At 41.1% G+C, this 72089-nt stretch overlaps 4 protein-coding genes and 2 pseudogenes across 4 annotated transcripts in view; 3 read left to right on the plus strand and 3 right to left on the minus strand.

Moving 5' to 3' along the window:
* The first annotated feature begins 9508 nt into the window (after window positions 1-9508).
* Window positions 9509-13019, plus strand: LOC122653227 (annotated as a pseudogene).
* Window positions 13020-28202: 15183 nt separating this feature from the next.
* LOC122644067 lies at window positions 28203-29589 on the minus strand (annotated as a pseudogene).
* A 337-nt stretch (window positions 29590-29926) lies between these two features.
* On the plus strand, window positions 29927-30946 carry LOC122653234 (AP2/ERF and B3 domain-containing transcription factor At1g50680-like). The gene has a single exon (XM_043847194.1). It carries the CDS (start codon window positions 29927-29929, stop codon window positions 30944-30946), a length of 1020 nt encoding a protein of 339 aa, XP_043703129.1.
* A 4021-nt stretch (window positions 30947-34967) lies between these two features.
* On the plus strand, window positions 34968-51289 carry LOC122658522 (ubiquitin carboxyl-terminal hydrolase 3-like). Its single transcript, XM_043853522.1, has 9 exons — window positions 34968-35061; window positions 35487-35618; window positions 35810-35851; window positions 36823-36928; window positions 49115-49173; window positions 49290-49364; window positions 50519-50576; window positions 50750-50826; window positions 51165-51289. Exons 1-9 carry the CDS (start codon window positions 34987-34989, stop codon window positions 51261-51263), a joined length of 723 nt encoding a protein of 240 aa, XP_043709457.1. The 5' UTR covers window positions 34968-34986; the 3' UTR covers window positions 51264-51289.
* A 4004-nt stretch (window positions 51290-55293) lies between these two features.
* Window positions 55294-55776, minus strand: LOC122648676 (oleosin 1-like). The gene has a single exon (XM_043841892.1). The coding sequence runs from the start codon at window positions 55759-55761 to the stop codon at window positions 55294-55296; it is 468 nt and encodes a 155-aa protein (XP_043697827.1). The 5' UTR covers window positions 55762-55776.
* Window positions 55777-69774: 13998 nt separating this feature from the next.
* The window catches only part of LOC122650656 (G-type lectin S-receptor-like serine/threonine-protein kinase LECRK2), a 2416-nt gene continuing 101 nt past the window's right edge, over window positions 69775-72089 (minus strand). The window contains exon 1 of the mRNA XM_043844073.1: window positions 69775-72089. This exon is cut by the window's right edge and continues 101 nt beyond it. Within this exon, the coding sequence (XP_043700008.1) occupies window positions 69843-71831 (1989 nt within the window). The 5' untranslated portion in view covers window positions 71832-72089 and the 3' untranslated portion in view covers window positions 69775-69842.

A 72089-nucleotide genomic window follows, 5' to 3' on the forward strand; every position in this document is an offset into this window, starting at 1 on the left:
GAGCAGGCCCAGAAGGAAGGTGAGGATCTAGGATTTGCCTCATTGCTGACCCTCCCTGCTTTTCAACTTGAGGCCATGTAGAGCTTCAACCGAGATGCCGTCCTCCCTTTACTCTTAACATAGGGGTTGAACCTGGGAAGGGTGCTCAAGTTCTTCAATGAGTTCTTCTAGAGTTGTGCCCTCTTAACCTCGGTCTCAACCAGCTTCTAATTTTTTTCCCTCCCTTACTTTAAATATATTCAAAAACTTCTTCTTTGCCTTATAATGTTCTTGGTGATGTCATGATCTTGAAACTTCTTGTAAATTTTTTATGCTCAACGAGAAGGTTACATTTTGTAATTCTTTCTACACTTTGCCTAAATTCAATTTTTCTAAATGTCATCTCGGTTTATTAGGTTCAACTTAGATTCCGACCTATGACCTAATAGACCTTGATGTTAACTACCTAACCTGGATGTCAGGCTGTGACGATGAATTTTTCTAAGTGTCATCTCAGTTTATTAGGCTCAACTTAGATGCCGACCTACAATCTAAGGGACCTCGGCCTTAGCAGTCAAACTTGAATACTAGGTTATGACCTGAGGTTTTTCTAAAAGTCACCTTGGTTTATTAGGCTCAATTTAGATGCCAACCTATGACCTAAGGGACCTTTCTAAATGTCTTTAACTTTGTCCAACAGATCCAGTTTGGCTCTGAGGCCATCTTGGTTCGTTTGCTTGTCATACTTTTGTAGCCTGAAAGAAGTGTCCCCAATTTCCAGGATCACTACTTTTGTTTAGTGCGCGAGCATGAAGGTTGTTTCACCGATTTCTGTCCTGGTGGTCATCCTATACGTCCACAAAATGCTTGGGAGTTCATCTATCCATAGTCCCTTGGTATCGTTTAGCCTTTTCTTGATCCCTTGGAGCAAAGTTCTATTCATCACCTCGGTTAAACCATTCGCTGCTGGTAACCAACTATGGTCATCCTGTGGTTTATTTGCAGCTTGTCACAAAAACCTTTGATCCCGGGATTATCAAATTTTTTGCCTTTGTTAGTAGCGACAACCCAAGGTATCCCGAATCTGAGACCATCGAAACTTTGAAGAATTCCTTGATGTTTCTTTTTGTGATGTTTGCTAAGGCCTCTACTTCTACTCACTTTGTAAAGAAGCTTATGGCGATGACCATGAATTTTTATTCCTTGTTACATGTGGGAACAATCCAAGAATGTCCATCCCCCATGTGGAAAAGGGTAGCGGGCAGGACAACGATGATAATTGCATGGTAGGCTGATGAGGTACTGATGTAAATAGATGACACTTCTCACACTTCTTAACAAACTCCATGGACTCTTGTTGCATATTTGGCCAATAGTAGCCTTGCCTCAGGATTTTATGAGCTAAGGCTCTTTTGCGGACATGTTGTCCACAAATCCCTTCATGCACTTCCCTCCGGATGTCTTCCGCTTCGGACGTCCTAAGGCACTTTAAAAATGGAATAATATACAATCTCTTGTAGATAGTTCCATCTATAAGAGTATACTGAGCCTACCTGGTGCTTATCTTCCTGGCTTTATCTTTTTAGTTTGGTAAGATGAGCCCTGTAAGAAGTCAATGATCGCATCCACCTAACAGGGTTCGTCGTGAGTTTACATGACTTCGGGCTTTTCTTCTATGCTTGGTCATGGAAGAACTTCAACGTAGACTATTCTCCCTAATGTGGCCTGTCTTGCAAGGGTGTCCGGGTACTTGTTGAATTTTGAAGCTTTCAAAACTTTGGATAACTTCTCGTACCTTTTCTAGGTACTCCGTCATTCGTGCCTCTTTTGCTTCATATTCTCCCATTACTTGTTTTTCGACAAGCTGGGAATCACTGTAAATGACTAAGTTCTTTACCAGTATGGCCTTCGCCAGATGTAGACACCTCATTTTGTCATTCCCTCCAGAGGCTTCCCGAGACGATGATGACCACTATTCAAGGCATAGAGTCGATGTATCTGTAGATGTAGTACAAGTGTACACTTCCCAATCTATCCACATTTCATTCACCCATGATATCCCCGAAAGGGAGAACCCTGTAAACCTTCACTGGAGCAAAAACAAGAGCCCTTGGACTTTCTAAACCACCCCTGGAAGGCCTAGGCCTGACCCAGTTCTCTTTGGAACCAACCTGGTCCAGCACAATTTCAGCCCAAATTGCCAAACCCCTATCGGCCATGTGGTATCTCATACATGTGACCTTAGCATATAATATTTAGTAAGCTAAGGGGCGTAAGTCCTGTTTTTTTAACCATTCTTGTAAATTTTTTTGCCATATTTAAGCGCAGAGGAGAATGAGGTAGGTTAAATTTCTATCCATATACCACCCTTATAATTAGTGCAAAAGAAAACCCTAATCTTATATTCCATTTCGGACTGAGTTTATATTTACCCACACTAAAGCCATTGGATATGACCCTAGGGGCAGAGGCGGACTTCATACAATAATGGAGGGAGAACCATAGCCCTCAATAATCTCCTTTCCATTTTTATACTCTTTATATATTCTCTTGTCTCTCACTTTCTTTTTCTCTAGGGTTAACAGAAGAAGCAGCCGATTTCATCTTCAGCTTCGTCATCCCTCTTCTCAACTTTTTTTTTTTAACTCTACATCTTTTTTATGGTAAAGAAGAAGAAACGAGAGTAGGTGAGTTTAGTCTCATTGTTTTTCATCTGTTATATCTTTGATCTTCTTCTTTTGTATTATTGTATTCATAAACTTTCTTATTTGTGTTACATGTGTTTTTTTCAATGTACGATAACATTTTAGCTTGGAGCAACTAGAGAAAGGAAAGGCATGCTCAGCAGGCAATCAAGGTTAGTTACTACTTTTATTTATTTATTTTTGGTAAAAAAATCTCTATGCAGATATGAACCTATATGGATGAAATATTTTTCTGTGTTTGAGATTTTATTCACATTTGGGTGCTAATCGGTTAGGTTCATTTGGTTTCGATCGCTTTTTATCTGGTTTAAGTCTTATTAGGCCAAGACAAAGATTGATTGATTAACTAATGGATTTTAAGGCGGCCAAACCTGAACCGTAATTAATTAATCGGTTAATCTTGGTCAGTTAGACCGTATTCGATCTACTGGCCCATCGACCACCGAGTTAAGCCATATATGGTTTATATATTGGCCTATGAGAGATTAGTTGATCCTTAATCATTCTTAATTGTCGGATAATTCAGTTTTCATAACGGTCCATCTCGTCCTTGTAGTTAGGTTGGACTGAGATTGATCGATGAATTATTCTGTTTACAGTTCTCAAATTGAGACAGATCTACTTTGGGTCGGTGAGTTTTGTCTTAATTGATCATTCTTGGTTGAGTTCATCACGTCAGTTAGGGTTAGACTAAGGGTGTCAATTTGGGGTTAGAAATGGGAACAGTTTTGAAACCGATCTACTAAAACCTGGACCAACCCATTCTATTACTAAATGGGACGGATCTGGGAATTGTTCTAGCCATAATGGGAAACTCATCCAAGAACCGAAAGATCAATAAAGAAACAGTTGTAACTGAATCCACTAGGACCCATTTCATATGTATTTACTTATTCAGGGTTTGATAATGCTTAATATTATTACCCATATAAGATTATGTCATAATTACATTGAATAACTAATTAGGGTTATGTGGAAATAAGTAACATTAATTAAGTATTTGAGACTTGAGAGCCTAGAACCATTAAAGACCCGAAACCAAGTTATGTCATAATTACAAAGAAACACTTATATTTGAGTGCCCAAAATTCCTAAAGGAATGGGGACCAGGACCGTTATATTAATATATGGGTCTAGATCCTAGTTTTGGGACTGTTTAGTATACATGATGGTTATGGGATTGGCTCCCTTGGGATCATAATTAGTAAATAACCATTCCAATTACACAGAATTGTCCTCAAATCCTCTCTAGCGCTCCAGCACAGCCTAGCATGGATTGGACGGTTGGTGCTATCCTTAGGGTGTGTGCCTACCCACCCTGTCGTCTGATGTGCATTGGAAAGGACCTGGTCCCTGTTTAAAATCCTTATATTAGACAACCTTAGATCCACATATTGATCATCTTGGTAAATTTCTATAATTGGTTTTAAATAGAAGAATCAATATATAGTTGGGAATGCTTTTTTTTTTTTTGTTGGTGAAATGTATTTTACTACAAACATTGTTAATCATTGGAATTCAATATTTTTGGTATCTATATAATTTTAGTATTTTATTTTATGATATTATTAAAATAATAATAAACCATAATATTTTTAATATTTTTTATGAGAAAAATATACCATAATATTGCAATAAGTTAGAAGGGCAAACTAATTAGGTCATTCATTGTTGGTTATATGACTGTTGGGAGTTTTCTTCGTAGCTTTCTAATTTTTTTGGATATGATTAATCTGACTCATTATATTGTATCTTTTGCTTCTTTTGTCGATTGGGATTTTTGAACCTTGTTCCCCCCCCCCCCAACTTATAGACTATAGTTGTTTTTTGTTTAGTTTTTCAACACGATATTTATTTTAGAAAGAAAAGAAAAGATTCTTGATCATGTTAGATGCATTAAGAGTGAGGACGGTCGAGTATTAATACGAGATGAAGACATTATGGAGAGATGGGGTGAATATTTTTAGAACCTACTTAATGGAGCTATCTTGACCGATAGGATGGATTTAGAAGTGGAGAGGATTAGTCTTGAAGCCAACACACATCATGAACATCTACAACGAATTGGTGAGGCTGAAGTAAAAGAGGCCTTACGGAAGATTAAGGTTGGAAAATCACCGGGACCGGATGGGATCCCAATTGAAGTGTGAAAGAGCTTAGGAGCATGGGGGATATCTTGGCTAACCAAGTTGTTTAACAAGATTTTGAGTACAAAGAAAATGCCAGATGAGTGGAGGAGAAGCATTGTAGCCCCAATTTATAAGAATAAAGGTGATATCCAGAACTGCAATAACTATAGAGGCATAAAACTAATGAGTCATACCATAAAACTTTGGGAAAAAAATTTCAGATCCACGACAGAAGCTATTTACCTTTTAAGGAGACTTATGAAAATATTTAGAGCTTACAAAAGGAACCTCCATATGATCTTTATTGACTTAGAAAAGGCCTATGATAGAATCCCTAGAGAGCTCATTTGGCATGTCCTAGAGAAGAGAATGAGCTCAAGTAACTATGTGGACATAATCAAGGACATGTATGAGGGCGTGGTGACGAGTGTCAAAACTACAGAGGGCTAGAGTAGTGAATTCCCTATAACAATTGGGTTACATCAAGGATCAGCTCTAAGCCCCTATTTATTTGCACTCATAATGGATGATTTAACCAGGCACATTCAAGATGAGGTCCCTTGGTGTATGCTTTTTGCTGATGATATTGTTTTGATGGATGAGACAGTAGAAGGGATTAATGCAAAGCTAGAGTTGTGGAGATCAAACTTGGAATCGTGAGGCTTTAAGCTAAGCAGAACAAAGACAGAGTATTTGATGTGTAACTTCAGTCAAACCAGGAGAGGTGAGGAAGTAGTGAAACTTGAGGAGCAAGCGCTACCACAAAGTGAATGCTTTAGATACTTGGGGTCAGCCATTAACAAAGAGGATGATATAGAGGATGATGTTTCCCACAGAATTAAAGTAGGATGGATGAAGTGGAGAGGTGCATCGGGAGTGTTATGTGACAAACGCATGCCTATTAAGCTTAAAGGAAAATTCTATAGGACAGTTATAAGACCAGCCATGACTTATGGAGCGGAATGTTGGGCAGTTAGGAAGAGTAATATAGATAAGATGAGTGTAGCAGAGATGAGGATGTTGAGGAGGATGTGTGGCAAGACCAGGAGAGATAGAGTAAGGAATGATTGTATTAGAAACAAATTGGGAGTTGCACCAATCCAGGACAAGCTTCGTGAGAGCTGCTTAAGGTGGTATGGTCATGTCCAACGAAGACCTATGGATGCACCGGTAAGGAAGAGTGACCAGATTCAGTTTGATGGAGTTAAAGAGGTAGGGGCAGGCCTAAGATGACTATTGGAGAAGTGGTAAGAAAGGATATGCATGTGGTAGGGATCAATCCTAATATGACCGTAGATAGAGTTGTTTGGAGGACTAGGACCCGTGTAGCCGACCCCTCGTAGGGGAATGTTCATGGGATGCTGTTTTGACCTTTTTTTTCCTTTACTTATTTTCTATTTTTCTCTCTTTTACTTCTTGTACTTCTTTTTACTTCTCGTATTTCTTTTACTATCATAGCCTCTTCGGATCCATGTAGCCGATACCATTTAGTTGGGATAAGGTTATGGTTGTTGTTGAAAGAAAAGAAAAGATTCTCTAAACTGCGAGGGTAGGGTGTGCTAGCTTCTCTGTGTCTATTTTTCTCCTCTGCACATGAAATGATCTTGCTATCTTCCTACGTACGATAATGTCTTGCCGCATCACGTACATTGGTGCATTCCTCCTATGCCACTTATGGAGAGAACCCTTTGCAAAAAAAAATGGGAGAGGGTTCTCTGCTTGGAAGCGTGGCCATTGTGCTGCGTGAGCATCAACAAAAGTGAGATTTTTTGCATTGATGGGGGTGGGGCAGTCATTTTGCCTCCTTTTGTGTGTGCGCGCAAGTGCCACACTGTCAGGTAGGATTTTTTCCCCAAAAAATATAGAAAAGTGTGCCTTAAGTCTAGTGCTTTTGGACTCAAAACTTACCCCATCATTCAAGGGTAATATGAAGAACAAGGCCCAAGAGTCCCAAGACCACATCAAGTTTATAAATCTCGTAATCACGTACAGAATCAGTCCTCATCGATTCCCATTCCATACCAAGTCAAATCATACTAGAATCGGTGGAACAATCAGAATATATCAGCTGGACTCACCCTGACGTGGTCTAACTAGTTTGGATTCAATATGCGTAAAATTGAGTTTACTCTAACCTTGGGCCAGTCCACTCTTCACAGTGACCGCCTGTTCATAAAAGCATAAAAAGGTATCATGTGGCTAAAAACTAATCTATGGATGACTCTGATACCACATGTACAATTAATATCTCCAACAAGATGTAATTCATAAGCCCAAGATCACCATAGATAGATTAAGAACACAAAGAACGAGAGATAGAAACTACAAATAATAAAGGCGTACCTTGTTTAGGATCTGCTGCGTCAGAAATCCGGCTGGAGCGAACTCTGCCTGCAAAATAAGGTTTAGTAGAGAGGACCGGGCGTCGCCGGTGATCTCACTCCGATGCTTAAGTTAGATCTCTGAGCAATAGTCAATTCACTGAGAAATCAGATGATTTGGATGTGTGTTACCTCCCTTCTTAAGGTGGTTGAGTAGTAGAGTCGTGCCTGAATAGGTAACCTAGAATCTCGGAGTGGAGTGAGACCATTGCAGAGTGAAGTGTTGGGATAATGTTTATCCGTTGCTTCCCACGTGCCGGATTAGGCGCGATGTGGGCTAAAGTCTCAGACCCTGTTGGCCCATGCTACACTTGGTGTTGTTTACGTAAGTTATGGAGGATGTTCCTCCCATGCCCGCTGCCCTTTATAGGCCAGTGGGCTGCGCATTGGTGACGCGAGCTTGGGGACGACCTTGCGTCCACCACAACACAATGTCTATGACCTGGCTCTTTCTACGAGCTTGGAGAGCATCTTCGTTCGTGTTTGTCAGGCCGCGTGGCCTTGTCCTGAACTCACGACCTCGATGGCTCATTCTCGTTGTGTCTGGTCTTTTGTCCCAACAGGATCCATAATGACAATGAAGCACAATGGAGATCCTTTTGATCTACGTAGCATGGTACTTCACCTCTAATCTCCCCTTGATCACTAGCTAGATGAGGAACCTTAATGCACCAAGGGAAAAAGCACAAAACATGTGTCTTTTTCTTCGCTCTCACTGAATGTACGATTATGTTTATTAGGGTTAGAGGAGGGACCGAGCTTTCAGTTTATTCAGTTTCCCAAAAGTCTACTAATCATAAGCCCAATGGTTAACTAAGTCCAAACTAGGCAGCCCATATTATACTATTTAGAGTCTGTACGTCTCACTTAATTAGACCAATCAATTAGCCCGGTTTTATTAGAGTACAAATACCCAATTAATATAAATCCATATTAAAATATTCTAATATTTTATTCTTGTGACCATGTTCAAAATCGAACCATCCATTGTTGGGTCCTTTTTTTTTTTTCGGATGATAAAAAATTCCTATTAATTAAACATAATAGGTATAGTAATTGAAAGTTCTGAAGATGACAAACTCCCAAATCTAACATAATAAGAGAGATTATGAGCCGGTTGGAAATACAACCTTGTTTTTTTGTGAACCACCACAAAAGAAAAAATACTGAAATTAGATTTTACTTCAAAAAGTAAATGAAAAAGAATCCATGGCCAAGGGTGATCATTCATTTCATTCGGATCCGATAACCATTGAGAAATCTCCAACAAGTCAATCCAAATTTCTAATTTCCTGCATCCCAAAAGATGTGCTTCTTTGATTCTTAGAGTCCCTAGAGTTCTATTTCTTGTGTTGGTCCTGTAGAGCCAAAGTTCATTGAGGTTGCAATAAAACTAGGATAAATTACATGTACCTCCCCTGAGATATGATCTAATTACATTTTCACTCATGAGTCTTACAAAATTACACGTTCCTCCCATGAGTATGGCTTAAGTAACAAAAACTTCCACTCCGTGAACTGCACACGTTAGTTGCTAACCGTAGCAATTTTTAATTCCTATAATGACCAATATACCCTTGATGGATTAAATGACACTAATGCCCTCTTCTTCTTCTTTGGTAAAATGACCCAATACCCACCCCACCACCACCCCCATTGCTGCAGCCACCTCCACCGCCACTCACCATTACCACTATCAACGCTGTGCAGCCCCATCACACACCATCTTCCCCAAATCTGCATTTCCCCATCGTCCCAAAAAACCCTACAACCATCCTTCCCGTCGGTCCACTGCGCTGCTCTTCTCTGTCTTTCACTTTCTAAACCCTTAAAATAGCAAACGCCATTAACGCACTTGTGCTGAAACCTTGATTCTGCATCAGGTGCATTCACCGGAGCTAAGAGGCCTTTTCTGGAGTGATGGAATTAACAATTCTGGTTGGAAAAGGAGAGATCCAGATTCAAATTTTATTGTTTTGATTAATGAGAAAGCAAAAAGTGCAATGGAACCAAGAAGTGGCTTTTTCTTTTCGAACCAATGAACAAACCAACGTTTGTGAATGATTTTTCCCTCAGATTCTCCTTTTGATTATTTTCTTCCAAAAACTCAAACCAAAACCCATTTCTACAAATATTCCGATTAATAAAATCTGTAGCTGGGATTTAGTGATTATGAGTCTCGTTTTTGGAATTTCAGAAGCGGAAGGAGAAGAGGGTTGGGTGGCTTCGGTGGCTTATGGATTCAGTTGTCGGTGATTTAGCTGGAATGGAAGGCAGAGGTGGGTTGACAGCCATGATTGGAGGTTGAAAGGTAATGAAATCGTTGCTGGGATTGAAGCTTCAGTCAGTAGAGCTGAAGAGGAAGCAGATGGAAAATGGAAATATGAAAACAATGGGGTTCGGTGGAAGCCAAAAACCATTCTATTTAGCCATAAAGTTTCTGTTCCAAGGTGTCAAGGCGGAAATTATCGGCGTCGACGTCGACGTCGCCCAGGTGATCAAAATGGGCTATTCTATTTCTCTGTTTAGTGTAAACGAACTAGCTAGGGTTTTGAATAGGGTAGGTCGTTTGGTTTATTGAATCCTAAATCGTTTCGTTTGAAAGTAGAACACCTAATGGAAGCTTGACGAAACCAAAAGAGGGCCAGATTGCTGCTTCATCAATTCAGCCTGAATCTGAATCCATTGAAGAAGTGGATTTTGGTGGGTTTAATGGTAAGATCTATTTGAATATATTTTTTTTTGGATGTTTCATAAATGGAAGATGGGTTTTAGGGAAATGGTTTGGGGAGGATGAGTTGTAGATTTTTTCAAACCTTGAACGATTTGGGGAAGATGAGGGCATTTTGATCAATTAAAACACAATTTTAACGTTTTCAATAACCAATTAACGGAGTGAGTGCATTTGTTACTTAGGTCATACCTTAGGGGAGGAACGTGTAATTTCCCAAAATTCATGGGTGAAAATATAATTAGAACATACCTTACCCATAAAATTATTATTAAAAATTAAAACTGAACCCCAACCTCCACTCTTAGTTCCTGAATCGCAGCTACCATCGGAAATAAGTATTGCAGTTTCTTTAGTGTCCAAGGTCCCAAAAAAACGAGGTAAGGGTTGGTGTTGTGAGAAGTTAAGGGGAGAAGAGGAGGTAGAAATCGAATTCGAAACATGGATTTTTTTGGGGTCTTTTGGGTAATTTTGCTTTGATTATACTATTGGGTCTATTCTTGGAACCGTAATTTCCTAATTGTATGCCCTTAAATGCCTCCTCCCTTCCCATGATTGGGCATAATGACCACTTCTTGCTGCATTGTAATGGATCCGGGTCGGTAGCCCTTAACGATATGGATGTAAATTGAATCTGGATGTTTCACTATTCATTTATATCCCTGACTTGTGTAACCTTCCTCTCCTTGGCAGATTCGATTTGCTCTCAACCCATTTCTCTCAGTGATCTTATTTTTTTTTTTTTTCATTTTCTTGAACTTGTTGAATCCTCCAAAACCCTTAAGATCATTAGTTGATCATTAGTTACTTAGTTTTATTATTATTAGCTGATATTTATTTGAATTGAATGAATTATGCTTTGGATTATCTGAATCCTATTTCAGATACCCTATAAAAAGGCCGTACCCAGTGCACAAGGCTCCTGCGTTTAGTAGGGTCTGGGGAGAGTCAATGTACGCAGCTTTACCCCAGTTTCCAGATACCCTATGATAAGTACAAATACCTCTAAATGAATTGAATCCAGATATCCATCTATCCGTTCGCATATTAACTTGTAATTTGAGCGTCGAAGCTCCCTCTGGTTGCATGTAAAAGAGAGGGAAGGGAAATTATTTTTGAGTTTTTACTTTTTATTACTATAGTTGTGTAACAAATCTAAAACGTAATTATTGTTTTTGTGATGTAATCTTTAGTTTATTTTTTCAAATCACAGATTTGATTACAAAGTAAAATTGAGATTTACTTTTATTAATAAATAATATGTGGAAATCGTGTAGACTTCTATTTTTAGAATCAACGAAGCACCTCAAAATCAGTACCCATTTTTATTTCGTATCTTTAGTTTCCATTAATATGAAGAAAAATATATTTTCTTCTCTAAAACATTGTCTGTCAAGCAAGATTCTACCTAATTTATAACTCCATTTAAGCTAGTGTTAATTGCTTCTGCGTATTCAAAGTTGTTTCAATTCTCCTCCATTCCCTGTTGTTCCTCTCCTCTCTCGGGTATGTACCATTCTTCTCGATCTTCTTTAACTTCATTAAACACTGCAATTTAGTTCTTTAAATCACTTCTTTTTTATTTTCTATTGCTATGCATTGACTACTCATGAATCATTCTTGAACCAATGACTTGATTTCCCCCTGTGAATTGTTACTTATTCTTTGCTTTTTTTGCTTTTTTTGATTTCGTTTTTCTCTTTTAAACTTGTTGATGATTGATGATCTAAATATGTAATTATGAGAATACAGAACTATTTCTCTTGCATTAATGGATTATAGTTTCTCTTAGTATCAATTGGCTTTGTATATATTTGGTCGTTTGTATTTGTTTATTAACATCCATTAATGCTGTACAACCTTCACACTTCTATCTAGACAAAGAGGGAGGGCAATGACCATATTACCCCTGCCCGAACACTCTGCCCGGGTGGTGTCCACCTCCCTTATTAGAGGGACTGGGGAACTGGGCCAGGCAGGGAACTAGCTATAGAGAAGATAATTTTCCGTGTGTTCCACTCGTTCTGGAAAAGACCCCCCTTACCTTCTTATGTTCTTCACTGAGATTGGTGTATGCCGCTAGTTTATTGAAAGCTTCACACATTTTTTAAAAAATTTTTGTTTTACAGAATTGACAGTAGCATGGAGGAGGAGATGATAAGTATTATTTCAAACGGACTGAGAATTACTAGTGTTAATAACATTGGAGAACGGTCTGATTCAAATAGCACTACAAACCCACCATGTTTGGCAAGAAGGAAGCGTCAAAGAAACGAAAATCCGTCGTCGTCTTCCAGCCCAAGATTCAAAGGGGTAGTGATGCAACAAAATGGTCATTGGGGAGCACAAATTTATGCCAATCACCAAAGAATCTGGCTTGGCACTTTTAAAACTGAGAATGAAGCTGCAATGGCTTATGATAGTGCAGCAATCATACTCCGTAAAGGCAATTCTCATCGTAATTTGCCATGGAGTGCCATAACAATTCAGGAACATAACTTTCAAGATCTCCACACCACTGAAGCAATTCTGGGTATGATCAAAGATGGGTCTTACCAATCAAAGTTTATGGATTTCATAATGACCCAATGTTTGAATATTGGAAACAACTACAACATCATAGGAACTAACCAAAGGCGCCAGAGAGATGAACAGGGTCTCTTGTACCATGAACTGTTTCAGAAGGAATTAACACCAAGTGATGTTGGAAAGCTAAATATATAGGCTTGTAATTCCAAAGAAACAAGCAATTGCTTACTTCCCTGAAACTCATCTTGAAGTAATTGGAACAGAAGAGCGCCGAGATGATCATCATCTGTATTTAACATTTTTCGATAACCAATATAAACCATGGAGCTTCCGTCACTGTTATTGGAAAAGTAGCCAAAGTTATGTCTTTACGAAAGGTTGGAATAGATTTGTGAAAGACAAAGTCTTGAAGGCTAACGATATCATCACCTTTTATTCCTGTGAATATAGAAATCACACATTCTACATGATCGAGGCAGAGTCAAAAAATACAGAGGAAGCGCGATTAATCCCCAAGGTTTCATGGAGCAGACGCTTAACAAAGGTATTAGACTATTCGGCGTGAACATTATTGGTTAATGAAAAAGATGCTGAAGTCGTTTCCTTCTTCTTCTTCTTCTTCTTCTTTGAGTCAAAGCCAAAAGCATAATTCTGTTTTCTCTTCAAAGAGATTCGCAAGTCTAAAATGCTTATGCTGTCAAGACATTGATCAGTTTTTTCATTTTTTATTTTTGATTTGTTTTGGGAAAATCATATTTGTTTGGGGCAACTTAATTAACTTCCAATCATGCTTTCGAAACTTATATGATTAACTGATGAGTTGCAATGACTATAAGGTTATGATTCAGCAAAGGTAGAACCATGAATGCTAGTTCTTGATTTCAGCTATTCAATTCAAACTAATAAAAAGGAAAGGTTTTAATAACAAGATGTGGAAGAAGTGTTTTTTCACCCTGAAGGAGGAATTCCTTCACCAGTATCATCGGTTAACTCCTCTCAGGTTCCCTGCCCGGTAAGGTTCGTAGGTTCCTCTCATAGGGGACCAGAAATGACGACCTCACCCCCTGCCGAAACACATTATCCGGGTGGGGTGAGGTCGTTATTGCCGCCCTCCCTATCAGAGGAACCTACGAACCTGACCGGGCAGGGAACCTGAGAGGAGAAAAATTCTACAATAAGGGGTGCAATGGAGTTTATTTATGACAACGCATGAGTCTAATCACAAGGTCAAATCCCAGTGGTTGAGGAGACTAACTTCTTCTCCATGGGTGAAGGAAAACTTTAGTCCAAGATCTTTATTTAAGATTTCCATTAAATTTGTTGATGCTAACATATATAATATCTTTTTGGGAGAATGTTCTCTGTGCTGCAGCGCAGGCCCAAGCACATGGGCCTGCCACTCAGGGGGGCAGGGTGGTCATTGCACCCACCCCTATGTGCTTGGGCACAACCTGCGCTGTGGCACAGAGAACAATGCCCCTATCTTTTAATTCTTTCCCCCCCCCCTTTTATCGGGGGGGAAGGGGGGGGACAGGCTTTGGGGCATGGTTTGAGGTACTGGGATTGGTCTATACATATTGGTATTGATTCTTGGCTGACCCGTATCGGTATATCAGTACGAACCAAGTGTAAAATGGTAAAAACCCACTTTTTAAATGAAACTAGGGGCATATCCAGAGACTAATACTGTATCTGATAAGGATTCCTAAATCACTGCTTTGGGGTGGGTGAAGTGCATTATAGTTTTAAATTTCAAGTTTAGATCTAACCAAATCATTGTAGTCTACTCCTAAAAAGAAAATTCTGCAAGTACTTGAATTTAGAATTAACATGGCCAGCCAGATCTTACTTACATGGGCACTATTTTGTGTAGTTTCAGGGTTAAAATTTTCTTTTTCCCTCGACTTTGGGTTGAAAAGTTGAGTTCACACTCTAATTAAATGTTATGCTTATTTAATTAAGGGAGAAAGAACGCCACCTGGTCATGCCAGACACACTGCCCTTGCACCTTGACACAGGGGGGCACGAAATGACCACCGCACCCCTGGTCATTTCGGGGGTTCCAAGGGGTGCGGTGATCATTTTACATGACCCTATGTCAGGGTGCAGGGGCGGCATGCACTGCACGACCAAGTGTCTTTTTCTTTCCCTTTAATTAAATTCTTAGCTCAGATTGAAAGGAATAGGATTAGAAGATTAAGTCATCCTAATCAATTAGTAGTAACACTTAATTGGGCCAGATCTCTAAAAGCATTGCAACCAAACAACCTTTCTAGTTCTAACTAGGTCTCAAAAAGCCCATAACTTTACTTGGGTAAATGCATTATACCTTTTTAACTTGCTTCTCCAAACAAATGCCATGGGAGTCTCTCCATGTTCTCCATTGATCACAATCCTGAACTATGCCGGCTGCTATTCTTATACCCAAAGTGAGTCATTTCTCTTGCATTTTGTAGCATGCATATTTGTATTTTCTTTTTTACCAAAAAAAAAAAAAAAAGGAAATTCCTAGAAAATAGGGTTACCCTTGTGGAATGTTTTCATGATATCATATTCCTTTTTTTTCATGGTAAAAAAGCAGAAAAAGAAAATTTTCCTTTATAATAGGATTTTTTTTCCACCGTTTGTTTTAGCCTAGAATGGAAAAAAAAAAAAAAAAAAGGAAAAAAATAATAAAAATAAATAAAATGAAACATCATTTGCAGGAAAATTTTTAAATTAAGCAAACATGGCCGGAGTTAGGGAGACATTTTCTAGGAAAAAAAAAATTTAGAACAATATTTTGTGGTATTGGATCATTCTGTTATTCATCAACTCAGTCCCTATCAAGACTAGCACAATCTCTTGGTATTTGAAGCAATCTCTTTGTATTTCAAGCAAGACAATATACAATCATTAGAGGAGTATTATTCTATTTTTAAGAGAAAAGTTCTCTGTGAAGGAGTGTATGTACCGTCACGCCCAGACACATGGGGTGGTATGACCACCCCGCCTCCATGATGCCATCGCGCACGCAGGGTCCACACTTCCCCACAAAGCTTGCCAACCTTTATTTATATAATATAAAAGTTGGTCCCCTAAGAATCAACATAATAATTCTTACCAAACACATATAGAGTTGAGAACCTTTACACATACGTTCATTTGCACATACTCTTCAAGTGTCAACTTTTGTCCGATATACTATCATTTAAAGGATGAAGAGGGATATTTATGGAAGCAAAAAGAACAAATGTTGGCAACTAAAGCATAAGGTGAGGTGAACGTAAAAGCAAAGGATCTAAACTCACATAAGCCATGAGCATAGCTTTAGCTAGATTGATGGCTTAGGTAATCAAGCCAAGTCGGGCCAAAATTTGAATGGACCTAATACTTGAGGCCCAAATTTGAACCAGAACATCAAACTCAAATCTAGTCCTATGAACCACACCACCACATGCTACGTCCTAGTTCCCTATAGGGGTGATAGGACTGAACAAGTTTACCCCGGTCCATTGCTAGCCCACCTGATTGCCGATTTCAATCTGGATTGACAAATGGAGGTAAGGAGACATACCTGGAAGCTTACTTGCACAGTAGGAGTTAGTATACAGGAAAATAAAATAAAAGCTACAACATGTGAAACATACTAATGGTGGCAATGGCAAGACAAAACTAGTCATGGAAAAATATGAGGCACACATGATAAAATAAAGAGGTGGTAAGAGCGCAAAAGAAACTACGACCTAAATCTCATGCATGTTCCAAAGAAAATTAAGATGAGGAACAAAGAGAAATTAAGGGATGCACAATATGACACACGAATATAAGTGGGATAAATATAAGAGGGATAAATCAAAAGATCATGATGTCGCAGATGTAGGGCTCGAACTAAAAGGGTGTATGAGATGAAAAGAAGAGGAAATAAATGATATATATAAGCATGAAAATTTCATTGCATGGATAAACAAGGGAGTCTTAGACTACGGGGATGGGGACCATGAATAGAGACACACATGCAACTAAAAACAATAAGAGCACGTGTGTGTGATCACCATTTGGATAGATGAGATCACACGCCTATAAGAGATGCAAAACGAATAAAGATGAAGATGATAAATCCGGCAAACACAAGAAAAAGAATGATTTACCTAGTTAAAAGAAGTTCAAACTAGAAGAAGTGGAAGCTTCCCTTTGTGACTCAGGAGATTGGTACGTAAAGATAGTACCGCTGCTTGTGATGGCTTTTCTTGTTTTTCTTTAGTTGGTCAAGCATCAAAATCACCAAATATGATGACTCTAAGCTATGATCATGAAGCTTGAAGTCTAAAGATCAAGTAGTAAACTTAGCAGGCAAAGGTTGTTGAGCAGGGGACTAAGGACAAAGCATAGACCAAAGACCAACTGAGTAGTGAACTGGGGAACTGGACCCTCCTCAATGTGAGGGGCCTCCAAGCCTATAAAGTCCACAAGGCCTAAGTCCTAGTCAAGACCAAGAACCAACCGTAAATGGCCGGTCCCAACCAACTCCAAAAATCCAAGCCAAGATCAATTAAAGCCTTGTTAGTGGAGAATCTCTACAATACCTTTTGAGCTTCCTTAGTGCATGATGAGTAGGCAACTTTGGTTTCCCTTCGCTCTTGATCTCCTCTATGAAGCACTCTCTCCAAAGTTCATTCTCCCATACACTCTCTTGAACTCCTACAAAGTTTTTTTTTTACGACTTGTCCACTTTTACCCAATAGATAGTATCAATGTGTGGGGGATTGTACCAAAACCTTGGAGATGTCAACCATCTCCTACTTTTTGATTTTTCTATTTTCTTTATTGCTCAAAGAATTTTGTAATTGGTCCATGTGGAATCAATGCTAAGGTAACCTATGTAAGTGAGATTAGTAGTCGTGGTTGATATTACTAAAGCCACAAGGAGACTCCTATAAATAGGTATCGACTTCTCTATATAAGCAACATGCAGTTTTTGATTGTTAATGAAATTCTATATTGCCTCTAGCATCTTATGAGAACCTTCAAGTGTTCTAAACAAACCTTGAAGAGTTTCTCCTTCCTAGAAGAGTAGGGTCTTCTCTTTTTACAGCCTAGAAGAGATAGCACCGTCAACTTTGAAGAGTTGAAGATTTCCCCCTCAAAAATCACTGTTTACACCTTAAAACTACAAAGCTGACCAATAGGGACAAATCGATCACATCTGGAAGTGAAAAAGATTGATCATAAAGGTAGGATCTCTAAATAATCGGTCAACGAAGTTGATCCTCATGCAAGATAGGAACGTGGGGACGGTTATAGCCGTGAAGTGCCTATGGTTAAGAACCACTATCACAGTGAAAACCATCCAAGCAGAACGTGACCCCAGACGGTTCTACAACCGTTAAGAGAAGCTGCAGCTGGGGGAACACATAATTGAGGCTTTCCTTCACAAGTATAAAAGTCATGATTTTAGAGAAAGAAGGGATCTCTCGGTCAATCAACAAACCTGCTACTTATTTATCTTTTATTTTTCTACAATTTACATTTCTTATTGTAACTCTCTTTCTCCCCCAGATCCTTGTGATCGTTCTCTCTCCTTCTCCCCCAAATCCTTGTGATCATTCTCTCTCTCTCTCTCTCCCCCTATCAAGTTCTTTTGTAGTCTTCTATAATAGTGGTACTTCCCTTGAATGTACTCTTGTCAGAAATCAATAGAAGATCTCAATTTCTTATCCCAATATCATTACTCTATGATTTTCCCTTTTCCTAAATTCATTGCAATTTGGTCTTTTATATCAAAAAGTCCTTAGAGCAATCAAGGCAGGAGGGTAATCCACATAGCTTGATATAAGTCAGAAGTGCAAGCCTCTTCTACAATGAGTCTTGAAGACTCTGGCTCGCCCCCGCTCTTCACTACCATTATTTGTTAAGCTAGACCGATCTTACGGTTCACCAATTGTTTGAGCGATCTGGAAAAAGAGCCAAACAATTACCTTGAAGAGTAGGTCTCTTGAAGCTATTATGTATCTATTTTATCCCCCCTTATGTTTTACAATCCTATTAAACTCAATTCCAGAACCTTTATCAACCTTTAACCTAACCATTTTATCCCAAATCCCATACCCGTAGGTTGCTATCATTCTTAACAACAATTAAACCCTTAACCAGATTCGGATTTGTAAATCAATAGTCCTCTGGCATCCATTTTACCCACATTCTGAGAAGAATAAAAAAAAAACCTAATACAGGAAAGATGTATCCATTTCTGTTCTCTTTAAATCCCATTCTAATATTCCAGTGAAAAGTTATCATCCAAATATTACCTAGAGGTCAATCTACCAGATTTTTGGTTTATATTAAAGAAGAGAAGTACTCTCTTGATCCGTCTTCAAGAAATCCCGCAGGGTGGTTGTATCAAAGAGGATGTATTTATAGATGTAGAAGGGTGTATGCAATCCCAAATTCGTGCTTGGATGCTAGATTTGATCCGGATCATCAGTGAGACATCGAAATGGGTGTTTTTACATCAACGATGGGTGCTTGGTCAAAGTAATGGCCAATGGCATGTGGGCAAGTGATTTATTGCCAAAGGGGGAGCTTCTTGGGGCCTAAGGAAGCCAAAATACACATTCAAGTTGCCAAATTTGAGCTTGGTCGTAAAAGAAAGTGAAATCGGAGCTAAACATGGCAAGTTTGGGCTTCTCAAATTTGCACAGGGTCGAGATTGAACTGGGATCGAGTCGACATCGAGGAGGGGTTAGGTCGACATCAAGCTGTTGTCGATGAATAGTTGTCGACATTGATGGAAGGGCTTCGGGTGTTGGTATGAATTTTTTGAATGTTGATGTGGGATAGACATTAAAAAGGTTCTGCTCGACATTAAAAGGAAATGGGTTGATGTTGATGGAAGGAAAGGTCGAAATTGACTCGGGACCTTTCAGTGTCAGCCCTGGTTTGGGTGTCGAAAGGATGGGTTTAGGCTATTTAGGCAGGGTTCTGAGCTGGGTTAGGCTAGTTCCTGAGCTGGGTTAGGCTAGTTCCAAGGGGTCTAGTCAAGGCTAGCCTTTCTAGGGAATCTTGTAGGGCTTTGAGGTTCTGATTTTGGGCTCCGGTAAAGGGTTTTGACAATCGATGGACAGATTCGAGTAGTGCACACTTGCGCTACATTTATAGATACATTGAATCTACGCCTTGGAGATGCTCATCATCGTCATGGGAAACCTCCAGGGGAAGGATAAAAGAGGTGTCTACAGGGTGCAAGGGGAAATCAAGTCATCTCCGTCCATTCACCCACCAAAGTATGGGCCTTCCTTTCGTGGAATGGTTCCTAATCAAAGAAACTTAGAGCACGCCATGTTTTTATTTCTTGAGAATTCAAGAATCTACACGACACATTTTTTCACCATGCTATGGGTTCTGCTAGGTTGCCATCATCGTCAGGCCCAGCTATCGGAGACTAGAATTGCACAAGTTATTCTGACACTATTTCATAGTGCACACATCTACATGGTAGCATGTCAGTGGGCTCTAATGGTAGTGTTCCTGAGTCTGGCATTATTAGCCAGCACATTTATCGAGATTTAGCTGTTTTAGGACAACAGTAAGGGGTTACATATATCAGGCTCATCAATCCATTCAATTAGGCAGCAGTTACACATCTCCTAGTGGTAATCAATCTCCTTATCTCTCGTCGGTTACACCGTCTAAAGCTCTACCAACATCTACATTTAGTGCTTATCAATTACCATTTGTGGTCAGCGGTTACAATCCAAGTGAAGCAAATGTGGCTTTATGTGCAACTCGTGAAGCAAATGTGACGATCCAGGTTGTCAAGCTCAACGCTCTAATGTCCACAATGGCTTTATCAAGTGTGAAGAATATGTTTAATATATCTTCTTATTTTGTTAGCTGGACTTCCAGCTTCGTTTCTAAGAATATTAATGGTTGTATCCATTCCCAAGCCCGGAAGGTCCTGTCTATGACATATAAGACAGGGTCATATTCCACTCCTTGTTTTCGAAACCTAGATGTTTTTGAAACCACATGTAACACTTGCTTCCTATCTGAATACAATTTCTTTTTACCAAAAAAAAAAAAAAAAAGAGTTTAGTTTCATTATTTTTCTCTTGTTTTATCTTTGTTATCCCCCTCTTGTATTTTTGTGTAAGAAAATAAAAAATCTTTATCCCATAGTTGAGTGGCCATGTGATATCACATATATGTGACCTTAGCCATTCACAATAATAAAATTTAGTAAGCTAAGTGGTGTAGGTCTTGTTTATACAACCATTCTTGTAATTTTTTTGACCATATTTATATGAAGAGGTGAATGAGGTAGGTTCACTTTCCATCCATAGCCCACCCTTACAATTAACGCAAAAGAAAACCCTAATCCTATATTCCATTTTTGACCAAGTTTATATTCAACCGCACTAAAGCCATTGGATATGACTCTAGGGGCAGAGGCGGACTTCGTATAATAGTGGAGGGAGAATAATAGCCCTCGATTATCTCTTTTCCATTTATAAAATTCTTTATATATTCTCATATCTCTCCCTTTCTTTTTTTCTAGGGTTAACAGAAGAAGTGGCCAGTTTCATCTTCGACTTCGTTATCCTTCTTCTCAACTTTTTCTACTATATTAATCTTCATCTTTTAGGGTATAGAAGAGGAGGAAAAGAGAGTAGGTGAGGTTAGTTTCGTTGTTTTTCATTTGTTATATCTTTGCTCTCCTTCTTTTGTATTTTTGTATTCATAAACTTTCTGATTTATGTTACATTTTTTCTAATGTAAGAACATTTTAGATTGGAGTAACTAGAGAAAGAAAGGGCACATTGAACAGGCAATCAAGGTTGGTTACTACTTCGTTTCTTTTTGGTAAAAAAATCTTTATGCAGATATGAACTTGTATGGATGAAATATATTTTGTGTTTGAGATTTTATTTGCATTTGAGTGCAAATCGGTTAGGTTCATTTGGTTTCAATCGACCTTTATGTGGTCTAAGTCTTATTCGGCAGACAAAGATTGATTGATTAACTAATCGGTCTTAGGGCGGTTAAACAAAAACCGTATATTAATTAGTCGGTTAATCTTGGTCAATTGGACCGTATTCTATCGATTTCCCCACAAACTACCTAGTTAAGCCATATATGATTTATATATTGTCTTATAAGAGATTAGTCGATCCTTAATCAGTCTAATTGTCTGGTAATTGAATTTTCATCGGTCCATCCCATCATTTTAATCAGGTTGAATTGAGATTGATCGATGAATTAATCGTTTTTCAATTCTCAAACTGAGACAGATCTACTTTGGGTCAGTAAGTTTTGTCTTAATTGATCATTCTTGGTTGAGTTTGTCGCGTCAGGTTAGGGTTAGACTAAGGGTGTCACGTTGGGATCGGAACCGAGAACCGTTCTAATACCGATCTGCTAAAACTTGGACCGACCCGTTCTGTTACTAAATGGGATTGTTCTAGGAACTGATTTTGGGATTGATTATAGAATGGGACATGATGTTTCTTGGACGAGTTTCCCAATAAGTCCAGAATCGAAAGATCAATAATGAACCGACTGTAATTGAATTCATTAGGACCCGTTTCAGATGCATATTTACTTATTTTGGGTTTGATAATACTTAATAATTATAACTCATGTAAGGTTATATCATAATTACACTGAAAAAATTATGGGTTATATGTAAAAAGAAACATTAAGGGCTCGGTGACAAGTTATGTCCTAAATTGCAAAGAAACACTTATATTTGAGTGCTGACAACTGCAAAGGAATGGTGACCAGGATCGTCCCGTTTTATATGGGAATGGATCCTAGTTTTAAGACTGTTTAGTATACAAGATGATTATGCGATTGGCCCCCTTGGGATTGGCACTATTAAGGAATCATCCCGATTATACAGAACCGTCCCATTTGACACCCTTAGGTTAGACAGCTTTACTCCACATATTGATTATTTTTGATAAATTGTTATAATTGACTTTAAATAGATATGGTTGGTAATGCTTTTTTCGGTGAAATGTAGTTTGCTGCAAAATTTACTTATATCCCATTGTTGGTTATTTGGCTGTTGGGAATTTTCTTAGTTTTCTAATTTTATCTTTGTTTGGTGCAATCACTACAAGAAATTGGGTCTACGACGGCGTTTTTAAACAGAAAAAGATGAGTACTCTGCAAAATATCACTCAAACTTAATTGCTACACAGAAAAAGATGAGTACTCTGCAAAATATCACTCAATAATAATGAAGTTTAATGTCACATTCCAAGAAGAATGCTAGAAAATATCAAACTAAAACCTTGCCAAATATGCCTTTAATTTTATGGTCTAACTTATCACAAGGAATGTTCCGAACATAAATCGTCGATAAAAATGACCACCCATTATAGGATCGGAAAGCACCGTTTCAATGTGGATCACGCATTATATGGCATGCTTAATTTTCAAGACAAATAAACTCCTTAACCCCTCTAGTATCTACTCAAGTCTTTCACTTCTTTACCTTTCTTACAAAGCTCTCAACATTGAAAGAACCTAGCCTACAATAATAGGGATTGACCTTTGAGAGTCCATCACTTGTTGGTTGTGGTTTTCTCAACTCATCCAAAATCGAAACATTTTTCTTCATTCGAAAGCCATAGAAGAAACAAGATATGCTATTTCTCTACCTCAAAACAAAACCCCGACATACAGGGAATACTGATATGCTATTTCTCTACCTCAAAAATGAACCACGACATACAAGGAATACGGTGAAAGGGATCGTATGTAATGATAAATATTCCAGGGGTTGAAAGCACTGTACAATATTGGCGTTTGTGTTTAAACCTTTTGGGAGGACTAAGGATGGCTGAGTTTCCTTTAGTTGAATTTGATTAGCATGTGAAACATTGCTGATATTTGCTTGGGCTGTTGTGCTCATTGAATGCGGGATAAGAAGAGTTGGTGGCTCAAGATGCCTAAGCATTTGAAGAAGGTTCCTGCATTTGTCTAGCTTAAAGAAGAATCTCTTAAAGTATCTAAAAATCTTTCTATTGCAGACATTTTCTAATACATGTCTCCTATTTGATAGGACTTTGCTACTAATAAGGTCGAAAGAAATATTGCAAGATATTATTTTGTATATCTTTTTTACTTTGTAGAGTCCTACTGGTGTTGCATTTCAAGCAATTCCCACAAAATATTTGCCATTGGAATAAGTGGAGCCTAAGACATGTAACAAATTCTAGAGAAGACACAGACTAAAACGAAATATCTAGGGGTGGAATGCAACATTATTATTATATTCAAAGAGTGGCTAAAAATGAATTCAAGGACATGCATACTACACTATAATAGAGATTTTGATTTAAACAAATTCCACAACATGGAAAAGATTTCCAAGAATTGACTTATTAACTAATATTTTTATGAACTCCCCAATGTACAAGTTGAATGACCAATTCCAAAACCCAAGCACCTGTTCATGGATTATAAAAATTACCCTCCTAGATTAAATCTCAAGGGTTAAACTATTAAGAATAAACTAATATTTTAGCTCTTACGAAGAGGTTTTCCAAAGTAAGATGCACATCTCACCTTAATGGTTCATCTTCTTCCTTTCTTTCTCTCTTTTTTCTTTTCCTTTCTTTTCTTTTTTTTCCAATACCAGTGGTTGAGATCCCAAACATGCACACAACCACACTCACAACTTACTAGGACATGGCAACCACACACATACACACAAGAACACACATGCACACACATGCAAACATAAACACAAGTAATAGGATCGCCTCCTCTTCTCCTTATTATTTTCATTCTTTTCTCTTCTTTTCTCTTCTTTTCTCTTCTTTCTTACTTTTCTTTTCAGTTAGTAGCTGTGGTGAGGCCACTTGAACCTCAACCAAGCACCCAAACACCACAAACACACACACTCACACACTCATACATACAGCCTAATGGGCAGCCACATAAACACCCAAAGACACACACACTCTCGCAACCACTTGGGCAGCAACACACATGCACCTGGACTTACACAACCCACACACGCATATCGGTCTCTCTGTGCGGCCAAGCTCCTCAGCCCCACGATCTAGGAATTTAACCGGGGCTGATTATAGCCCTTTGATTCAAGCATATTACCATGAGGTTTTATAGTCGAGGTTTCCAAAAGAATACGACAATTGTGGCAAAGGTAGATGGACCACAAGAAAGGCCATTACTTGGGAATGACCAAAGTCGGTCTCGGTTCAATCATTTCTGAGGTTCATTATGGAAATAAAATGGAAAAAAAAAAAAGAGAGCATGAATCATATTGCTCATATCAATCGAAAATATTGGTCAAAATGAACTCGGAATTGCATGAGAAATGAAGACTTGAGATTATACATTCAACAAAAGTAACTATGAATCAACAAGTCGAATTCCTTCAATGAGAATAGCCATTCGATGGTCTCGCTGGCATTTGCCATGCCGGACCAAATTCAGTTCCATTGTCCACAAAAATTCAATTAGATGAGAAGAAAATGGAGAACTAGGTAAAAACACATGAATCGTCTCCCATAGCTAATACCCTAAACATGAATTTCCAAAATTTTCTCCAATCGAATCTCATAATCAAATAGGACAGAAGGCCCAAGAATTTAATCAACTAAAATGTAATTTGAGGAAGAATCTTACTTAGGAATGAAGAAAATCAAGGGAAAATAGGTTGGATGTTCACTAAAAGATAATTCGCGACCAAACACTCGTGAACTGAAGCTCCAAGGGCATCCGCGGTGAATCTCTATTGAATCAACGACTTAAGCATTTCGCAGAGTCGGGTCCCAGATCTGGTTTGAATCGAGCAAAACCTCGATCATTCCAATCAAAAAACCTTGAAGAAGAAAGCCTCAAACTCCTTTTCTTTCTACTCTCTCACGTTCTCTATCCTTTTCTTTCTCTCTCACTCACGTTCTCTCTCCATTTCCCTCTTTCTCTCTTTTCTTTTCTCTCCCACCTTTCGATTTACCTTCTTTCCCACTTTATATTTGCCCTAAATCTCACTCCCACCTCTTGTATTTGTCGGGAGCGGTGAGAGACGAGATCACGGGCACTGCGGTCGCCGTAGGCAAAGAGGAGATCACACCGCAGAGAAGTCCGGAATAGTGAGAGAGTTGACAGCTCTCCGCGCTTGATAGAGGAAAAGAGTGCTGCTCCTGAGTTTGAAAAGATTTTTAGAAAACTTTGAGAGAGAGATGTAGAGAGCGGGGAAACAAAAAGGTTTTAGAGAAAGAGACGGGAAGCGGGAAGTGAAAACAGTTTTGGGTTTGGAAATCTATTATTTTATACGGCGTTTGTTTAAAAACGCCGTTGTATTGTAACATACAACGACATTTCTTTGAAAATGCCGTTAATAAGAATATTAAATCACCCTTAACGGTGAGCTACGGTGGCACTTGTTAAAGAAAACGCCGCGGAAACTAATTTGTTTAACGGCAATTGTACACAAACGCCGCTATATACTCATATATGACGACGTTTGCATCTATACGCTGTTAGACCTTTATATATCACGGCATTTTAAGAAAATGTCGATATATCTTCATATATGACGACATTTGTAAAAAATAGCTCAACCCAAAGTGCCGCCGTTGCACCAATTTCTTGTAGTGAATAGGGATATGATTAATCTGACTCATTGTATTGCATCTTTTGCTTTTTTTGTTGATTTTGCATTTTTGAACCATTGTGCCCCCCTATGGATTCTATAGCTGTGTTTTGTTTAGTTTTTCAACACGATGTTTGTTTTAGAAAGAAGGGAAATTTTTTTTTTGGCCACAAGTAAGGGTATTCTTGTACCTCTGTGTCTATCTCTCTTCTATTCATATGAAATGACTTTGCTAGTCGCTACCCTCCTATATAGGATACTATTTTGTCGCTCTTCCTATGCCACTTGCTCATAAAACTCTCTCCCAAAAGGAGGGAAAAAATATACAAAAAAAAATCATATCTTAGATTGTAGTGCTTTTGGACTAAAACTTACCCATCATCCAAGGATAATGTGAAGAACAAGACCTCGGCCAAGAGTCCAAGACTACATCAAGTTTATAAATCTTAGAATTGCAGGGATCAGTCCTTATCAATTCTAATTCTACACTAAGTCAAATCATACCAGAATCGATGGGACGGTCAGAATATATCAGCTGGACGTACTCACCCTGACGTAGTCTACTTAGTTCAGAGTCACTATGCATAGAATTGAGTTTACACAAAATTGATTGTTGACTCCACCGATCCAACCAATTCTAATCCGAGTTTTAAAACCATGGGTCGGATCCAAACTTTTGTGTAGACTTACCCAAAGAACTCACCATGGGAGAATGGGTGTCCTCTTTGGGCCAGTCCACTCCACATTGACTGCCTGTTCATAAAAGCATAAAAAAAGATGCCATGTGGCAAAAAGTGTTCCACCAAGATATTCTTCCTCTCTAGGGTTGATTCTCACCTAGATACGTCTGACGTCTAAGGTTGTTAAATTATAATTGAAACAAAAGAAAAATGGACTGAGTAAGATGAATCGAATTGAACCAAATAAATTCGGTCCAAATTCAATTATGGAATATAAGAATCGAATAAATTTGGTTTCAATTTAGGAAATAATGGTTGAACCGAATAGATCTAAAACTGAACCAAACCGGCTCGGTTTGAGTATCAAAATTTAAATACTCAATTTGGTTTCAGTTCACACTAGTACACTCTTGGACCGAATTCCCCCAAGTTAAAACTTTTGAAAGCATTACTTAAAAAGAATCAAATATTTCCAGTTTACTTGCCATTTTTTTGCTCTCGTTCCAACAAATTAATAGTGATTTCTGCGTTACTCTCTCGGTAAATTAAGACTCTTTTTTTAGATATAGCTGTTCGGCCTGATTCTGTACCATAGATATTTTAGATAGAAGATTTGACTCCAATAGTTAGACCCTTCCATCTGATCACTCTCACCTGCAATTCTTCTTGGGACATCATTTGAATCTGATAAATTTTTATTCTTGTGATCATGTTGTTTAGAAAAATTATAATCATAATTTTGTAACAAACCTAAAATTATTTATTACTTTTTTGATGTAATCCTGATTTTATTTTTCAAATCAAAGATATAATTGTAATGTATAGTGAGATTTCCTTTTTTTTCAATAAATAATCTGTGGAAGACCAGTAAAACTTCTACTTTTAGAAGCAACAAAGCACCTCAAAATCACTACCCCTTTGTATTTCGTATCTTTAGTTTCCAATAATATGAAATAAAATAATACTTTATAAGCCAGTGTTAATTGTCTCTACGGATTCAAAGTTGTTCCAATTCTCCTCCATTAATTCCTGTGGTGGTTCATCTCTGGGTAAGTACCATTCTTCTCTTCTTCAAGTTCATTAAACATTGCAATTTAGTTCTTTAAATCACTTTTTTTTTTCTATTGCTATGCATTAACTGTTCATGATTCATTCTTGAACCAATAACTTGATTTCTCCTGTGATTTGTTACTTTTTTTTTTTTTTTTCCAACTGAAAGGATAAACTCAGATTCAAAATCTAAACTACAAACTTAGTTCATCACTCCCCTAACTGGGGAATTATACAAAAGATGAAAACCTCATTACGGGTTCAAGGAGGAACTGCTGCTCCCGCCATTTTCCTATTTCTAATTTTATTTATGGATAATAATAAAAATAGCAGGACAACCCAAAAAACTTCATCAGTACTAGGTAGTCCTTGACATGGCCGGAGAGTCTCAGATACACCTTCTCCATTAGGCAGATTCACCCGTGTATGTAGCTTCTGAGTTTGCCTTGCACCTCTTCAGGAAGCAATTAAGCCCGTGCTTCTTCGACATTCTCTTTTTTCCCTTTCCATATCATCAGTGCACCGTGCTGCAGACCACGTCCAAAGGAGAATGATGGAGTCCATGGTTTCTTACCCTGAAGCTTATTCATGGCATTGAGGTACAGAGATGCTTCCTCCTCACTCATTCCACCGGACAAGAACATCACACCAGGAACTGCAGGAGGGCACTGTTCGCTGCAAGGCCCGCACTGTGTACTCTGCCACCAACTCTGGAGATGCCTTCTTGGCCTGTTTTCCAGGGATCGATCACCATGTTAATTGGGTTTCAACAGACTACCCTCTAGCTAGCAGGAGATGGTGATCATTGATCAGTGCCTTGTAGACCGCTGCAAGAACACGTACTCAGTTACATCCGCACACATGTCAATGCCATGAGCACCCTCGACGACTTGGATATCTGCCTCAACAACTGGAACCAGGCCATTCTCTTGGCAGATAATGGCAGAGCGTGCCAAGGTATTGGCATTCTCATGGATGGCTAGTGGAGAAGGTTCATTAGGACCAATATTGAACACGTACACCATGCCATTTAGCAAACCAATGTTACGATTCTTGAATCTGGGAAGGGATTCAAGAACCCAAACAGAGAAAATCTCACAAATTCGAGTCAGCGAGGGACTCCTAAGAAGAGGGAACTGAGAGACAAACTAAACTAATTTCTTCATTCTTTTCATACCTCATGAATGCAACTAAACTAATTTCTTCATTCTTTTCATACCTCATGAATGCAAGAAAATCCCTTTTATAGGGGTAATACAATCAAAGTAATAACAACCTAACTAATCGACTAATCTAATCATATCCCCTAATTCCACATTCATAACAGACACCGACTTCATAATACTTCTGGCAGCGCTGAGCAAGTCCATCAAGTCCAGTTGTGGTGGCCTCACCATTGGTGCCATAAAGCTCAACATATCCTTGCCAGACTTAACGCCAGGAAGAACTCCTGCTTCCTTCAAGACTTCGACAAAAGGCTTACCATCGGCGGGTTTCTGGAAAACGCCCTCGTCATAGAGGATTGTACCACTTAGATATTGGAGAGCACCAGAACAGCATAAGTAAAGTTCACGTAGTGCCTGCCTGTTAGGCTCGGTGTTCTCGACATTGACGCTTGCTAGACGCTTGCCAACAGTCATATATAGTGGACTCAACAGCAGCGAGGTTATCCTTTCCAGGTGGCAAGGAAGCCAGCATTGGCAATGAGTTCATCATGGTACTTCCCCTTGTAGCAAGACATGTTTGAGATGTGTAAGCTAAGAAAAAATTACTTTTCCTCCAAGAAAATTTGCAGAGAGAAAGAAGATGAATAGGGATTAGTTACTTAATTATTCTTTGTTTTTTGCTTTATTTTACTTCGTTTTCTCCTCCTTTAAACTTGTTGATGATTGATGATCTATATATATATGTAATTAATAATACAAAACTATTTCTCTCATGCATTAATTGATTTGATCATGTTGCGAGGCTGCCCAACATGTGTCTTCTTCTCTCCTCCCATTTGGAAAAATACTCCCTTGCCATCTTATGTTCTGAACTGTGATTGGTGTATGCCACTAGCTTAGCGAAAGCTTCACACATCTATGTTTTTTGTTCTGTTTTCTTTGGTTTCGCAGAATTGACAGTAACATGGAAGAGGAGATGATAAGTACTATTTCAAACGGGTTGAGAATTACCAATGTTAATAACATTGGAGAACGGTCTGATTCAAATAGCACTACAAACCCACCATGTCTGGCAAGAAGGACGCGTCAAAGAAACGAAAATCCATCGTCGTCTTCCTACCCAAGATTCAAAGGGGTAGTAAAGCAGCAGAATGGTCATTGGGGAGCACAAATTTACGCCAATCACCAAAGAATCTGGCTTGGCACTTTTAAAACTGAGAATGAAGCTGCAATGGCTTATGATAGTGCAGCTATCATACTCTGTAAAGACGATTCTCATCGTAATTTGCCATGGAATGCCATCACAGTTCAAGAACCTAACTTTCAAAATCTCCACACTAATGAAGCAATTCTGGGAATGATCAAAGATGGGTCTTACCAATCAAAGTTTATGGATTTCATAATGACCCAAAATATTGGAAACAACTACAACATCACTACAGGGACTAATCAAAGGAGCCAGAGAAACGAACAGGGTATCCTGTATCATGAACTGTTTCAGAAGGAATTAACACCAAGTGATGTTGGAAAGCTTAATAGGCTTGTAATTCCAAAGAAACAGGCAATTGCATACTTCCCTGAAATTCATCTTGAAGTAATTGGAACAGAAGAGCGCCGAGATGATGATCATCTGTATTTAACTTTTTTCGATAACCAGAATAAGCCATGGAGCTTCCGTTACTGTTATTGGAAAAGTAGCCAAAGTTATGTCTTTACTAAAGGCTGGAATAGATTTGTGAAAGACAAAAACTTGAAGGCTAACGATATCATCACTTTTTATTCTTGTGATTATAGAAACATTCATTCTGGAGAGCTTCACACATACTTTATGATCGAGACGGAGTCCAAGAATAGAAATGATGGACATGGAGGAGGAAGTAGCAATTATCTGGAGTTGCAGCATGGTCTGGAACAAGGCATGATTAGAAGAGAGGAGATAGTTAACAAAGGTATTAGACTATTCGGCGTAAATATTATTGGTTAATGAAAAAGATGGAGAAGACATTTAACCTAAGCTTCTTTCTAGTGAAGTCCTTTCCTTCTTCTTCTTCTTCTTCTTCCTTGTCTTTTCTTTTCTTTTCTTTTATTTGAGTCAAAGCCAAGAGCTTATATATGTTTTCTCTTCAAAGAGATTCTCAACCCTAAAACTCTTATGCTGTCAAGACATTGATCTTCAGTTTTTTTTTTCAAATAATGTTTTGTGAAAATCATATTTGATTGGGGCATCTTAATTAATCTTCCAATCATGTTTTGAAACTTGTATGATTAAATGATGAGTTGCAATGACTACGAGGTTATGAGACAGCAAAAGCAGGATCATGCATGCTAGTTCTTGGTTTCAGGTATTTAATTCAAACTAATAAAAAGAAGCTGCTTAAGTTTTAGGAATAAGATACGTGAAGGAGGAATCCCATCATATCACCACTACCATAAATCCCATCTGATTTGATTAAGGGGGTGAGGGGAGCTTATGATGACACATGAATGTATTAACTCTTTTGCAATACATGTTATGCTTATTTGATTACACTCTTACCTCTTATTAAAATTAATAGAGGAAGGAAAAATTAAGCCTGATTTCGTATGATTTCTATTTCAATTTCGGGGGGTGATTTCTATTTCAGAAATTATTTGGTTCGATTTTTGCATTTTATTTTAATAAAATAGAAATCAAGTGAAATAGAAATTCTGAATGAGCATATGGTTAATTTGAGGGGCAAACTAGTGATTTCATGTAAAAATTAAAACACCACCCTTCTTCTTCTCCTAATAGTCTCACCACCACCATTGTCACCACCCACCACCGCTACCATCATCACCACCATCGCCATTGCCACCACTTCAACGCTAACACCATTGCCACCACCACCACCACCAACACCAACACCCTTCCCAAAGAAATATATAGAATCTATTCTCAAATATTGAACTACCAAATGGATTTTTTTTTATTCTTGAAATATTTCATACTGATACAACCAAAACAAATTAAATTTTTTACCAAAAAATGATTTGTTGACTATTTCATGAAATTAATTCGAAATTGAAATAGAAATCATACCAAATCTGGCCTTAAGTCATCCTAGTCATTTAGTAGTAACACTTAAAGTGGACATGCAGTCACTAAAAGTATTGCATCCAAACACCCTCTCTAGTTCTAACTAGGTCTCGGGAAGCCCAAAACTTTGCTTTCTTACTTGCATTTCACCGTTTTTAACTTGCTTCTCCAATCAAAGACCATGAGAGTAATCCCTTATGCTCTATTGATCACAATCATGATCTACTATGTCTACTGCAGTTTTTATCTAGAGTTGAGTAATTTCTCTTGCATTTTGTAGCACCCTATTATCCTTAATTTTAGAATGTTTTCATGACATCATACTCCATTTGTTTTCACGTAATAATGTGGAAAAAGAAAATTTTCCTTTAAAATAGGATTTTTCCACTAATTGTTTTAGCTTAAAATGGGGGGAAAATGAAATAAAAAAAGATTGAAAATTTCAATATAATTAAAACATAATTTGTTGGAAAATTTTTGAATGAAACAAACAAGGCCAAAAGTTAGGGAGACATTTTCTAGGAAAAAAATTTTAATTTAGAACAATTGACATGGTATTTGATCCATTTTGTTATTCATCAACTCAGTCCCTATCAAGCCCAACTCAATCTCTTGGTATGTCAAGCAATTTTCAACTGTTAGTTTTAAGTATCCAAAGTAGCAAAAACACAATGTTAATGGAAATTTAGAATAGAACTCCCTTATAAAATCCAGTCCATTCATTGATGGCATGGGTCTTTTATTATATATCCTTCAAAAAGGATGAGGCAAGTTGCAATTTGGTGCTATGTAAGGAGAAGGGTATTTATGAAAATAAAAGGGACAAGTGTTGGCTCTTACATTGTACGTTCCGGGGAACATCAGAGCAAAGAGGATCTGAACTCACATATGTCATAAGTGTAGTCTGATGGCTTAGGTAATCAAGCCAAGTCGGTTCAAAATCTAAATGGACTTAATACTTGAAGCCCAAATTTGAACCAAAATATCAAACAGGAATCAAGTCCAATGAGCCACACCAATAGGCTACGCCCTAGTTCCCTATAGGGGTGAGTGGATGGAAACAATCTAGCTAGTCCGGTCCTCCATTGCTGGCCCATCTTTTTTCTTTTGGAAAGAAAGAAAAGATTTTATCAAGAAAGACAAGATTTTATCAAGTATCCAAGAACTAAAGTAGGGGTGCAAGTTTGGCCCCGACCTTGTGACCTCCTTCTCCTCCTTCTTCTTCCTAGCCTGGTCAGCCCATGCATCTCCCTTTCCTAGCCTGACCAACCCATTCATCTCCCTTTCTCAGCTTGGCCAACCCATGCATCAAGGCTAATCAAGGTCAGCTCGGCCCGACCCTAAGGGCAGGTCAGGGTTGGATGTTTCTGGCCCAACTGATTCAAGGCCAGGTTGGGCCTAGGCCCACCAGCTAAGGGGACTCAGGGTTGGGCTGGGGTTTTAAAAGGCCCAGCCCAACCCAACCCTGCTGCAGCCCTAAACTAAAGGTTACAAATAAAAGTCAAGGGAGGGATGGCTAAGATCTATCCAACTGAGATATGGCTACACATGAAGCCAGTATATCCGCCACAAAATTTCCTTAATTCAGGCAGGGTATGACAGTAGGTAAGATGCTTGAAGCTATTACGAAGCATGAAACAATCTTAAATAATGTGTGATATCTTCCATAGAGAGCCTTTTAGAATGTTGATTATCATAAGATTACCATTCTCAATGCATATATTCCTCAAGCCTTGAGCATGAGCCAGAACTAACCTTTTACGCACAGCTAGGGCTTTAGGCACACAAGCTTATTGTTGTCCACTATCGGGGTGAATGTTCACGTACATGAGCATACGTGAACGACTTACAATCGTTCAGATGGAATATTCCCATAGAATAGATTCCATCTGAACGACTGTGAGTTGTTCACGTATGCTCACGCACGTGAACATTCCCTGCACCCGTTGTCCACTTCCTATGGAAAATAGAATAGGAAGCTCCCTTGTGAGTCACAACTTACACCTCCTAATCAAACGGGGCATGGATTACCCAAACTAGCTCCATCCACATTGATCTTGACTATTCTGAGTGGAGGGGGATGCCAAGCAATGAGTATTTGTTTATAATTCCCGTATCTTCCCGAAGAAGTCGGAATATAGTCTTGAGCAAACCGTACACTTATTAGGTTATGTCTAAATACTAGGGTTGCAACAGGATCGGGTTGGGCCGGGCCTTTTAAAACCCCAGCCCAACCTGGCCTTGAATCAGTTGGGCCAAAAAAATCCAACCTTGACCCGCGCTTAGGATCGGGCCAAGCTGACCTTGATTAGCCTTGATCATGGGGAGAAGGGATATGCATGGGCTGGCCAAGCTGGGAAAGGGAGATGAATGGGCAGGCTAGAAAAGGGGAGATTCATGGGCTGGCCAGGTTAGGAAAAAGGAGGAGGAGGAGGAGGAGGAGGAAGAAGAAGTACAAAAAAAAGACAAGGTCACAAGGTCGGGTTGGGTCAGGCTCGGGCCGTTAGGGCCAAACTTGCACCCCTGTAAATACCATGTCCATATACCTCTCCCAGAGTTGCCATAAGATTTCAATGAAGGAATTATTTGCATGAGATATTGATAACAATTTAGGATCGGAATTTATTAGAAACCAGACCCATTTACACTCTTATTAAAAGACCATAATCAAAATCGACGAGAATTAGAATCGATCTCGACGGATTTCGATGCGAATCGATGGATTTCGCGTATCCGATCTTTATTCCTCAAACTCTCTTCTTGATTCGTCAAACCCTTAAAGATCCTCTCCACGGCATTTCTTCAAAGCCACGTCAAGTATATAAGCTATTGTGACTTTTGCAGTTCTTTTACTGCAGGGGATTCGAATCGAACCCAACATATAAAAATCACAAACACCTTTTAACTCAGAAAATCCAAATTAGTGTTTTTTCGATTTGATTTTTCTTGCATCCTAGAAGATAGCAATGGCTGACACAGACGAAAGTTCTTCTGCTAAGAAATGGCTACCTCTCGAAGCCAACCCTGATATCATGAACCAGGTCTCTCTTTCTCTGGTCTCAATGTTTTTCATGTTCCCATTTTATGATTTCAAGATGCCTTACATGTATCAGATTATTAAGTCTGTCCTGGAAATGCTTGTTTAATCATTTATTTTTTGTCGAATTGTTGTGATCTTCTCGAATTTACATCGTAAGGATGATCCACCCAAGTGGATTCAATGCTTGGAATTTATTTAGCGGTTGAGTTTGTTGTAACACTGGAGGTCTTAGTTCAGAACAACTTAAAATTGTGGAGATTAGCGAAGAAAATGGTGGAAGGAAATCTAAATGTATATATTTCTGAAATTGAGTATTTTAAGTGATAATGTTGCAGTTAGGTTTGAGACTGCTTGAACTCGGATGCAGTAATGAAACTGTAATGGAACTCCAGAAGTTTGTTAATCTATGTTTCGGATGCTATGCAGTTCCTTTGGGGCTTAGGTCTGCCAGTGGATGAAGCAGAGTTCTATGACGTGTATGGTTTGGATGATGAACTCTTGGAAATGGTTCCGAAGCCCGTGCTTGCTGTGCTTTTCCTTTATCCTCTTACAGCTGAGGTATGTAACTCAAAATCTTCTGAGTCAGATTTTGTATGTTCTAACCACCGCTACCCCGAACTGGTTTCAGATGTGGGCAGTTTTCAGTTCTTTTGGAATGAAACCTTTTGTTTTGGCTATTTCTGTCACTAAATCTCACCAAGGCAATCTGTTTTGATGAACTGAATGAGATGCCTTTTTTGTTTTTTCAGAGTGAAGCAGAGAGAATGTCGGAGCAAGGGAGTGTGAAGAAGGTATATACGATTATATTTTGTTCGTGCATTTCAAATGTTTTTTATTGTCAAAACAAATAAAAACCCGGTGATTACACTTTTCATTATTGTTTCATAGATAGTTCATGACTGGTAAATTTAACCCATTCTTTTTTGTTAGTTCTACTTCTTAGCATCATGCATCAAATTCAGAAGTTAAAGTACTTGTTGTGTCCAATTGATCTTTGTAGAATAATTGGGTGAGACATTAGTAGTCTTGATGACTGTATCAGAATATTTCTTCTGGGTTTGAAGTTTTAGTTTAAATTCAAGCTATTATAAAAGCATTTTGTATTAGACCATTTGTTGACTTGGTGTCATGCAAAATTTTGCTTTTTTATTTTTATTTCAATGCTATTATAAAATATTAGGATTTTGTTTTGCTTGCAATAAGGATGTAAGGTAATGTTTAAACAAAGGTGTAAAGCCTGCTGGGTTGCTAATGACTCTCTAGATATGTAATATGGTGCTTTTAAATGTGAAAATCTTGTGAGAAAACATTTGGATCTTACTTTATGTTGTACTTCCCATGTATGTGGTGGTACAATATATGCTCACACATCCTTCTGAAATCAATATTTACATTTTGAGAAATAAAATGGGCTTCTTAATTCATGTTCTCTTTGGTGGATGGAACTTTTACAGATGTGCAAAGTTATTCTCCTTAAAAATCAGATAAACAAAGTTTCGGTACTTCTTGAAAATCACTCCTTAAGGAAAAATATCAGAATTTGTAAATGAATGCTGTTATTGGATACTTATCCTGACAGCATACCCACTATGTGTGAAGAATTTCATTTATACATCTTCTCTCATTTAAAAAAAAAATCCTTTCTTAGTTCTTCCATGCTAGATAGCAAGTTAATTTTCACCTGCTCATTGAGCTATTCATCTTCTCATTATTAGCATTTAGATAAAAATATTAATTGTATTATATGGTCCTTTGGGTGTAGGAACCAAGTGAAAAAGTTTATTTCTTGAAACAAACTGTGGGTAATGCTTGTGGAACTATTGGACTTCTTCATGCAATCGGAAATGTATCTTCAGAGATTAAGCTTTGTAAGTTTCTTTTGATTTATTTTTCACTGATGGCTAGGACCATGCATATACTGTTCTTTTATTTTATTTTTCGGGTGAGTAACGATACATATACTGGCATTTAAGTAGGTAGTTCTGTTTATTTGTGTATAGCTATATGGCTAGCTGTATATGTATTTGTGTGCATGAGATCATGACATTATAAACAAGGTTTAAAGTATTGGTATTGGGTGTCATATCGGAAGGGTGATTTTAAGAGACGTATCGTATTCTATCAGAGAGACGCAAGATACGCTAAAGATCCAAATTAAAATGGTCAAGGAACATAGTATACATGCAAAATATAGTTTTAAAGCATAAAACACTATAAATATGTAATATGTAGAATATGTATAAAAGAAGAACAAAGTACGATGAAACAAATCTATTCAATTGATCATGTATAAAGGATGAGGTTTCTTATTGGTATTAATACCAAAAACAAGTGAAGCCGCAAAACCTCAAATTGATACGAAAAACTTGTTGGGATTTGGGAAATTATGACTTGTGTCAATAATGTCACTAGCCTCTTTATTTATAATAGAGAGAAGTAGGGTTACACCCAAAAGACTAAACTACCCCTGTACCCAAATATTACACATATTACGATACTCCCCCTCAAATTGGAGCATAGATATCACACATGCCCAATTTGCACAAAATTGGATGAAACAATTTACTACTAAGCCCTTTGGTGAGAATATCTACCAACTACTCACTGGACTTCACAAAAGGAATGCAGATAAGGCCCGACTCCAGCTTTTCTTTGATAAAGTAACAATCAATCTCAACATGTTTGGTGCGATCATGCTGAACTGGGTTATGGCTAATGCTGATAGCAGACTTATTTTTCACAGTATAACATCATGGGAACACGAATAGGAAGACCCAAATCGCAAAGGAGACCTTGAAGCCATAATGACTCACAAACACCATGTGCCATAACACGAAATTCAGCCTTTGCACTAGACTAAGCAACCACACTTTGCTTTTTACTATGCCAGGTAACAAGGTTGCTGCCAACAAAAGTGCAATATCCAGAAGTTGATTTCCTGTCATCTGGTTGACCAGCCCAGTCTGCATCAATAAAGGCCTCTACACGCATATGATCATGGGGTGAAAACAAAATACCTTTCCCTGGAGCTGACTTTAGGTACCTCAGAATCTGAAAGACAGCCTCCATATGAGAAACACAAGGGTTGTGCATCTACTGGCTCACCAAACACACAACAAATGCTATGTCAGGCCTGGTATGGGATAGATAAATGAGACATCCTACGAGGCGTTGGTATCTGCCCTTATCAACCGACTCACCATCCTGAGCTTTTAAATGGGTATTAGCCTCGATAGGTGTAGGCTTACATCCAAGCATACCTGTCTCTAAAAGAAGATCTAGAGTATATTTCTTTTGAGAGAGGAATATACCTCTTGTAGATCGGGCTACCTCAATACCAAAGAAATATTTCAACTTTTCTAGGTATTTGATTTCAAATTCCTTCCCTAGGAAATTCTTCAAAGTAGCTATCTCAACAGGGTCATTTCCAATAACCACTATTTCATCGACATACACAATCAGAATGGTAAGGTGATCACCAACTTGCTTAATAAATAGGGTGTGATCAGCATTGCTCTGCTTGTATCCCACTGACACCATAGCCCTATGGAACCAACCAAACCAAGCCCGCGACGATTGCCTCAGGCCATATAATGCCTTCTTCAGCCTACATACCTTGAGTTTGTGAAGAAGAAAACCTAGGAGGACCATGCATATAACATTTCTTCTTGCAGTTCCCCATGGAGGAAGACATTCTTAACATCAAGTTGTTGCATCTCCCATCCATAAATTTACTGCCATAACAAAAGAATTGTCAGTACATCACTTCTCTTGAGCAGCATCGTCAGTTGTAGGCTCCTCCAAAGCTCCCATGAGATATTTAGAAAAGTCACGGGAACGAATAGATAGGAAGCAAGACTTCGACCACATAAGTAGTTACTCCCATCAAACTTAATGGAGCATATGGGAATGGTAGGAAAATCATGACCAGTGTTTCCTCCATCCACAATAAGGGACATGGTTGAAGTCGTTTAAGTTTCTGTTCCTTCCATCTAAAACAGATAATAAAAGCAACTGCACTTGCAAAGGGTGCCGAAAGAGATCACCAAAGCATGCCACAAAGGAAAAAATGTAGCATGAATAACCAAAAATCAGATTTGAGAAGAATAAAACATCAGAACGAGTCTAAACCATCGGAAAAAGCCCTTGGTGGGAGAGAAAAATCACCAACAAGGGTGAAGAAGAGACTCACGGTTCCAAATTTTGAACCGTGAGAAAGAGAGAGACGGTGGAAGTTGGTGGTGGCAGTAAATGGAAGGCGGTGGCAAGTGGAGGGTGGCGGTAAAGACTGGTGACGGTAAGTGGAAAGTGGTGGTGGTGCTGGTTGTGAAAGCAGAAAGAGAAAAGGGAGGACGAAGGGCGACAACGGCGACTAGGGTATGGCGGGAGAGAAGAAAGAGAGAGAAAGAAAGACTAGGTCATTGAGGATCCCAAGGTGGATCTCAGCTTTGATACCATGTTGGGATTTGGGAAATTACGACTTGTGTCAATAATGACACTAGCCTCTTTATTTATAGTATAGAGAAGTAGGGTTACAATAGGGTTACACCCAAAAGACTAAAACTACCCCCGTATCCAAATATCACACATATTACAATAAAACTCAATACCAATAGGAACCTTGAGAAAAGTGAAGGAAATAGACTAAGAGAACTGTAGTAGTGCCTAAAGCATAGTTGTCATGGCGTCGACATATCGCCGCTATGGCGTCATATCGCTGGAGAAGTGGGCATATCGACTACCGATATGGATGATGTAAGAATATCGACCGATATGGCCTCCATGTCGTCGCCATGAACGCCATACCACGACATATGACCATATCGGGCGACATGGTTGTTTCAAATTATAAAACTTAATTTTTTAACAATAATTTTTTTTAACCATTTTTTATTTTAATGCTTTTTCCTAAACATCAAAAAAATTAAAAAAACATCAAACAGAAAACACTAATATACTATTGACTAATACACAATCACATATTCACATCAGCAATTTTTTTTTTATTTAGATGGGTTGTTTATTAGCTTTATTCACTCAATATAAATTACGTTCTTGTAATTGTTTTTTTGTTTTGTTACTTTTGTAGTCACTTTCATATGAATCATATCTCAACTCTCATGATTTTTCAACTTTATTATCAGCAAGACTATTGGTATCAATTATTTGATAATCCATGATTTCATATATACTAATGGATATTACACTTTCATGAATTATACCATAGTAGATTAGTAGTACACTTTCATGTTAATTTTTGATGTTATCGGGTATATATTATAGCATACTAAATGACATTAAAAATAGAGAAAATAAAAAATAAAACATGGTCGATATGATCGCCATGGCAACGCCATGGCGGGCGACATGTCGATATATCGACATGACACCCCTCCACCGACTTGGATCGCCGTGACGACGTGACAACTATGGCCTAAAGCACTGATACCATTTGAAGAATAAGAGAAGAAGAAAGAGAGAAACAGAGAGAGGCAAGAGTTTGTGCAATTGAGTGTTGGATCTCCAACTCTATTCACTATATATAACTAATCAAGGGCATAACAAGAAAAATAACAAAAAGAAAATAAATACATAATGCCAAAAGTACCCTAACCATGTCAGTATTAGCGCCTGGCACTAATACTGAGACTACAAAGTCTCGACTAACAGCCCCATGGATCAGACATGGGCAGCATGGCCTGTAGCTGCGGCAAGGGGCTTGGCCTCTGCGCGTGCTGGGTGGCATGCCTGTAGAGGCCCCTGTGTGAGCGTCCTGGCCATGCCGGGCTGCAGCGTATGGCTTTATGCCTTAGTTTATTTTTTGAAGCATTCACTTCTAGTAGCCCTTTTAGAATCAAGGGTTTCATTTGTAATTTACAAACGTCGGCAGGGCTTAAAATTATATGCCAAAAAGCGTGGGGTCATTTCTGTAATATGGAGAAGTTTGCAAGATTCTAAATCGGCACTCAAAAGGTAGCCATAGAGGCAAGATTCTGTTCAGACGGAGTGATCTTCATGAATGCGTCAATCCAGATGCTTGGTTTCCTATTCGATGGTGTGGAGGAGCTTTTGTGAGCCGCATTTTACTGAGAAACCTCGAAATTCGAGATTCCATTAAGCTGCTTCTGGATCCACAAATATAAAACAAAAAATAGAAATAGAACAAATCCTAATTGAACTAGGAGTTTATAATCCTAATTATAAAATACAAATAAAAGAGACTTAGTTCAGCTAAATCACTATTCACGTGAACAATGTCATGTGATCAGTACTTCAACACTCCCCCTCAAGCTGGAGCATACAAATCACTTAGACCCAACTTGGAACAACTTCGACGGAAGGCAGGTCCAAACAACAGCTTAGTAAACATATCACCAAGTTGATTGGTAGTAGAGACATATGGAGTAGCAATTAATTCTTTATAACAGCAACTCGAACAAAGTGACAATCAACCTCAATGTGCTTGGTCCTCTCATGAAATATGGGATTATTAGCAATATAGATAGCGGCTTGATTATCACAAAACATCTGCATAGGCTGAGTGATGGAAGATCCTAAATCCTAGAGTTAGGATTTTACCCACATCAACTCAACTGTAGTATGTGCCATCGTTCGATATTCAGCCTCAACACTAGATTTAACAACAGTGGTTTGTTTTTTACTTTTCCAGGTGACTAAGTTACCTCCCACAAAGGTGCAATAACAAGTTGTGGAGCGCCTATCACCATCAGCACCAACCTAATTACCATCAGAAAACCTAACCAGATTAATATTGCGATTGAGACGATAAATAAAACCTTTTTCAAGAGCACCTTTTAGGTAGCATAGAACACGGCAAGCAGCATCCTAGTGAATTTTCTTCAGGGCTTGCTTAAACTGACTAATAACTCCAACAACAAAGGAGATATCTGGTCTAGTAACAGTCAAATAGATGAGTTTGCCAACAGATCTTCTATACTGATTTACATCTGTAAAGTCTTCACTCTCACTAGATCCGGATTTGTGATGGGGATCCATGGGAGTATCAGCTAGTTTAGAAGCCATCATTCCAATTTCAGATAGTAGATTAAGGACAGATTTCCTCTGTGATAAACTAATACCTTCCTTCTTGTGCAAAATTTCAATACCAAGAAAATATTTAAGAATACCCAAGTCTTTTATCAGGAAGTGCTGACGAAGATAGGCTTTAACTTGAGCAATACTAGAAGTATCATTATCAGATTTAATAATGTCATCCACATAAACTACCATTATGACCACCATTGAGCCCTGGCGGCGAACAAAGATAGAATGGTCAGAGTAACATTGTGAGAACCCGAATTGAGTAACAATGGAGCTGAATGTATCAAACCATGCTCTTGGAGATTGTTTTAACCCATAGATTGCCTTACGAAGTCGGCATACTTTGGTCAAATACTCCCCTTGAGCAACATACCCGGGGGGTTGCTCCATATAACCCTCCTCTTGAAGATCACCATAAAGAAAAGCATTCTTGATATCCATCTGATAGAGTGGCCAATCTAAATTGCGGCCAAAGAAATAAGAACCCGAACTGAATTCAACCGAGCAACAGGTGAGGTCTCAAAATAATCAACACCATAAGTTTGTGTATAACCCTTGGCAACCAGATGGGCCTTAAGACGATCAATAGAACCATCAACATTGTATTCGATGGTATAAACCCAACGACAGTACTTCAACATACCTTTCTTTCATTAGTAGGTCCTAGGTTGTATTGATGCATGTTGTTTACATCTAGTTGATTATTGTGGGGATTGGGGATTTCAATTTTGCATTCTTACTTTCATTGTAATAACCTTTTGAGTTGTTGCTCAGAAGGTCTTTGTAAAAATCCTAGACAGACTTAGGTACTCATTGTTGGAGGTTATGAGTGTTTTGGGTTGTTGCTCTTCATCTTTGTATGATCAAGGACCGAAGTCATATCTGTTGTTGTAGTGTTGGAAAGTATTTGTGCAAATACAAAACCCAATATGGATATTGCACTGTGGATGTATGGTTGTTGCCGAACCATGTATATTTGTGTGTAGAGTAGGTGTGCTACTCTAGGTAGGCCTAACCAATCTTGGTGGTAGGCGGGTACACACGAACTGTAGTTGGCCAATGAGGTGCCCCAGCCAGTAGTGCTCAAATTGATCTGTTTCAGCTCTAGGCAGCTAGTGAGTGTGTGTGTGTGTTTGATAGGTGACTGTTTGTGGGACTTAGTTTTTGGGAATGAGTATTGGAGTCTACCGATTCACCCCCCTCTCAGTAGCGAAACCTAGTACAATAGAGGGTCACGAGGACTAGGAGTTTTAATCTCTCCACTAGCTTCCCTCTACTTCTCAATGACGTGTCTCATAGAGTGTGCCCAGTCCAGATAATTTGTATTGTCTTACTTGGTCATTGAGATTTGAGCACTAGAGCTCTCCAATTTAAACACGTTGGAATTTACACTGCTTGAACCCCCAGCAGCCCAACAGAGGACTCCATTGATCCACTAATCTCTGACATATTCACAAGTCACGCATGGAAAGTTGGTTGGATACCCAAATAAAGTGAGGACTGAGGAGTACACTCAACCCCAGACACTCCTTCCCAGTTATAGAAACAGTGATTCTAGTTACCTGGAAACATCCCAGATATAAGGAAAATGCAACTAAGCATGCATCTCAAGTCAACAATCACCACTGAAATATATTATAAACTTCTACTAATATATATATATATATAAGCAAGCCAAAGAAAAGAGCTTTCACCTGGTCATGGACCTTTCTTGAGAGACTAGGCAGTAACAACCCTTTCACTATTCTGAGTTGTGGACGGAAGCTTCAACTCCCATCAATTCAGGCCCATACACAGTTGATAAAAGACCTCTGGGCAATCCTAGCTGTCTTATCTCCTTGCTGTAGAAGGCATAAAACAGAGAGGGGAAACAGGTTCTTCTCTGCACTTGTGGTATCCTGTTTTCCTGGGTATGTGTTATGCTGTTAATCTCACCACAAACATCTTCACTGGCAGCAAGCTTCAGGCACTCAATAGAGGACAAACATGCGATATACATGGTCTTGGTTTCATCTTACTAGGTCTCAGATTAGAGAGAAAAAGGAGGTCTGCTTCCAGATCATGGTGGTAGTCCAAATATTCTATCTATTTGAGTCCCACAGCTCCAAATACTACTTGCTGTCCTCTGAGTTGAAGTTCTTGGGTTTCAGGTTGGATCCTTTCATGTTTTGACTCGCTTTGGAACCCTTGTAACTCTAGGGTTCCAAAGCTTGAAAGAAGATTACTCCACATTAACTCTCAAACCAGCAACCTTGCTCTGGTACCAAGAAGAAGAAGAAGATTTGCGGGAGAGCAGTGAGAGGGAATCAAGCGATCCCTTCTCCATATGTTATTAGTAAATTAAAACTGAAGTTCCCAATCTTCCTCCACGTACAAATATACTCTCTCATACACTCATACATACTATTCCCTGTGTACCCTTACAAACTATTACAGATTACCATTCCTACAAATATAGCATATGTCATATATCTGTATGTGTTCAGGGCATAATGTATACTCATGAGATCGTATTCAAGAAACTAGAAGAGACGCAGTAGTTGTGTCACCAGACCATAGTTGTCAAAGCGGCAAGGCGACATAAGGCTGTGACGCCTAGGCGACCAAGGCGACCAAGGTGCCCAAGGTGCCCAAGTGTTATTTTTTATTTCCCCTCTTTTCTAACATTATTTAGCATGCTACAATATGTACCTTATATCATTAAAAATCAACATTAAGCCACATCAAGTCATAAAAATTCAATATTAAGCAACATCAAGTCATCAAAAAATAAAAATTAAGTCGCATCAAGTAATCAAAAATCAATATTAAGCCACTTAAAGTTATCAAAAATCAACATAGAACTAGAAGACAAAAGAACTGAAGAAGCAAGCTATTGGAAGTTTGAAACACTCAAAGCATACATTTGGTTTACACTATTCTTAGAAAATATGATCTAATCAATAAGTAATTAAACTGCTCTCGATTTAGAGAAATGTTCTTGTTCTTTAAGAAGTTTGACTGATCAAATGTTTTTATTTTTACATGAGACTTTTTTTATTAGGTAGAACACAAAACCAGTTTTCCGACAAATCCAAGATTGCTTAAATCTGATTTATATTGAAGAAGTTATGTCTGGTCAACCATTATTTGGTGTGCGCGAATGCTGTCAAAATAACTTTGAAAAATGTTTTTTTAGATATCAAAACAAATGAATATTTGACCGCACTTTGAATTTTTAGCAATGTTTTACCATATTAAGATTTATAGAATTTTTAGATTTGAGAAAAACCCCAGCACTAGAAAGTTGAAAATTTCACCTACTGCCAAAAATCCAGTTTTTGTTCTTGAACTGGGTGGTTGACTTTTTATTCTTTTGGAATTTGGTTTTTTAACTACTTTTATTGGATTCAAATCGGTGGGTATTTGCTTATTTATGAATAATAACTTAAGTAAATGAATAATAAATGTTATTTCATTTACTGAAATGATATTTGGCATAAATAAGTGCTAGAACCTGGCTTGATACCAATTAAACCAGTGCAAGGGCTTAGAAATCCGCCTGAACGCCTAGGCGCCCTAGGCGACGCCTTGACAACAGTGCACCAGGCATGCCAAACATGGTGTTCATCTTTTTTCCCATTCCATATTTATTCCTCTTGTTAGAATGTGGTGCCTTTGTTGCATAAGACAACTATTTGGCGCTTTGGACCAAAAAGAACTCTTACGTCAAAAATTGCCATCACTGATGATTGTAATCATCCAATTTATCATTATTTGGATGGTCAAGGAATAGAGGATGAACTCAATGAGAAGTTCCAGGCAGATGGATTTTGAAATACTTGTTAATTGATTTTGAAATAATTCTCCACTGTTTGTTATTCATTGTATCAACTCTTAAAGATTACTTATGCTGATATTTTTCTTAGCTGTGAAATCTTGAACTTTGGTATGCCATGCCTGCCCTAGTTAAATTAGAGAAAGGTCCATATCTGTATGTTGCAAATGATCATAGTTAAGGAGTGTAAAGAAGATCATTTCAAAGATTTCAAAGTTTTAGCTTGAAATGTACCTCTTATTGGAGGCGAGGTTTACAGTTCAAGGTGTAGCTGTGTATTTTGTCATCCTATCTAGAACATTTTTTTTAATACTTGATGCAGTTGCACGATAGGGTTTTGCTTTTTTGGGGATATTTTGTAATTTTGTTTTTGGGGAAGTAGATGGTAGGGGATTTGATTGAGTTTATAATTCTTGTTAGTTGCTATTTTTATGTTTCTAGAGTCTTATAAGAAGATGAAATCATCCATCGATTTGTTTTTTTTTTTTTGAGGTTGGAATGAATTGAAACTTTCGTGGCTGCTGTGCAAGTTTGTTGGTGTTCTCTCTCCTTCTCAATAAACCTGCTCGACTCGAATCTATTTTTCCCTTTTCTTTTCTTTTTTTAGTCTGCTATTAATCATTTTCTTAACTCTCTGTTGCAATATTTATTAAACCAAGCTTGAACTCTGTTTCTGGGTGGTAGTTACAACCCAACAGTATTGGGTTGATATCTCATTTCCCTAATAGTTTCACCTTGACAGTAGGGGCCTTGATACCTATCCTTGGGCGACCTAACCTGTGCAGTTTGGTAGCAAAACCGTACTTTCCCTGTGAGAATCTACTTTAATTGCAGAACTGGTTCCCTTCTACCACCAGATGCAATTTCAGATATTAAATATGATTTGTTAACCTGTTAATATGAGGATTTTCGGTTGGATTCACCAACCCCATGAGATAGTGTTCTTCCCTAAAAATTTCAGATTGATTGGACTCCATTTGGAAGAGTTCTATCAACTGCAACTAATTCCCTTGCTGCTAGTTCATATTCTTATCATGAGGAAGAATAAGGTGAAACAACTTCTTAATTACAACCAAGGGACAAATCCCTGATTCTTTTCCGTTAAAGTCCTTTCTAAATGCTATTTTAATTTGAGTAAATTACTCCCCCCTCCCCTCGATTATGCTCTAATGACAAACCCCTCCCCTGGGTATTGAGTAATGACTCTCCCCTCCCCTGTATTAACAAGATTCTATCAACCATACCCATTCTGTTAAAAATGGCTGTTAAGTGATGACATCACCTTAAAAATATTCATTTAAACCCCAAAATGCCCTTATTTTTGTGATATTCCAATAATACCCCTAACCATATCAAAACCCTAAAAACATCTCTAGACCGTTTCTCCCGTGTGAGTAATGGTCACACCACCACCGCCACCACCACTTCCGTAGCCACTGTCACCACCACCGCCGCCCTCACAATGTCCATAACCATTGTCGCATCCACCGCAGAGCAAGAAAGCCATCCAATCTTAGAGAACGGTTGGATTTTTTTTTTTTTTTTGGTTGAACGGTTGGTGATTTCAAGGTTGGGTATTGCAGGTGATGGCAGCCTTTCAGATAAGGTGGTGATTCCTGATCATATCCTTTTTTCACTGTTTCTCATTCTTCTTATCTTTTCTTCTCAGTACTCAGGTCAGATCATAATCTCTCTATCCTGCTCATAACTTCCTAATTTGTTCTTCGCAGTTATTGAGCTAGTGGTTGTGTTTCTTGTTCTATAACTTTAGATTTCAACTCTGTTTTCAAAATCAATCATCAAAACCCAATCTTTTCACTGTTTTCCAAGAATGCTTCTTCAAGTAGGAATTCTAAATTTCTCAATCTTAGAATCTAATTTTTTAATTATGTTTTCAAATCTAGGTATCAGTTTGGAATCTTAATTTATCGTTGTTTTCAAAACCAGATCTTTCTACTGATTTCATGGAATCCTAATTCCAACCTGATTTCTTAAATCTCCCTGTTTTGAATCAAATATTGAGTTTTGAGTTAAACCTCAGAGAGTTGAGTGTTGCCTGGTGGAACAGCGTGTGGACTGTGGGACTGTTGGTATCTTCCCTAGCTTCCTCCTTTCCCTCCAGTAAGCCTTCTAATCTCCCTTTTCTCTTTCTGTTCCTTCTTCCTTTTCTTTCTTTTCCTCCTCCTTCCTTTACCTCATATCATCTCTAATGTGTTCTGGCGCTAGTGCTGGTACAGCAAGAGAGGCATCGATCTCCCTACAGTTTCCTTCTTTTAATCTCAAGTTTTGGGACTTTATTATCTAGCAGTGGGTGATCCCTTTCTTCTGAAGCTCTGTTCGAGATCCTGCTGGACTGGGAAGTTTCATTCGAATTTCAGGTCTGGTTCTTCATTCTACCGCCAGATCTAGTTTCAGTCTCCTCCGGTTCCTTTGTTGTTGGTTGTTCCGACATTATAACTGTTCTATTTGGGAGGACTAGTAGTGGGGATCTCTCACCTGGAATTTCATATTCAACCTTGACCATATGACAGAAACATCTGAATTCTTGCTGGACTTCGGTTTGGAATTATTCTGTTGCGTGGTGATATGCTGTGTGTGTCTGAGTTATCATTTTCTCACCATGGAGACCCTTTGCGTCAGCAGCAGGGAAAGGGCAAGGAGAGAGCATGAGTGGGGACGGTGAGAGGGGTTACGTTGCCAGTAGGGTGGGGGCAGAGTTGCAGGAAAGGGATTGTAGGAGGAGGAAGAAGAAGAAGAAGAAGAAGAAGAAGAAGAAGGAGGAGGGGGTAATATAGTCTTTTCCTATCACTTAACAGTCCTTTTTAACGGAATGGGTACGGTTGATAGAATCTTGTTAATACAGGGGAGGGGAGAGTCATTACTCAATACCCAGGGGAGGGGTTTGTCATTAGAGCATAATCGAGGGGAGGGGGGAGTAATTTACTCTCTTAATTTTTATCCTCAGGCCCTGCTCTTGTTTACCTACACTTCAGTTTAATCACAAAATTACCGCTGCCACTGCTACTTGATTTTCTTGTCATATAGGTGGGGACTCACAGTGACCCTAATCAGGGTTATTGAACCAGGGATCATATAAATACTGCTATCAAGAACATGCAGACATCTATTTTGTGACACTTGTGACATTCTGTTTTCTTTCATGAATTGTTGCCAGGTGAGGATTCATACCTTGATAGACTCTTCAAATCAACTGCTCACATGGATCCAATGGAGGTATAGTTCTGATTCAAATCTTTTCAGTTCCATCATCTGGTGATTGATTAAAAGATTATCTTCTTTACTTTCATTCTGATATTTCTTTATCTTTAATGTATATTTGTGCTATGTAGCGTGCTTTATTTCTTGAGAAAGACACTGAAATGGAAGCTGCACATTTGGTAGCAGCTAGTGCTGGTGATACAGAGGCAAGTATTTTTTTAAGGGCTGAGTAGATATTTTCTAAAGTAATCTCATCTACTTCTGAAGCTGGGAGGTTATAACCAAACTATTAGATGTTTGCATGTGTACATGTTGAGGTTTGGGATCCAAGATTGTAAGCAAACAGGTACATTTTCAACAGGTTGGTACCCTCAAGACCAAAAAAATTTAAATCTCAAGAAAGAGCATGCAGAAGGTATCTTCCATATCTATGCTGTAAATGACCCATCCTGGAGGACCCATCATTTTGGAATCCCCTACAAGCTGACTGACATATTTATGTGGTTGGAGTATTCTCTTCTTTTGACTCCATTGTTGTTTGGATAATGAGGAAAGTATATAGATGTAAATCTAGTTTCAGTCCTTTTCATTTTCTCATTCAGTTGGTGGATCTCTAATGTGCGAATCAACTAATAATGGGCCTTAAAATCTCCTATTCATCCTTTAGTAGGCATTAGTTTCAAAGGATTATGAAATAAAAACAGCATTTTATCCAAGATGAAGAGGAGTTGGAAGGCCTCTTATTTCCCTAGTAATTAGATTAAGGGACAATTTCCTAGGTCTACTAGATAAGAAAAAATATTTCAAAACAAGTAGGTTTACAAGAAAATTAAGTGTAAAACAAAGTTAAACCTACTTGTTTTGTAATATTTTTCTTATCTAGTGGATCTAGGTAATTTTCCCTTAGATTAATGCATTAAAACTGTGGCTGAAGGTTTATTTCTCTTTGTAGTTTAGAATTTAATGCCTTTTGTTCTTGTTTCCTTTTTAGGCTCCAGATATTTGGTAAATCATTTTTGTTCGGACCAATCAATTATGGGCCTTAACTCCTAAACACCCCCCCCCCAAAAAAAAATTAAAAAAATCCGTGAATCAATTCTTGCCATTCATCTTTTAAAAGGTGTCAATTGTTTTTTGTGTACAGTAAGAACTGCCAAGAACAATTTCAAGGGATTATAGAATAAACCAGCATTTTATTGAAAGAGATTCATAGAGAAGGGTTGACTGTGCTTCTTTTTCCTTTTTTACTTTTCAACCATTTGTCCAATGCCGTTTAGTTTGTGTTGATGGTGTATTTCTCTTCTATTTAGATTAGAAATTAATGTAATGTCTGTTCTAATATATTGTTATTCCTGTTCAGACTCTGGATATTAATACTGATGTGGATACTCATTTTATTTGTTTCTCATGCGTGGATGGTATGTAATTTCAACTTTTTCCGCTGTAATTTTTTGTCTGACTAGTTGTGAACTGAGTTGTGCTAAGAAATACAAAATAATATATAGTATAGGCCTACTAACCCTCACCCAAAAAAGAAAAAAGAAAAAGTTAAACAGTGTATGCAATTGTTTATTGGAATCCCCATTTGTAGGAGAACTTTATGAGCTTGATGGAAGAAAGTCACAACCCACATCACATGGTCCATCCTCACCCAGCAGCTTGTTGCAGGTAATCCACATCATCTTAATTCACTTTTGAATCTTCAATTTTTTCAAGGAAAAAAATCATTGGAATATTAAAGAAGTCCTCTGCTACTCACCCCCACCCCCCTTTTTTTCCCAGTCATAACCCACATGACTTAAAATGGAAGCTGAATCATCAGAATGGAATTAAAGAGATTGTCATTCTAAGTTCTGTAATACTTAACTGTTTGTGTTAAATTGGTCATCTCGTTTTTAGTACTCCAGCCTGTTGCTTTATGCTTGTTCTCACACAAGTAGGTTATTTTCCTTGCCAATCTCCTGGCGTAGAGAGAGTCTGAAATTAATGGTTTTATTTCATGGCAGGATGTAGCAAAAGTCATAAAATCGATGATCCAAAAGAACCCCGACTCTATGAATTTTAATGTTATTGCACTCTCGAGGAAAAGTTCTGGTGCATCATAAAGTTGGCATTTTAGAAAGGTTTCTTCAAGGTTTCTTCCTGTGTTGTCCTTCATTTGCAGCTACTAGTTAGTCTTAACAGTACACTGGGAAGAAATGGTTTTGTTTTTTTTCCTTTCAGTGAATTGTTAATGTGAAACGCTTTTGGCATCCTTGCTGCCTTCACTGAAAGAAATTACAGATATCTTTGTGCTTCCTTTTGTGATACTTACTCGAGGTTTTCTTCAATGAATTTGCTGTTCACTGATTGTTGTTATGTTTTAAACCAGGTGATGATGTCACCAATCTTAATGAATATTTTTATTACCCTGTGTGTAATTGGAGTCAGAATTGGCCTTCCGGGCCGGTTCGGTAGAATCTTGAGCTGACATAATAATAAAAAAAAGGAAAAATACTCCTTTTCTCTCTCTCCCACCCCTTGTAAAACCGAGGAGACCCCTGCAACCCCCCCTCCCCCTCCTCCTCCCTTGCTTCCCTTGCCAGATCACTCTTGGTCATTCAATTGGATTGGACTCTGCAGCTTTGCCACAGCCCCGTACCCTACTCCTTCAGCTTCCGTCTTCTGGTTCCAGCTCCGGTACTCACCTCCCAACCGCGGCACAACTCGCCTCCTCACTCTTTGGTGAACCTGAACACTTTTCTTCAGTTCTCTGCTACCTGCAGCTCCCGTACTCTCCTGTAAGTGTGGCTACCAAAATCTCCATGTTTTCCACAAACATTCGCTCTCACACACACCTGAGTGGATGGTGCTCTCTCACACATGAATGTGGCTGAACTTGTGTCACTGCTGGTATTGGTCGTAAACTCTTCAACTCAAATCTGAAGTAGGCTTCCATTCTGATCAGTAGGCTTCCATTCTGATCTTAGAATAGAAGAAAAGGGTACTGGATTGTCTGTTCTTACGTCCACCATAGCTGTTTTCTTGGATTGCAGGTGTCCGAGTGGCATGAAAGAGCAGAGAGAAGCAGTAACCCGTGTCCTCGAGGATGCGGCGTGAGGGCTGATGTGGGGAGGGTGAGGAGTGTAATAAATGTGAAGAGGTTAAACTATCCAAAAAAAAAATAAAAAAAGGTAAATTACACGTCCCTCTCCTGAGGTATGATCTAATTGCACTTTCATCCGTGAGGTTTGGAAAGTTACACGTACCTCTCCAGAGATTCAAACTAAGTAACAATAAAACCCAATCCGTTAACTATACAAGTTAGTTGTTAACGGTAGCAATTTTTAAGTTCTGTTATGACCAATATACCCTTGATGGGTAAAATAAAACTAATACCCTCTTCTTCTTCTTTTACAAATGTAGGTACCCAATACTACTACCACCACCATTGCCGCAACCACCACCACCCACCATAACCCCCCCCCCCCCCCCTTCTTCCTAATCTTCTATTTTTCTTGCTCCACTTTTCTTTGCACCATAGCCATAACTTCCCTTTCTCCTTCCATTTTTTAAATCTAATCAAATTAAAACCCTCAACCCAAAGAACTCACCCCAAGGTAATTGTCTTCCCAAACGACACATGGACAAACTCCAGCCCTAGCCCCAATCTATAAAAACCCTAACCTTAAGAGAAACCCCTAAATAAGGATTCGATTTTTGGACATTCTTAAAAACCCTAACCAAGAAAACCTCAAGAGCACTTTCGTGTGAGAATCTCCTTACTTCCCACATTTAGCTCTTTCATGTGAGATTCTCTTTACTTCCCACATCTATTATCATCCTTATAAAATTCTGGATCTGTTTTCAACAGTAAAGTTCAATCTTTCTTGAATTCCTACCCCTACGAGCTACCGGGTTTCAAATCTGGTTCCATACATAGCCATCGTGGTTTCTGTTCTGAACATCTCTGTGGTTGCAAAATTTGATTTTGATAACGTTTTCTTAATCCTATGGCAAGTATGATTTCAGAAAACCCAGTTACAGATTCCGTTTTCAAATTCTAATTTCAGGTTTCTCTTCTACTGCTGAATTGAGTTATTCACAGCAACCATCTTTATCCCTATTGCCATTTCCATTTTCTTTGGATTACTGTACAGGTGAGATATTGAAATAGATCATCATCTACCTCCCAATGGAAACAAAACCCGGGAAGGTAATTGCTCTTTCGAAAGTTGCACCCCGTCATCCAAGATACCAAAGAATCGCTTGAATCTATGCCACCATATCCCCAATCCTATTATAATATTAAAAGTAAACTCCAGAAATCAAGCTGGGCGATAGCTCCAAAACAGTTCTGGTTTCTGGTTTCAAGGAAGTATATTACAGCAAGATTGGAGTTACAAGGAAGTATATTACAGCAAGATTGGAGTTAGGGCATGAGAAGTTGGGATTTGAAAATTGGTTTTTCAAAATGGGTTTAGATTCGAAGGTTTTCTTGGTTAGGTACTTAATTCGAAAATGGGCTTTTTAAAAAGGGACTGCACGGCGGTGATGGTGTTAATGGTGGGTGGCAGTGGTGGTAGTGGCTCCGGTGGGCAGTTTGGTTAATTACTGTTTTAATTATAACGTTTTCAGTCACCAATTAACGGACTGGGTTTGTTTTTTTTTTACTTAGTTTGAACCTTAAGGGAGATATGTGTAATTTTTCAAACTTCATGAATAAAAGTGTAATTAGATCATACCTCAGGGGAGGTACATGTAATTTATCCATAAAAAAATTGAGAAGAGGTTGATGACCTGAGGCAAGCGTTGTAAATGGGGATTTGAGTTTGGACCGCCAAATTCGAGCCCACCCATGTCTTTCAAAAGCCCGATAGGTCTCCGGCCAGTTATTTCACGAGCTGGATCAAGGTTGTGATTTCTAGGTCCAAGGTTGTGCTGATGTGAGCCTAACTTTATTTATAAGAGTAAGTTTTCCTCCACCACCCTGTGAATGGAAAACCACCATACTAGGATTGACAAACACCTCTTAGATGTTTTAATATTTTCCCCACGATGCCCACTGACGGAAAGAAAACTCAGTCCTATATTATCACATTTATTTTTATGAGAGTAAATTTTTTCATTTTACATATACTCAGAAAAACTAGTCATAATGACTAATCTGAAAATGACGTATTAGTAAATCACTTTTAATGAAATATGAGTAAGGTTATTATCTCAGTTCACAACTTAGTAAATCACTTGAGTAAGGTTATTATCTCATTTCACAACTTTTGCACTTTTTTTAAAGACTATGGGACATCCAAAGGGGTGGGGTTGTCATTTCACCCTTCCTGTCTCTGGCCCATAACCTTAATTTAATTGACATTGACTATCTCATGGTTACACAAATCACCCAGGTTGGTGGTGATCATTAAACTGTTGGTTTGTGATTGATAAGCCCCAAATATCTATCGTCTTAATACGTCGCAATTTATCTCCTTCCTGACTAATCAGCACCGATTGGTACTCTACTTTCTTAAAAATGGGAAAAACACTGCTGCTTCCTTCTATCCCATGTTGTTACTTCACAATCATGGTTTGAGGAATCGATATCAAATTGATCAAATCATTCGTATCGATATCAATAGAGATTGATATTAATTCCTAACCAATCCTGTATCGATGGATCTGTATGATCCAGAATCCAGACAGATGGATTGATTTCGGATCGGTATCGGGCCGAGATCGGATTATTAGAACCCTCCTCACATGGTAAGCTAGGTTCAACACTCCACGCAGGTGGTATCTAGCAATCCATAGTTCTAAAGATCATTAAATTTCGATTAAATACAAGTTTCAACTTTCAAGGGGAATTTATTGAGGGAATTTTTTATTTTATGGGATTTTTCCAATTTAACTTAAAATATAACACTCTCGTCTGATAAACCAAACAAACACTAATTATAGAAAAACAGAAGCAAAAGGAAATCCTACAAATATAATATATATATATATATATATATATTTATATAGAACAGCCATGACCCACCCAAAGGAAAACAGAAGCACAGACTCCACTTGATCACCAACCCCAGGTGCCCCACGGAGCATTCATCATCATCATCATCATCATCAACCGTCCATCATGATGGTTTGGATGGGCAGAGCTTAAGAAGCTTGAGCACCACCCGACAGGTGCTGGTGTCCATACTGCTCCGCCCTATCCTTCATATCCCTCGCCTTACCCGAAAGCTTATAGCTTGCATGGTCGAGCTGCTCCGCACCCGGTGGGTTCCCCCCAGTCACGTACTTGTATATCCATGACAACACCGACACCGCAGCAACTGCCAGCCCACCCGAAGTTAGGAACCCAGTAATCAGCAGGAACACCGTTATCGCCGCCGGCACAAGCACTGGGCTGCATATCACCAGCACCGGCGTCGCCACCGTCAGTCCAATCACTGTCGCTGCCAGCGTCAGACCTGAGAGCACCAAAAGAGATCCTCCCACGGTGACGGCAGTCGCCGCCTTCACCACCTTCCTAGAACGCGGCTTTTGTTGCTGGTGCAGGCCGTACTGCGAGCGAAACTCAGACATTGGACCACCTTGCTGGTACTGCGGTCGATACTCCGCCATTAGAGTACTGAATCACGAGGACGTGAAAAGGGTATGAATTAAAGAAACAGAAACAGCAATAGAAGATGGAAATGTTTAAGGTAGAAAGGGAACGAAAGGCAGCTTTAGAAGGTATATGTGTTGTGTTGTGTTGTGTTGTATATAAAGAGAAGTTGGGGGGGAGGGGGGGGGGGGGGTAACACGTCGGGTAGCACGTGTGGGAGAAGGGGCTGGCAGGTGTTTAGGAGGTCATGCAAGGGATTTGCATGGAACTTGAGTCTGTCGGCTTTTTGAAACGTGGTGGTTGTCTTGTTTGGAGCAAGGTAATTATCAGCGATACTTGCGAGGAAAATGAGACTGTTACAGTTTCCAACACCTTCTGCCCTATTAATGATTTACTGCTGCTTCTACACTCCCTCCTCGAGTTCGGTTTCTCTGCATATACCAACAGGTGAACGTATATATGAGAGTCAACCATCTGTTTTATTTTTATCAATTATAAAGGGAGGAGGGGTTTTTATGAAAACAAAATTAAAATGTGATTGGCTCTATAAGATGTACGTTCACCTTGGTACGTGCAGATGATCCATTCTCTGCCTCCCTACCCCTTTTTGTCCCTTCAGTACGGAGGACCAACGTATCCGATACCTTATTATCTTAAAACCACTATTCTGATACCTAATTAAACTTCCATCTTAAAATTAATTGGTTCAAAGTGGGGTGGCCTCTTGTGACTCTTATACTTGACAGTCAGAGCACCCACAACTGACAATATATAGGAAACTTTAAAAACCTTAATACCCGCACAATTACAATTTTACTTTTATACATGTAATGGACCGAAAACCTGAACCAAATGTATACAACCCCAATAATAATTATGTTGTAGACCATTACAGAATACAAGACATAAAACTCGACATCTTTCCCTTATGATCAAAGTGTTGATACTTCTAGGTCCATGGAAGATCAATGTTATCTTTATACATCAATTTGAAAGAAAACAGATAAGAGGTAAAATAAACCCCAAAATTAAAAAAGGAAACAAAAAAGTAAAAAGATATTGAACAGCGACACAAGATTTCTTAAACAGAGTATTAGGCAGAAATTGGGGGTAGAACTCTCTAGTTATGAAAAAGAATGTTTTCTTAGCAATGCTCTGCAGGCGAAAAATATGGATTTAGCAAGTGCTCCATGAGAGATGTAAACGGATCGAATATGGATTGGATGTGATCATATCCGGATATCCCCTTAACAGATACGGATACCCCATGCGAATTGTTTCCACTATCCATTTACATCGCTAACTTGTGTAACCTTGACCTTCCTCCCCGTGGATACAATTCACTCACAATCCATGTCTCTTAGTTGTCTTAGCTTCTTTACTCATTCTCTAGAACCTGTTGCCTCTTCAAGAACCCTCAAGATCATTAGCTACTTTTTCTTATTAGTTAGATATCTATTCAAATCGATAGATTAGGTTCCGAATTATCTGATTTCGGATCCGGATATGGATGCAAATCAAATTTGGATTTTCGACTATCCATTTACATCCCTTTACCTCTTACTTGCATCCTTCCCTGATCATTTGAAATTCATGTTTGCCAGTAATAATCTCCATCCAGTAGCTCTGTAGTTCATTAGAGGACCTCCATAAACCATAACCATATTGATAGAAAAGCCTTGAACTTTAAGGTAGCAATCATACAAATACCAGCCCCACCATTTTCCACTTGATGAACCACAAATCATCCCAACCTATCAGAAGATGCCACGTGTCCCTGAACAGCAGGAGATCCACCCGGACACCAACAACAGGAGATCCACCAGGACACTAACAGCAGGAGATCCACCCAGACACCAGCTACACCTTGGGTGCCATCCCCTAGGGTGCCATCCACCAGGGCGCCAGCCTCCCTGGGCACCACCCACCTTGGGCCAAGGACCACCTGGACATCTTTCCTTCTCAGGCCTCATCCACTGAGGCGTTGAGACCTTGACAGGGTGCAGGTACAAGCTGGACGACACCACCACCACGTCGCCAACAAGATATACACCACCGCGAGGACTCCGGACCATCACCTACCACTTACGTAACCTAGATGGACTCAAGCACCAGGGACCTTATTTACCACGTAGAAGGATCTATCCACCAAGAAGGACAACCCTACTGGGATACTAAGTCTCACGGGAAGACAACCAACCAGGGAGGAGCCCTACTACTCAGGACTCCTCTACCCAGGAAGAAGACTCCACATCAACTAGGGACTCTCCAGTCTACCACAGACCACTATAAAAGAAGATGTATCTCACACCCTCAACCCATCTTGAATAATCACTATTCATCTATTTGCTCAGGAGATCTGACTTTGGCATCGGAGAGCCCTAGGCCGGAACCACACCGGTTCTCTCTAGTGACTTCTTGGTCCTCTTGCAGGTGACGGCACTCGCAGGACCGCCCGATGATTTCCCGACGCAACAGATTGGCGTCGTCTGTGGGAACGACGCTAGCCATCATACCTACTAGCTCGCTTCCATACTCATACAATGCCACCACGAAGGAAGACTACCTCCACCAACAATGTTGCAAGGAACAGATCACCCCCTCTAGAGTGCTCTCGTTGTAGAGCCAATGGCCAGGACCATGTCCCTCTGAGGAAGAGATCCCTCATGATGACCAAGTCACGGTCGATGAGCCCAACAACAACCCTGCAAACGACGTAGTGGTGGAGGTGGTACCTGACCCCAATGCACCAGCCACCATGGGTCAGATTAACAACCTACAGAGACAAATCCTCGATGAACAGCGACTCTTTCGAGACTACCTGAGGCAGCGGGCCACGTCCCACCACCGCAGAACATCATCATCACTAAGAGCAGAGCCTGTACCATGACAAGAATCAAACCCTAGGAGTTCTTCTTCCAGGGTGACAGATTGGGGAGAGCTGCAGGGCGTGTAAGTCTTGTACACCAGCAGGGGGATCCTTCCCAGCATCCCAGAAGGACGGCAGACCTCCCTGTAAGGTCAGAGGACACCAACACCTAGGACAAGGGTGCCAAGCCCGGAGAGATCCATCTGGAGGTCCATATTCGAAGGTCGACTGGGAGGAAGTCCCATACCACCACGTAGCCAGACCTATAGGGAGGAGAGCCCCTCACCTTCGTGCCAGGGTTCGTCACGATGTGACCACTCACCATCCCGCCAGCAGTCAAGGTGGGAGGGAACTTTCAGGAGAGGACGGGAACGAGGTCGCAGTGAATGTCCTACCAGGCATGAAGGACAGACACGAGATGAGGAGCTAGATCAAAGACTGCGTGACCTGGATGAGAAGCTGGAAGGGTTGAAGAAGCAGACCAAGGGCGAGACACATTCCATACCAGGTCAGCATCCATTCTCCATGGAGATCATGTCCGCCACACTCCCCTCCAGGTTCAGGTTGCCTACCTTTGAGCTCTACAATGGTACCACGGATCCTAATGACCACATCAACTATTTCAATTGGATGATGACCCTGTATGGCGGATCGGACGTGGTCTCCTGTCGATCATTCCCTGCATCCCTCAAGGGTGCAGCTACTTCATGGTTCTCCAGGCTATGACCGAGGTCGGTAGGTTCATTCGCGGAGCTGTGCGAATAATTCGTCACCCGCTTCCAGAGCAACGTCAAGCAAAAGAAGACCACCGTCAATCTACTGAATGTGGTACAGAACCCTGGGGAATCTCTTAGGGAATATGTCAGTAGGTTCACCAAGGAGTCCTTGGAAGTTCGAGTCTTGGACGACTAGACCCAGCATGCAGCCTTGGTGGGAGGCATCAGAGACCTGGACTTGATCAAGGACCTAGCACGTCACGAGACCAGGACTATAAAGGAGCCCTTGGAGCGGTGCAATGAGTTCACCAATATGGCAGAGGTACTATAAGCCAGGAAGAAGGTGATCGAGGCCAAGCCGCAAGACAACAAGAGGTCAGCACCAGACCACTGTAAGGAAGGCAAGCGGTCAAGGACCGAACGTCGACAGGAGAAGAGCGACTGCCCATCAAGAAGAACTGATCGTCGTCCTGAGAGAAGTGAATGAGCCAGCAGCCTTGAGTTCACGCCATTGAACACAACTAGGTCACAAATCCTTATGCAGATCCAGGACCGTGACCTAATCAGTTAGCCACGACCCATGCTGGCAGGACCCGAGAAGTGGAACCCTAACAAGTACTGTCTCTTCAATAAGGAGAATGGGCATGATACAGAGGACTGTTACCAGCTGAAGAGGGAGATAGAAAACCTTGTAAGGGCTGGGAGCTTGAATAAATACGTGAAAGGAAGATGTGATGGTCGTTCAGGTCAAGCAGATAGAGGTCGTGATCGGGAGAGAGAGGAATCAAGAAGAGAAGAGAGGAGGATGGATCGAGAGAGAGATCGCCCAGAAGAGCGGAGAGATGCAGCAGAGCCTAGTGGCACCAAGGGAGTCCCCATCCTCACCATACTAGGAGGACCGGGGCAGGAGTCCACCAGGAAGGCCAAAGCCCAGGCCCGGTTCATGGGAGTTACAGAGAAGCCAAGCAAGTTAGCCAAGACCGAGACGGTGATCTCCTTCTCGGATGAAGACCTGGAAGGACTAAGCTTCTCACATGAGGATGCCCTGGTGGTACAGGTGGAGGTAGCCAACCGACCTATGCACAGGGTACTGATAGACACAGGAGCATCTGTCGATGTGCTCTCCTTGGACGTCTATCGATAGTTCGGGTTTGGGGACGATCAGCTCAAGCCAGAACCTACCTACCTCTATGGATTCTCGGGCGCGATCGCCTCCATCAGAGGTACCATAGAGTTACCAGTCACCTTCGGAGTACACCCTCAACAAGTGATGATCATGGTGAACTTCATGGTTGTCAAGTCCGTGGTGTCATTCAACGGCCTCCTAGGGCGACCATCCCTGATACCCCTTAGAGGAATCGTATCGCCACTCCACCTGAAGATGAAGTTTCCCACCGATAATGGGGTAGGTGAGGTCCGGGGAGATCAGAAGAAAGCAAGGGAGTGCTATGCGACCTTCATAAAGAAGAATTATAGCAACACCCGAGGAATGGCACTCTGCCTAGAGACCCTGGTCAGCGACCAGAGAGATGAACTGACAGAGAGGAGAGGTAGACCGGTGGAGGACCTCGTCCTATGGCCACTTAGTAAGGACGACCCCTCCAAGGTTGTACAGATAGGCTCACTGTTGAGCAGTGACCAGAGGAATGAGCTCGGGTACCTCCTCCAAGCCAACATGGATGTCTTCGCATGATCGACCTCTGACATGCCAGGCATACCACGCTCCATAGCAGAGCACCGGTTGCACATCGATCTGACCAGGAAGCTCGTCCAGCAGAAGAGGCATAACTTTGCCCTAGATCGACAGGCAGCAATCAAGGAAGAGGTCAAGAAACTGAGCCAGTTGGGGTTCATCAGGAAGGAGAAATTCCCCACCTGGCTGGCGAACGTAGTCATGGTGCCGAAGCCTAACGGGAAGTGGAGGATGTGTGTTGATTACATCGACCTGAACAAGGTTTGCCCGAAAGATGAGTACCCACTGCCAAGGATCGACCTGTTGATCGATGCCACAGCAGGCCATGAGATGTTGAGCTTCATGGACACCTACTCGGGGTACAATCAGATCCTAATGCATGAGGCCGACGAGTCCTACACTGCATTTCGGACGGACCAGGAGAACTACTACTACCGTGTCATGCTGTTCGGGTTAAAGAACGCAGGGGCCACCTACCAGAGAATGGTCAACAAAATGTTCGAAGAACAAATTGGGCGCAACATGGAGGTGTATGTGGATGACATGCTCGTGAAAAGCGTCCAAGCCCAACAGCACCTCACCGACTTGGAGGAAGCCTTCACAGTACTGAGAAGGAACCAGATGAAGCTGAACCCTGCAAAGTGCGCCTTCGGGGTAACGTCAGGAAAATTCCTGGGGTTCATAGTCTCAGTACGGGAAATAGAAGCCAACCCGTCCAAGATAAAAGCCATCCAGGAGATGGCACCCCCCGATAAGTAGAGAGGTGCAGAGGTTGAATGGAAGGGTAGTAGCCCTTTCGAGGTTCGTGTCACGGTCGGGCGACAAGTGCTTGCCGTTCTTTAAAACATTGAAGAACCTCAGAAGCCCAAAGGACTTCACGTGGACAGAGGAGTGCCAGAAGGAGTTCGAAGAAGTGAAGGAGTACCTGGAAAGCCCACCACTACTGGGGCGACCAGAACCCAATGAAGACCTACAGGTCTACTTGGCGGCCACCCCGGTCGCTGTAATCGCAGTACTCCTGAAAGAAGAAGGCAGGGTCCAGAGGCCCATCTACTATGTCAGCCACGTTCTGATTGATGTCGAGACCAGGTACACAAGGATCGAGAAGGTTGCCTATGCACTAGTAATCGCAGCTAGGAAGCTACGACCATACTTCCAAGCCCACACCATCACAATCCTAACTGACCTACCCCTAAAGAAGGTACTCCACAAGCCAGACGTATCCAGACAACTCATAGCCTGGGCAGTGGAACTAAGTGAGCATGACATTAGGTTCCAACCCCAGACTGCCATCAAAGGTCAAGCTCTGGCGGACTTCGTCATTGAATGCACCCTATCTGAGATCGAGCCAGAGGAACATGACCGCGGATCATGGACGATGTTCGTGGATGGTTCAAGTAATGCAACAGGAAGTGGGGCTGGCTTCATACTCACTAGCCCCGAGGGATTCAAGATCCAGTATGCCCTCCGGTTCACCTTCTAAGCATCCAACAATGAAGCCGAGTACGAGGCACTGCTAGCTGGACTCCGTGTGGCCAAGGCCGTCCAAATCACACACCTATCCATCCGGAGTGACTCCCAACTTGTGGTGAACCAGGTGAATGGAGAATATGAGGCAAAGGATGAGCGAATGGTGGCATACCTAGCATGTGCCCGGCCATTGATCGAGGGGTTCATGAAGTTCGAGATGGTTTCCGTTCCCAGGATCGAGAACACCACCGCCGATGCTCTATCTAGGCTAGCTAGTGATGAATTCTGAAACCTGGCAGGGGCGATGTACATTGAAATACTACATGAACCAATATACCAAGAGAAGCAGGTCAATACCATCGAGGAACGGCCCAGCTGGAAGGACCCTATACTTGACTACATACAGAATGACATCTTACCAGAGGACAAGGTTGAGGCGAGGAAGGTCAGGATGAGAGTGACAAAGTACACCGTCCTGGACGGAGTACTATACAAGAGGGGGGTCACAGCACCACTACTCCGATGCCTGGGACCCAAGGGAGCCGAGTACGCCCTGGCTGAAGTCCATGAGGAGATATGCGGAAGCCACATGGGAGGATGAGCCCTAGCCTACAAGGTCCTCCGTCAGGGACTCTACTAGCCACGAATGCAAGAGGAGGCCATACAGTATATCAGGAAGTACGAGCAGTGTCAGTTGTTCCCCTCAGTACCCCATCTACCCGCCACCAAACTGACATCGATCCTCAACCTTATACCCTTTGCCATGTGGGGGATGGACATCCTGGGCGACTTCACGGCAGCATCGGGGAACAGGAAGTACTTGGTCATCGCTATCGACTACTTCACCAAGTGGGTCGAGCCTAAGGCGTTGGCTAAAATCACAGAGGCAGAAATGGAGAAGTTCGTCTGCGACGACGTCATCTACAGGTTCGGGGTACCAAAGATCCTACTCTCAGACAACGGCAAATAGTTCGATAACCCCAAGTTTAGGGCATTCTGTCAGAGCTACAACATCGACTATCGGCCTGTCTCGGTAGCTTACCCACAGACCAATGGTCAGGTGGAGGTGACCAACATAACATTACTAGAAGGGGTCAAGTAGAGGCTAGAGGGAGCTAAGGGGAAGTGGATCAAAGAACTACCAAGTGTACTATGGGCGTACCGGACCACAGTCAGGACTCCCACAGGGGAGAGCTCATTCGGCCTAACATATGGCACGGAGGCACTGGCACCAGTCGAGGTCCTCGCTATGTCCCATCGAGTCCTACACTTCAACCAGTGCACCTATGTCGACGGACTACGGACGAACCTGGACTTCATCGATGAAGTCCGGGAGAAAGCACTCCTAAGGAATATAGCCTACCAGCAACGAACCGCCAAATTCGACAACACCAGGGTTAGAGAGAGGCTATTCCACCAAGGAGACCTGGTCCTGAGAAGGGTCAGTGATTCCCAGCCAAGGAAAGAAGGCAAGCTATCAGCCAACTGGGAAGGACCTTACATAGTCTCCAAGCAGATACGTCCAGGGACCTACCGCTTGAAGACTCAGGGGGGCAAGAAGATAGAGTGCACTTGGAACTCAGAACACCTGAAGAAGTACTACCAGTGTGAGAAACACTAGCAGCAGTAGCAGGGTCGCCAGTCAACCAAGTAGGAGTAGTAGAGTGGCTAGTCAGCCAAGTAGCAGTAGCAGAGTCGGCAGTCAGCCATGATACACAGTAGATTTGGATTTTCAAGAGTTATTTGAAAATCCAATTTGAAATTTATATTAGGAAATTGGGATACGCTTGTCTACTCCTGCTTGTTAGTCGACTACCACCAAGGCGCAAGGCTACCCAGGTCCAATGACTATCAAGGCCCGTAGGCCACCCAGGTCCGATGACCACTAAGGCCCGTAGGCCACCAAGGTCTGATGACCACTAAGGCGCAAGGCCACCCAGGTTCGATGACCACGAAGGCCCGTAGGCCACCAAGGTGTAAGGCCACCAAGGTCTGATGACCAGTAAGGCGCAAGGCCACCCAGGTCCGATGACCACGAAGGCCTGTAGGCCACTAAGGTCCGATGACCACCAACGCGCAAGGCCACTCAGGTCCGATGACCACCAAGGCCCGTAGGCCACCAAGGTCCGATGACCACCAAGGCGCAAGGCTACCTAGGTCCGATGACCATGAAGGCCCGTAGGCCACCCAGGTCCGATGACCACCAAGGTCCGTAGGCCACCAAGGTCCGATGACCACTAAAGCCCGCAGGCCACCAAGGCTCAAGGCCACCCAAGTCCGAAGACCACTAAGGCCTGTAGGCCACTAAGGCGTAAGGCCAACAAGGTCCGATGACCAATAAGGCACAAGGCCACCCAGGTCTAATGACCACCAAGGCCCGTAGGCCACCAAGGTCCAATGACCAATAAGGCACAAGGCCACCCGGGTCCCCAGACTGCCAGGGACAGAAGATCATTAAGGTCCTACGTAGCAAGGAGAAAAATAGAAGAAAAACACATCAACTACAAACGACCGAGGTCACAACTACAACCACGTTCAGCATCCCAAGGTTCACTGTTCAAAATACATATAAAATCATGGGACGTCGACGAGAGGAGTCATGTCAGACCCTGTAGGAGACATCATGTCACCCTAAGGGGGATGAGCCACACTCTCCTCAAGTAGGACCGCGCTCTCCTCAGGCAGAGCCGTGCTCTCCACAGGCAAGGTTGCGCTCCCCACGAGCAAGACTGCACTCACCTCGGACGACACAAAACCATCCCCAATAGGAACTCAAACCAACGCAGACATCACCAAGGCAAACTCAGAGAATCTCGAGAAATCATAACCAGGGGTCGCCTCCAAGACGCATTCCACCAAATCTCGGACACCCCCCTCATATACCTCTTGGGTACTCTCGTAGAACAAGTCTAACATCGCCTAAGACTCCTGAAACTCAGCCACAGCTCGACCTCACGACTCTCCCTCAGCGCACGAACCTCCTCCTCCAAGGCGTGGACTCGGGTCGAACTCTCAGCCGTCGCATCAGATGACACTCGGAGCTCCTCGGACACCACCCTGAGTCCCTCGGATGCCACCCTGAGCTCCTCAGCCATGCTCCTCTCACGAGCCGCATCCTCCTCCCGAGCCGCCTTCTGCCCCTGGAGCTCCCTCTCCAGACCCTATAGCTGGCGGGACAATTAAACCTCTTGAAAAACGTGTCTCTCAAGACTGAGTACCACCTCCGTAGCGCGGTGCTGAACCTGCAAGCAACCCAGCCATTGAGTATACAGGGAAAGCTACAAGCACGAAAGATCAAGGGAAAGAAGAGGTAGGACTTATAGAGGCCATGTCATGATAAAGGGTCTGCGCCAGGAACGCGTCACTAAGCCCCTGCAGGGCTGAACTCTCAGCAGAGAGCCTCCCCTTATCCAACCACTCCCATGGCACGCCATGCCCAGACAGTGTCGCACCCTCCTCAAGATCCAAGGAAAGCACCAGCGACGAAGGGACTGTCGGATCGACAGCCGTGCCTACTGAAGAAGAGCTCACCCCCTTCCCTGTAGAGGGGGGCAAAGTAGAAGGCCCCAGGGGGGCAACAGTGGGAGGCGGAGCAAGGGACCCTGAAGTAGCAACGACGGGGGGAGAAGAGCGTGGGAGGATGACACGCACGTCGGACCTCGTCACACTGGAAGAATCCGGACCACCCTTTCGCTTGGTCCCAGCGACCACAAGAGAAGAAGGGGCAGGGACCGGGGGAACGTTGACACCAGTAGCTCCAAAACCAGAACCACTCACAGGAGGAGCGACTGAAGGGCCCTTCCTCTGCATACTGGGCCGGTAAACGTTAAGGTCCGGCCATATACTCACTGCATAACAACATCAAATCAAGACGACAAGACAAGTCAGGCAACTAGTAAAGTAGAAGATAAACATGGATGCAAGCAAAAAAGGAAAAATCTTACCAGGACTCAACTTCTAGAGGCACAAGAAGGCCTCAGAATCCAACTGATGAATGTCAAACAGGTCGCTTCCTTGACAGTGCCGGAGGGTGTCGAGCTCAGAGTCACTCAGTGCAAGAGGGCAGTTCACCCTCTTGAGATCAATGGCCTCCCAGGTAAACCGCAATGCACATTGGGGGACCATGGCAAAGAAGAAGCGATCCCTCCAGCGCTTCACCGAGTCGGTAATCCCCACAATAGGATCAAATGCAGCAAGAGCCCCCTTGGGAGCACAATGGGCGAAGTGGTGGCACCCGCCGTCCCCCTTCCTCAAAACGTAAAAGTACGAAAATAGGGGAATAGTGGCTGCTTGCCCCGCCCGGGCAAAAAGCACATACTTCTAAAATAATCCGCCAAGAGTTGGGCAACACCTGCCCAGGGGTAAGGCACCAATGCTCCAATACCAACTCCACAAAGCGGGAGACAGGAAGACGAAGACCGTAGGTGAAGAAAACATGGTAGAGGCAGACCTCATCCGCTCGATGGGAGTAGGCACGGTCGTTTGGACCGGGGACACGAAGAACGATCTCAGGAGGGATATGAAACACGCGACAGATAGAAACTAAGTCCGAGGCGGATAGGACACTAGCAGTCTGGGCCAACGTACTGCGAGGATCCCTAATCGAGGCCCGGGGAACCTTGTGACCCCTACTGACACTAGAGGCGGAGCCTCTAGGAACCTCCTCCTCCCCAACACTAGCAGGGGAGAGGGCAATGACGAGGCGGTACCCGTCGGGGAGGACGACCCAGACAAAGACTCCCCAGGATACTCAGCCGTGGCCGTGGCCGGATCGGAGTCGTCGGGAGATGACATGAATAAAGAAGGAAGGATCAAGTTACTTACTCGGAGCGACAATCTCCAACGCCCGAAGAGGGATGTCAACCTACAACCACCAACATGTGAACTGATCAGGGAAAGTCATCTCAAAAAATATAAAAAAAAATGTATAGGCTCTTACCGGGCGCCAACCCCGCAGAAGCACTGATCGAAACAAGGCCAAGCATTGACACTACACAGACGCGGATCGCAAACCGCAGGTGCCAAATGCCAAGACAGGGACACGACCAAGGCAAGTTCTACGAAGAGAAGGTGGCTGGGCACGACGCGACGGTGACCACGATCAAGAGAAGACGGGCGCGATGACAGGCGGGCGCGACGAACAGGAGGGCTCGACAGGTCGAGCGTGACTAACGACAGGCGGGCATGATGAACAAGCGGGCGCGACAGGCAGGTGGGCATGATGCACCAAGGAGGGCGTGAAGACCTGGGCGAGCGTGATGCACCAAGGCAGGCACAAAGACGGTAAGCAGACGTGGCGCGACGATGACAGGCGGGCCCGACGGCGCAAGCGTGGCCGTGGCCAAGAGTGGATGGAGCAGGCCAAAGCCAAGGCCCAAGCATGGGTGGTGGTTAGAGCACGAGCCTAGGGACAAGACCGTAGGCACATCTCCAATAGAGAAGACACCACAAAGGCAAGCTCAAGGCAAGCCACAAGACACCAAGTCCCAAGGCTAATAGGCAAGGGAGGACATGAGAGAGGACACGTGACAAACACTTGGGGGGCACACCAAGAGAGGGACAAAAAACAAGGTAGGGGAGAAGAGCCAAAAAACAAAGAAGTGGAAGGAAAAAGACAAGAGAAGGAGAGGAAATGAGAGGAAATGGAAAGTGAATGAGAAAAAGAAGAATACATATCTCTATAAAAAAGAAAAAAGAAAAGAAAAAGGTAAAAAGATGTGAGAGGAGGGGTTTGAACCCACAACCTCTCCCTCACCCAACAATTTGCAGACTCACCCCCTGAGAGAGATTATTTGCCGCCAACCCCCTAGGTAACATACAAGTGTATAGAGAACTCTCTTGAGCACATCGTTCCAAGAGAGTGGAGGGCAAATGATGAACCACAAATCATCTCAACCTATCAGAAGATGCCACGTGTCCCTGAACAGCAGGAGATCCATCCGGACACCAGCTACACCTTGGGTGCCATCACCCACACTTGGGCGCCATCCCCTAGGGCGCCATCCACTAGGGCGCCAGCCGCCCTGGGCACCACCCACCTTGGGCCAAGGACCACCTGGACATCTTTCCCTCTCAGGCCTCATCCACTGAGGTGTTGAGACCTCGACAGGGTGCAGGTACAAGCTGGACGACACCACCACCACGTCGCCAACAAGATATACACCACCGCGAGGACTTTGGGCCATCACCTACCACTTACGTAACCTAGATGGACTCAAGCACTAGGGACCTTATCTACCATGTACAAGGATCTATCCACCAAGAAGGACAACCCTACTGGGATACTAAGTCTCACGGGAAGACAACCAACTAGGGAGGAGCCCTACTACTCAGGACTCCTCCACCCACGAAGAAGACTCCACATCTACTAGGGACTCTCCACTCCACCACAGACCACTATAAAAGAAGAGGTATCTCACACCCTCAACCCATCTTGAATAATCACTATTCATCTGTTTGCTCAGGAGATCTGACTTTGGCATCGGAGAGCCCTAGGCCGGAACCACACCGGTTCTCTCTGGTGACTTCTTGGTCCTCTTGCAGGTGACGGCCCTCGCAGGACCGCCCGACGATTTCCCAATGCAACACCACTAAATTTGCTGAATCTATCCAATCCTTTATACCACCAAAACTGTAACATTGAAAAGAGAGAGATAGTGATGCAGTACCCTCTAAGGCTGCCTTTGATATTACCTAGTTACTGATATAAAACAGAGTTTTTCTTCTTGGAGGGGGGTGTTAACACAGTAGCACTTAAAGCTACCCCATGACCTTGAAATTCTTGAAATTAGCCACTAACATCATAAATTGATGATAATACTGTAACAATGTCACTATTATCCAACGAAAACTAGAACGATTTGGTCACACAATAAATGTTATATATATTAACATAGAATGAAAAGGAATAATAGAAAACAAATACACAGCTCACTGTCTGGCAAAACAGGATACCATTGATAAGCTTATTGTAAGAAAGGACTTGCAACTGAATTCACTTGCCTTACCACCGCATCTACTTACAATCTTTCTTTTGCAAAGAATCCGCCCCCACCCCCCACCCCCCATCCAAAAAAAAAAAAAAACCGTTTCAACAATCACAAACTCAATAGAGGACTTATTTTAATTAGATTGCCATGAAGTGATAAAGATAGCCCTCTGTGTTTCTAACTTTGTAATTAGGCTGTAAGTTTGAGGAGGTTCACAAGATCTTTGATTCTTCACAAAAAAGGAAAGTAAAAAAACACAGGTCTTTAACTTATATTGTAGTATGTCTGCATTATAGTGATAATTAATAAGAAATACAGGATACAAAACACCAAAATACAAGAATACACAGAGAGATAGTGATCAACAAACTGAGCTGAAGGGAAAAGGGCATGGTGGACGGGGAACATCGACAGTGCCTTCAAGCATCTGTGACACCTTCTTCATTGTTGGCCTCAGTGATGGATCCTCTTGAATACACCAAATTGCCACCATCACGAATGTCAGTAACCTCCTCTCATCCCTCAAGGCCTCTTCATCCTTCTCCACCAACTCTTCAAGTTTACCTTCTCTGTAGCAGTCATAAGCCCAATCTGTTAATATTGCTTTCTCATTTTCACCCCATGCTGTCTCAACACTCCTCCTACAACAGAGAATCTCCAACAACATCACTCCAAAGCTATAAATATCCACCTTTGTTGTAACCGGCATACTCCGGAACCACTCTGGTGCCACATACCCTCTAGTTCCTCGAATACCTGTAAGAGTTAAGACCTGGTCAGGCATTAACAGCTTTGCCAATCCAAAATCAGAAATCCTTGGCCTGAAAAAATCGTCTAGAAGTATGTTCTGAGGCTTTATATCACAATGGATGATCTGGGTGCTGCATTCTTCATGTAAGTATGCAATCCCTCTTGCGATCCCGATTGCAATCTGGGTTCTTTGGTCCCAATGAGGCCTTGAGAGTCCAAAGAGAAAGCTTGCCAAAGAGCCATTGCTCATGAACTCATAAACCAAAAGCCTGTGTGGCCCTTCCTCACAAAATCCAAACAATCGAACTAAATTCTTGTGGTGGGTCTGGCCGATCACACTTACCTCTGTTTTGAATTCCTTCTCACCTTCTTGAACCACCTTGTCTAGTCTCTTGACTGCAATCATATTTTTAGAGCCTAATGGGTAGACACCTTTGTAAACAATGCCAAAAGCACCCTTTCCCAATTCTTCCTTGAACCCATTTGTGGCTTCTTCGAGTTCTTTATATGTAAATGAACGCAGATTAGACTCTGAAATGCTTGAATCTTGCTTACTACTTTTTGGTCTTTTTTGATAAGCAATGAAAGCAGTCAGACAAATTGCAGCTAACAATACGAAGTTGATAAATACTGAACTACCCAATGATCCAACCAGGATAGCTATTGTTCGATCTTTTTTCTTCGAGCTTGAAGAACTTGAACGCCTTAATTTGAACAGAGCCTTCCCAGTGTCACTTGCGGTTAACCTCCCATTGGAGAGTGGAAGCTTCTTCAACCAGCATGTCACGTTTCTATAAATAACAACTGCACAGTAACAGTCCTGCAAGCAAAAATTCCTGCAGTCCTCTTCAGTAATGGGCTCAAATCTTTCGTAATCAGCGAATGGCCAATTGGTGCCACTCAGCTCCTTGAACTCAAACAGATCCTTAAGGGAACCAGATTGATTTTCTTCACATACAAGTGGGATTTTTGGTTTGCAGCCACTGAGAATGTTGTTTGGGTCATTCAGGGTGTATTCAGGTGGGCATTCACAACTGGGCATCCCATTAGCAACTCCGCAGTAGCTATTATACCCACAAGCACCACTGCCTAGGCCCCCAGTAATCTCACAGACCTTCTCAGGAAATGATTTCTCAGTGGCCCAGTCTCCACTGCCACCACGTGAAGGCCTTGGATGACTGTACAGATAAAATGCTCCACGAACATCAAGGGTCGCCCTGTGATAGAAATCAGAAATTGGGAGTATGTTGGGTGGTGAGAGATCCTCTATGCTTCCATTGCTCCTCAGTATATAAAGATGGCCTGATTCATTGAAGACTAACGTCGAACGATTATCAGCGGGAATAGCATCAATAGAGAAGTAGGAATCGTAAGGAAAGTAAGAAGGCAAGGCGACAGGATTGATCTGGAGAGTTCCATCATCAAGCATTCGGAGCTGAAACCTTCCCCTTGAGTAATTAGTTTTCGACAGCCGAGAAGAAAGATTGCCACCCACTTGCAGTATCTGTCCGGGCAACATAGTGTCTGTAGGTTGGCTGAAGCTTTCCCATATGTGAACAAAATTGTTACTTTCAAGCACGAAGTTGCCATTGTCGAGCATGGCAGCGTAAGCGACATCGCTGGGATTGATGATTGCAGCCTTCCATAACTGCTAGCCTTTGGGATTGGTAAGCAGGAGTTGGCCATCTGTTGTAAGCTCAATTTTGGATTTTTTTGGTGCTGGATTTCCATCATTGCCATACCAAACGACTGTTTTTTCTGGTATTTGGTTGAACCAGATGCAGAGCAAGAAGGAATCCTTATCTTCCAGAGGCCGAAATCCGAAGGCAAAGTCAGTGGAAGGTGAAGCCCATAAACC

Source organism: Telopea speciosissima, chromosome 1, assembly GCF_018873765.1.
Source record: "Telopea speciosissima isolate NSW1024214 ecotype Mountain lineage chromosome 1, Tspe_v1, whole genome shotgun sequence".
Taxonomy (NCBI): Eukaryota; Viridiplantae; Streptophyta; class Magnoliopsida; order Proteales; family Proteaceae; genus Telopea; species Telopea speciosissima.

Coding starts and splice junctions, on each gene's coding strand:
- LOC122653234 (XM_043847194.1), top strand. CDS start 29,927: ATGGAAGAGGAGATGATAAGTACTATTTCAAACGGGTTGAGAATTACC.
- LOC122658522 (XM_043853522.1), top strand. CDS start 34,987: ATGGCTGACACAGACGAAAGTTCTTCTGCTAAGAAATGGCTACCTCTC. Junction 35,852..36,822: donor AGCAAGGGAGTGTGAAGAAG/GTATATACGATT, acceptor CTTTGGGTGTAG/GAACCAAGTGAAAAAGTTTA. Junction 50,827..51,164: donor CACCCAGCAGCTTGTTGCAG/GTAATCCACATC, acceptor ATTTCATGGCAG/GATGTAGCAAAAGTCATAAA.
- LOC122648676 (XM_043841892.1), bottom strand. CDS start 55,761: ATGGCGGAGTATCGACCGCAGTACCAGCAAGGTGGTCCAATGTCTGAG.